General features: G+C 40.3%; 1 protein-coding gene across 3 annotated transcripts; it reads right to left on the bottom strand.

Annotated features, from left to right (window-relative positions):
* Window positions 1-33,242: 33,242 nt before the first annotated feature.
* KIF3A (kinesin family member 3A) lies at window positions 33,243-60,717 on the bottom strand. Of its 3 annotated transcripts, XM_039351016.1 has the most exons (19): window positions 59,261-60,717; window positions 57,564-57,846; window positions 55,679-55,823; window positions 53,909-53,993; window positions 52,957-53,062; window positions 52,369-52,508; window positions 51,412-51,609; window positions 48,896-49,070; window positions 47,962-48,063; window positions 46,211-46,282; window positions 44,550-44,558; window positions 43,409-43,565; window positions 42,431-42,611; window positions 40,327-40,437; window positions 39,281-39,406; window positions 37,620-37,673; window positions 37,162-37,230; window positions 36,891-37,015; window positions 33,243-35,961 (listed from the first exon to the last, which is right to left on the bottom strand). In XM_039351016.1, exons 1-19 carry the CDS (start codon window positions 59,264-59,266, stop codon window positions 35,913-35,915), a joined length of 2,193 nt encoding a protein of 730 aa, XP_039206950.1. In that variant the 5' UTR covers window positions 59,267-60,717; the 3' UTR covers window positions 33,243-35,912. The 3 variants fall into 3 exon arrangements, with proteins under 3 accessions (XP_039206950.1, XP_039206959.1, XP_039206967.1); XM_039351025.1 differs by lacking the exon at window positions 46,211-46,282 and having other exon boundaries at window positions 59,261-60,700; XM_039351033.1 differs by lacking the exons at window positions 44,550-44,558; window positions 46,211-46,282 and having other exon boundaries at window positions 59,261-60,675.
* Between the last annotated feature and the right edge of the window lie 231 nt (window positions 60,718-60,948).

Genomic DNA, 60,948 nt, shown 5'->3' on the forward strand with positions numbered 1-60,948 from the left:
GGAAGATGAGAAGCATTAGCCTAGTTTTACTCACGGACTGGTTAAAACAGAAAAATCCTAAATTCCACCCAGGAAGAATTTATTATCATTTTTTAAAAAAACGTTCCAAAAGTTTGTACAGGTAGTCCTTGATTTACAATAGTTCATTTAGTGACTGTTTGAAGTTACAATGTAACTGAAAAAAGTGACTTATGACCTTTTTTCACACTTACGAACTTTGCAGCGTCCCCATGATCCTGTGACCAAAATTTGGATGCTTGGCAACTAATTCATATTTATGATGGTTGCAATGTCCTGGAGTCATGTGATCACTTTTTGTGACCTTCCGACAAGCAAAGTCAATGGGGAAGCCAGATTCAATTAACAACCGTGTTACTAACTTAAGCACTGCAGTGATTCACTTAACAGCTATGGGAAGAAAGGTTGTAAAATGGGGCAAAATTCACTTAACAAATTTCTCACTTAAGAACATAAATTTTGGGCTCCATTGTGGTCGTAAGTCGAGGGCTACCTGTACTCTGAAAGCAGCCGGCGGCTTCCAGGTTTAAAAATTCCTTTAAACTAGAACAATGTGAATTGTTGTAAATTTTACCTGTTTATACCCTCGGTCAGAATATTCTAGGAAAAGATTGACTAATTCAACTCTTTTCTACATTTTTTTTTAAAAGGACAAATGCACTTCGAAAAACAGCTTTATCACCTTGGACGCTTTCTGCTCAAATATGCGGCTTTACCTTGACAGATTTTATAGGGAATGTGCAACCATAAAGAGGAAAAGGGTGGGACTGAACTTTGGTTAATGAACAACTCTACAAGGAGAAGAGCTGCTTTGTACTGACAACTGAAAGATGTCTTTTTAGCGAAAATACAGCACTTGTTATTTTTCTAACGATCAAATGCCATTCAGTTTTCTCTTCTTAAAATATTCTGATCAAATATTTTTACAGTCATTAATTTATTCAGTCACATTCTTGTATATAAATGCAGATACATGCTGGCAGCTTCCACATGTACAGGTTGTTGGATTTATTTATGTTCTATTTAATATATTTAATGTTACACATTCTGTGGTAAATGTTTTTCTGATCCTGAGCAGAAAGCCAATACAAACGTAAATAAAATAATGCATAAAGTTCCTCCTGAAAAAGGAAATGTTCTTAGTAAGGGTAAACCTAGGTTATATTGGGCTAGGGTTTAATATTTATGTATTTCCTTGCACATATTTATAGTATTTATAAATATTATAAGTTATTGATATACAAATCATGTAAGTGGATAAGAATCTTGTGTTAGAAATAATTTATAATACTTATAAATTGATTTTTTTGTAGTTCTTGGCTATTTTGCTGATTCGGGTTATTTATTGTACTTATTTTTAATGTATTTATAAATTGCTGTGAATGTGTTTTAAAAAGATGATAATGCCATATGCTTTTGTTCTACCACTAGGCATATTATGTATTCCTCCAGATGAGGGATGTTTTCATGAAACCCCAAATCATAAGATTTACATGGGTAGTAATTAATATTTAAGTTCTTTGTGTTCCTAAAATTACAGAATGTGAAGACTAGCAGAGAAATAGAGATCATCTAGCCTGACCATTGTTGTCCATTGTGGGCATCCACTACTATAGCACATTAAGATGGAAAGGCCATCACCTCCAAGGCTGATAACTCACCAGCTTTTCTCTTGGGAAATTCTATCTGAAGATCAATTAAAGTCCACTGTTTCTTACAGCAATAGCAATAGCACTTAGACTTATATGCCTCTTCACAGTGCTTTACAGCCCTCCCTACGTGGTTTACAGAATCAGCATATTGTCCCCCCAACAATCTGGGTCCTCATTTTACCGACCTCAGAAGGATGGAAGGCTGCGTCAACCCTGAGCCAGTGAGCCAGTGAGCCTCGAATTGGTGAACTGCTAGCAGTCGGCAGTCAGCAGAATTAGCCTGCAATACTGCATTTTAACCACTGTGGCACCACGGCTCTTCTCCTGTCATCTGGATGAAGTCTGAACATTTCTGTTCCCCAGATGATTACTGTCAGACTACACAAAGATAGCTATCATGTCTCCTCACCACTCTTTTTCAGGTTCAATCTATCCATTTAACCCATTTCTGATGGGTTTTTCCTTATGGGCCCCTTGACATTTGCGCAGAACTAGCTGTTCTGCTCCGGACATGTTTCAGCTTATTAATGTTCTTCCTCAAATGTGAAGGGTCACTGGACATGGATTCAGTATTCTAAAAAATGCATTCTAATTGAAATAGGAACAATATTTCCTCTTGAACATAACTCTATAGTTCTGTTGAGGCAATCTATGACTGTATTTGCTGTTCCTTGAAGCTCTGGAATGCGGTTGATTTATATATAGTTTATGATCCACCCAGACACCCATATTCATTTTTCTTTCTCTTTTTTTTTTCATTAAGTCATTGGCATTTTAAAATCTCATTGCTCCATTTTAGTTTATTAATGTTGTCAACTTTCCAGATTTAATTCTAAATCTATATTAAAGCGTATTTGTATTTACCCTGACTTTGTAATGTATTTAAACTGAAATGAATGTCTTTGGTTTGTAAATAAATAATGCACATGTAAAATTATTTTACTTATTCCAAAAGCAAAATAAACATTGAGCAAAATACCTTTTGAAGCTTATCTTGAAGTTTTCTTCCCATTCTTTGGATTTTATAGTACTACTTGAATCTAGTCTTTCTAAAGTTGCAATGATGGGATTGGTACAACATTTCCGTGAGTAAAAGAGAAATGGTATAAAGTAAAATTTCCCCACCAGCCAGTTAGAACTAAGAAGATTTTTGGATGAGAAGGGAAACATTTTCAAAACAAAAAACAAAACAAGAAAACCAGTTGCCTTTTGGAAAAAGCATATTAGAGCTGGTTTGATGGAGAGATGAAGGCACCAGGCCATATACAGTAAAAAGACACACATATGGAAAATAGTAACTCAACTGTTTGGTTTGTTGAAATATAATGCTAAAAATAGAGACAGATCAGGAATAGTAATCCAAATCAAGTCACTAAAATCTAGGGTGAATTCTAAAATGAGGACAATAAATAATGTGATTTAAAAAAAAATAAGCTAGAATTGTTCATAATAAGGCCACATTAAGCAAATGAAAGCAAGGCCATACAGAGTGAAGCTGTTCCTCTAAACTGTGGAGGGTCCAAAAAGAAGGGCCTTCCAGCACTGCATGGCATGTAGATGGGCTCTAGAACTGCCTGGCATCATGAGGCTGGCTTACTGGAAGAGAAGAATTGGTGAGTATTTGGCTCCATGTCAACTGATTCCAATTATTTCTCCGGTCTGATAGGTAACATAAAAGTATGCTAGGGTAATTGAAGAATTATATTTCCTCAGTAACTCGGCCTAAAACTGCAAAATTCCCCCCTCCCCCTGCTGCTTCCACTCTTAGTGTCCCTCACCATTGGATATTGTTCTTACATGGCTCTAGCACAGGGGTCTTCAAACTTGACCCTTTCATGACATGGACTTCAACTCCCAGAATTCTGGGAGTTGAAGTCCACAAGTCATAAAAGGGCCAACTTTGAAGACCCTTGCTCTAGTGATTTCCCATAGATTTTCCAGACTGAACAAGAGACAATAACTTCATTTGTCAGTGACTGGAAACCCTTTATGGACTTTTTGTTGAAAATGGGAAAAAAGTGATCTTGTGACATAGGTTTAATTATTAGAAGGGGTAAAACATGGAAAGGGATAAGCTATGATATATCCTTAGAGAGAGAAGATAAAATATTGAGGGTTGGGGTTAGCCAAAACTTCAGAAAATGTCTAGGATGGTTGGGTCCAGCAATGTCCAGAACATGAACCACATCCTCCTTCAAAGCTGAAATTATCACCCCATTCTTCCCATGCACTATTAATTTTTTTGTTTGATTTTGATCTTGTACTTAGAGGAGGATTTGGAATTAATCCTATAACATTTTTAGAGGAGAAGTCACTATGACTAAGGCCACCTCCATTTGTATTAGCACTTACAATGTTAATATTAATTTTAATATTATATTTCCTCAAACTATACTTACATTTTATTCTGGAGTTAACTAAAATAATTATGAAGCTAGTGTTATTATACAAATTTAAACATGTTTTTATCTGAAAACTTGTCATTTTCAGCCACTTGGAAAATATCTTGCTAACTAATACCGTGGGAAGGAAACAAATCTTTTAATAATCTATGGTCAATAAATCACTGGACTATGGTAGGCCCCCAATGTTTTTACCAAAATCAGGTAGTAACTGAGCTGGAGGTATATTAAATGAAAGAGAATAATAGGCAGGAGGAATAACTGATCATTAAGACAAGCAGATCTTCAGCAGCAGATCAATATGATATACAAACTAGGAATAGACAAAGGTTCGTTCAAAGAAATGGGTCCAGGGTTACTAGAAGACAATGCAGAGGAAATTCTTATTCAGGAGAACATTCTTAGATTCATAGTGATCCTGTGAAGAAGAAATCTGCTCTACCTATGGCACTTCTATGCTACAGGTGTGTGTTTTTCAATTCATCGTAAAGCAGTTTTGAAGCAAACTTAAAATAGTTTTCCTTCTTGTCAACTTAAGAAATGACAGGAAACATTTAATGCTCCACTCTATTTAGCCACTAGAGCAGGGGTAGGCAACCTTGGCTCTTTTATGACTCGTGGACTTCAACTCCCAGAATTCCTGAGCCAGCATGGCTGGCTCAGGAATTCTGGGAGCTGAAGTCCACAAGTCATAAAAGAGCCAAGGTTGCCTACCCCTGCACTAGAGGGAGCACAAAGAACATAATGTAAACAGGGTTCTACTTTCAGAATTATTCTTTCTGGAGCAATGTATTATTTTTAATGTTTGCTGGTTAACAATTTCTTGTCTTTACTTTTGTATTCTGCCTGAATTACATTTCAGTTACATGGGTAGCCATGTAAACTTAAGGAACAAATAACTGGGTAAATACATATGTAAATCCTCAGTTCACCAAAATTGAAATAAAATAAGCAGCCATGGTCACCTCCCTCCATGTTCTCAGTAGATGTTATGTGCCTTTGTCTGATTATTTGCAAAACCAAAGCCAAATTCTGAATGATTGCTACAAGAACATTCCTGACTGTAAAGATACCATGTCTCTGTGGCATGTGCAAATTTTAATACTGATAGGAATCCAGGTTAATATTTTTGCAATTCTGGATGCACGTTGTTACTGAGCCTGAAATAGCTTAGTTGGAGAGAGACCACATCCAAGAATATGGGAGGCTGACGCTCTATGCATCTGCAAGAAAGGGTGATAGAAAAGATAAATGAATATTAGAGGCCTGGGAACCAAGGTTAAGGAAAAAGTTCCACCAATGAGAAAACAGAAGAAAAGACTTTTTCTTTTTCAATTTTAGCTGAGCTAGAAATAAATCTTATCAACTGCTAACCACAGATGAAGATATGAGGTCCTGCAAGTGTGGAATTACTTGAAAGCCGTGCAAAGAGACAGAGTGGAAGCTTCTCAAGGATCCGGCCTTCCTCCTGTTTTACTGAGAATAAATTGGGGGATGATTGAGTTAGGTCAGGAGTGAACAACTTCAGTCAGACTGAGGACCACACCAGGCTTTGCATGGCATGCCAAGGGCTGCACTTTGGTGGAATGCAGAGGCCTTTCTCCCATTTGTTTAGTTCAGCTTGGTTGTCTATGAAAGAGTGCCATCTGGTGGGACCCAAGAAGAGGGCCTTTCCTGCCATGGTTCTTGCTGTTTGGAACATTTCCCCCCCCCCCCCCGCAGATTGGATTAGCCCCAACCCTGTTGGCCTTTGATGAAGATTTGAACATTAGGTCCTGTCACTGGGCATGGAGGTCAGGGCAGAGCACACAGGATAGTTGGGTCAATGATTGCAGTGATTTTTTTTTACCTTGCTTCTGGTTTATTTATTTATAAATAAAATTTATTGATCACCCATCTTACCTCAGGGTACCTCTGGGTGGCTTACAATCATCAAAATAAAAACTATATAAGGATAAAAGCATAACTAATGTCATGGTTTCGACAGACAGAGACAAATAAAGCAGAACTCCAAAGCTTGGAAATTCCTCAGAGAACATGTTGATTGATACAAAGCATTGGCACGTCAAAAGTGAAACCAAGACTGAATAGATACGTAACAATCCCCACTACAAAGTTAAGAAATCCCACTCCTAAAGCTATGCAAGCTACTATGTTCCCCAATACATCTTCTTGCGGGCTTTTCACAAAATGCCTAGCCTGCAGTCCTGGGAGCAGCTGATGACCTTGGTTCCCATGGGAGAAAATCTGTTTAGTCTAGCGAAGCATCTGGTAAGCCTCCCTTCCTCCATGCTATGTGTCAACCAAAAATGAATAGGGAAAATGGCTGCAGCCATGCTCATTTTCAAAGTTGACAACTAGGATACAACACACAGCCAAATACAGCAGCCCAATTAAAAGATAGGGAGGGTAACAGCAGGAGGGGGGGAGATTGGATCTGTTGTTAACTGATCAATGACTTCCACCATAATGTTCCTCCCATTGAAGCTGCAAGCAAACTGGCAGAACCAGGTCTTTAGGCTTTTATGGAAAGTCAGGAGAGTTGGAGCCAACCTCACTCTGGAAGGCAAGATGTTCCAAAGGGAAAGTGCAATGGCAGAGAAAGCTCTTCTGAAACCAACCAGCCAGCATACTTGAGCCAATGGGCTGCTACATGCCTCCTCTGCTAGATGGGTGGGGCAGGCTAATCTCAATGGGATGAGACAGTCCTCAAGTAGCCCAGGCCCATGCCATGAAGGGCTTTAAAGGTGATTACCAACACCTTGAACTGCACCTGGATGCAGACTGACAGCCAATGCAACTCATGGAGCAGTGGTGTTACAGGGGCCATTCTTGGGGCTTCAAGAATTGCCTGCACTTCCATACTCTGCACCAGCTGTAGCTTCTGGATGCTTGTTATGACTCAGGTCACCTAAGCAGAAGCAGGCTTCGATAAGAGTCCTTTATTGCTCTGTTCAATTCCACAACAAATGGCCCTACAATGGTCCGTAAAGCTCCACCCTAAACATCCCTGAAGGCAGCCACCCATAATCCCATAAACAAAAGCTAGTAAGCAACAAAACCAATTTGCAAAGGCAGAGAGGAAGTTGAAAGACACGGTGAAAGTTCACAGGGCAAGGTAAGTCTACAAGGCAAAGGCAAGTCCACAAGGCAAAGGCACAAGGCAAGGCATAGGCAGAAACATGAGTCAAGGCTGAGTTTTTCCAAGGCCAGGGGAGTGCATGCCAAAGCAAAGAATTATTCCTGATGAAGACAATCTCCTCCAGCTGCTGCTTAAGTCAACCCACACGAGGTGTTCCTTGTGAGGAAGGGCGGGGCAACCTTCTTCTGAACAACCTTGGATACCTCCTTTAAGCATGCCTCCACTCTATTCTCCATGCCCTCGGATCAAGTGGGGGAGGTAGCTGTTCCTCATCAGAGGGGATCTGCTACCTCTCATCATCACTGCCTGTCTGCAGCTGATCCTCCCTGGTGTCTGAGAGGGCAGGCAGCTCCCTGTCCAATTGACCACCTCCCCCAATGCCTGAGGGGCTTGGGACAGCATCACCTTCAGCCCTGATCTCTCCAAACATTCCAGGGGAAAGTCCTGGTGCCAACTCCTCCTCTTCGTCCAAACTGGGATCCGATGGAGCTTTCAACTAGGGCCTGAATGACTGAGCACAGGTATCATGATCCAGGAAAGGAGCCAACTGGTGCACAACCCAAAGTTGTTCAAAGGCTCTCTTAGCTGCAACTGCCACCTGCTCTTCAAGCAGGAGTTGCAAGTCCAGGGGAACCCCCAAGTTGCGGACTGGATCTGTCTGTGGCAGTGCCACCCCATTTGGGATTAAATGTGACAAAGTCCCAAATCTCAGGCCCCCTCTAGGCACACAAAGCCATTTGATCTTGCTCAAAGTCTGTTATTCCTCATCCAGGCCCCCTTAGCCTCCAGGCATGCGAGAGGACAGCAGCAGCATCACTTGGGTCACCAGGGGTAGAAATATAGAGTTGGGTATCTTCTGCATACTGCAGATACCTCAACCCATCATGATGGATGATCTTATCCAGCAACTTCATGTAGGTGTTAAAAAGGAGTGGCAAGACTACTGAGCCCCAAGACACACCACAAGATAGTGGTCAGAGTCTGGACTTCTCACTCTCTATTAATATTGATCGGGATTGGCCTTAGAGCAAGGAGCCAAACCAGCACAAAACTGTGCCGCCCAGCCCCAGCTTGTGTAGTTGACCCAAAAGGATACCATGGTTGATGGTATTGAAGGCCTCTGAGAGATTATGGAGATAGATTGCACTATCCCCATCCTGTTCTTGCCAAGATCATCAACAAGTATGACCAATGCTGCTTCCATTCCATAATCGGGCCTGAGCTGTGGTGGTACAGTGGTTACAATACAGTATTGCAGGCTAACCCTGCCCCAGCCGGGCATTCAATCCTGACCAGCTCAAGGTTGACTCATCCTTCCATCCTTCTAAGGTCAGTAAATGAGGACCGAGATTCTTGAGGCCAATATGCTGACATTTGTAAACTGCTCAGAGAGTGCTCAGAGAGTGTAATGCACAATGGAGTGGTGTATGAGTGCTATTGCTATTGCTGAGTCCTGACTGAAAGGAGCCCAGATAACCCGTTTGACCTTGGACCCTGTGAAGCTGCTAGGCCTCCACCTTTTTCACAACGTTCCCTAAAAAAGGGGAGGTTGGAAACTGGATGAACATTGCCCAGGGAGGTGGGATCAGCGACGTCTTTTTAAGGAGAGGGTGAACTAGGCCCTCCTTAAAAGCACCTGGAAATGTCCCCTTCCCTAGCGACATATTAATCACTGCCTGGACCCACCTGCTACTCACCTTCCTGGAGCTTTTCATCATCCAGGAAGAACAAGGATCTAACTGCCAGGTGGTGGCACTGACAGCATCAAGAACCCTGTCCACTCCCTCAGGTCCAACAGGGTCAAACCGTTCTCAGATAATCGGCCAAGACTTCTTCCCCAGGCATCTCACATGGATCAGCTCACATGTGATCCAACTTGAAATGAATCCGGGTGACTTTGTCAGGGGCTGAACAAATTCCTCTGCGTGGCCCTGAAGACAATCACCCAAGCCCCCTCCCCCCTCCCCAAGAGGGACCGGGTGATTCAGAACAGGGCTGGTGGGTGACACTTTGGGGACATAATGAGAAATAATGCCGCTTTGCCACTCTTACTGCCATGAGGAAGAACTTAATAGCAGCTCTAAGTCATGTCTGGTTAGAGTCATTCTTCCTCTTATGTTATAGAGCTGGTATTGTCTTTTTAATGGTTGCTAACCACCCAGAGTCATAATGCTGAGATGGGTAGCCACATACATTGAAATAAATAAAGAAATGTTGATATTGCTATTATTTTTGAACTTTTTAATAATGATTGATAATAATAAGTTTTATTTTAAGTTTCATTAGAAGAGGACTAATGGCATTAAAACTCTTGTTTCAGTTTACAGCTTTCTCTTCTGATAACAAAAACATAGTTTCCTTCCTTCCTTCCTTCCTTCCTTCCTTCCTTCCTTCCTTCCTTCCTTCCTTCCTTTCTTTCTTTCTTTCTTTCTTTCTTTCTTTCTCTCTCTCTCTCTCTCCCTTCTTTCTTTCTTTCTTTCTTTCTTTCTTTCTCTCTCTCTCTCCTTTCTTTCTTTCTTTCTCTCTCTCTCTCTCTCTCCTTCCTTCCTTCCTTCCTTCCTTCCTTCCTTCCTTCCTTCCTTCCTTCCTTCCTTCCTTCCTTTCTTTCTTTCTCTTACTTTCACAGAAGTGGAAAAGGAGAAATGGTAAGGCCAAAGGGCTTTGTTTCTTGTTTTGTGCTTTCTAAAAGACTTGGAAAGTATTTTATTTTATAAGTTTCTATTCTACTTTTCCTCTTGGAATTCAAGATTCTGTACTTAAGACCTTCACCCAATCTTTTCACATAAAAGTAACCCTGTGATGTAGCTTGAGTTTTAGAGAGTTATGGCCAAAATTCACCTTGTGGGTGTCCATGTTTGAGTCTTAGTCTACACTTTTACAACGTTGTGACTTTTAATCTCAACTCAAAGCACCAGAAAGCAACTCAAGCAAGTACAAACAAATATATAACATTTGCCTCCCATCTTTTCTAGAGGATTCTGAGAACCACAAAAGGATTACTAGAATCTCTCAGCTTCATTTTTATACCTATGAGTTAGAAAGGTGCACTTTTAACTTTAAAGGAAAAATATATAGGAACATTTTCCTGAAAACTAAAAGCTTCTTCTGCAGATTTCACTCTGCAATCCCAGGTCTGATCTGACCCATTTTATATTTGATCTTTCTTTTGCTGGCTTCTTTCCCATGCCATATTTTCCTTCCTTCCATCAGTTTCCTCATGCTGCTGATGAAGAGGAACTGACTTCATAATATTTTGAACTCCATCTGAACTCATCAGAATGCACAAGATTCTTAGAAGGCTTATATGCAAAGTGATGCTATTGCTTATACCTGCAACAGAAAGTGAGAAAAAATAATCTTAAATATCAACAACCAGGAACTTTGCTGTAAAGAAAGTTAGATTATGCAAATGAGCCCACAGAGCAGGTTTATAAAATATTTGTGTTAGCTAAACACTTAGGGGATTTCTTTGCTGACAGGGTAGAATTTTCATTGAACAGATTAAAATTAAAGGATTGGGAGTCTGGTTAAAGACCTGGGAAATTGCTGGCAGATCATTTGAAATAGCAAAATCAGCAGAACTCAATTTCTGAAAGCGTTATTGAGGATGCCCTGTTTTTAAATCTGTTGCTAGTAGTAATTGATGATATGTTATCCATTCAGTCGAGTCCAACTCTTGGTGATTCCTTGAGCCAGGTCTGTCCACATCTTCCAGTCTTGCACTCTTTCTTTGAGTTTTTCTATGCTCTGGCTAGTGTCAGCTTTGAAGAAGCTTGAAGAACAGCCACCATGTTCTTTGGCAGCCTACTTTGACATGGCCAAAGTAAGTGAGACAGTATAATTTACTACAACCCAGTTTATAGTTTGGATGAAAAGAGGAACCATTATGAGATTAATCAATTGCTGAATCAGGTGGATGTTATGATTAGGTAATATTAATGTATTGGAGGCTCCTCTGCCACTTCAAGAATTTTTAGATTCTATTTGATTATTGCAGAATGGAAAAGCTCCTGACCCAGATGGCTATTCATCAGAAGGATATAAGGTATTTGTAGATTTCTTGGCTCCTATACTTTTGGAAATGTACCACAAATCTTTTAAGGGTGGTAAATTATCCCCCATTTGATTTATGTTCCTAGAGCTATTAGTATATTACCATTGGATAAACTTTAGGTTAATAAATTATTTAGAAGATTTATTTGGGAAAATGGATCACTGAAGTTTTCCTTAGCTAAATTACTGTTTAAGGAAGATGTTTTTAGTTTATCTGATCTATATACCTATCCTTGAACCAATATTTTATTAGCCCCCTGATGGTAGAATGAAAACATAATGGAATACTATCTCTTATGGACTAAGATGGAAAGTTATTATCCATTTCCTTTACAATCATGACAGATGCTTGGAACAACATCAAACAGAAAAATGTCTTAATTCCAGAAATACAAGTGGTGAGAAATTTTGGAGCCATGTTGTTGTTGTTGTTAATTGCGAAGTACTTGCAGCAGCTCCGAGACGCTCAGAACAGGTCAGAGGCCCTCCAAAGTTCTTACAAGATTATGTAAGATTCTTGTCAGTAAGCTGATGGGCCTAAGAGTTCCCTAGTAATCAGAACACATTCAAAAAGATAACCTTGTAGTAGAAAAAAAATTGTAGTGTTCATTTTTTTTGAACTAAGAGGGGAGGGGTGTTATGTCCTCAACCTGTGATTGACAGAGCAGGTGCAGGAAGCTGTGGAGAGACGCGGGCAGACCATGTGGCCATGGGCAGACCACCGGTCTCCAGCCTATTGCACATGTACAAAACGGGAAAGTACGTTGCATTTATTGGCTGACGCTGTCCCTGCAAAAGGGCATAAAAGGGATTCACGCCATTTTGTTTTGGTTCTGTTGAGGCTCTAATAAAGAATTAACTGTTGTTATACGTGCCTCATCTCAATGCCTTACTAACGCACAGAACAGGCAGCTTTCTTAGTCACCCACATGGAAGAAGCAACTTCATCATATATCATATAATCTATCTACAAATCAGACAGATTGCAGTCTATGTGGGAGGAGTGTGCATCATGAAAAATAGGACAGTCATTTGTAAAGAGAGGATAGCTCAGCCACTTCACAAGTAATAAAAGTACCACAATTTTATCCAAATTTTCTTCCCTTTGAAAAAAAAAGAAAACAAGTTCTTTCTTGCCATCTTTAAAGAGAATAGAAACTATCAACTAACCAACCCACTCTAGGTGAAGATATTTTTGACATAGCATTTTTTTTAAAGAAAAAAAGCAGTTCTTCAGATCAGAAAGAATATGCCTGGGAAATAGTTTAATACTGGAGTTTGGGTTTTTTTTAGAACTCAGAAGGCTCAACTTCACATCCCTCCAGTCACAATATGAAGATGACCTGCATACTGTTTCTAAAGGACATGCCCTGAGGGCATTGCCTTAATTTCATCCCCAGGCCATCTCTGAGGCAGTTTAGAACCATATTTAACTGGTCCAGTTTTAAAATAGCACTTTCCTTCCTTTCCCGATAATGTAGCAACAGACTCATTCTATGCCTTTCCTCAACCTGGTTGAGGATTCAGTCAGTGGCTAGGCTCTGCTTAGTTCCCACTAGTCATGGTAATCTCCTCAGACATGATCTCACCTCTCTGGTTGCTGGACATCATGCCCTCTGTACAGTGGTGGGATTCAGCCAGTTCACACCACTTCGGCAGAACCGTTAGCTAATTTTTTGTTGCCCAGGCCCAGAATGGACTTCCGGAAGTGGCATCCACACAGAGAACTGGTTGCTCACATATTTGAATCCCACCACTGCCTCTGTGGCTGCTGTGATCAGGGCGGCAAAAGAGACCAGGCACTTGCCTTTTCAAGCATTGGCCTGCAAAACGATTGGGAGGCATTTCAGAAAGCATCAGTCAAGCTTTACATAGGCTTTACAGATCTGTCTCTATATCTTTATATCTCTATAGAGCAGTGATGGTGAACCTTTTAGAGACTGAGTGCCCAAATTGCAATCCAAAACCCACTTATGTATTGTCGGGTGCCGGGTGGGAGTGGCCCATTGGCTGGGTGTGGCTAATTGGGTGGGCGTGGCCAATTGGGTGGGTGTGGCTGCGGTGGTAACAGCAGACTGGCTGGGACTAAAAAGTTCAATTAATCAATTCCAATTTTGCAAGATCTTTTTTTTTCCTGCAAGAAGTTGAAATTGATTGATTGAACCTTTTTTTTTTTTTGCACACTGCAGCAGAGGTCTAAACCAAAAAGGTTTATAAAACCCAGCTAAGGCCTAGGACTGGGGCAACAGCGTATGTGCCCACAGAGAGGGCTCTGTGTGCCACCTATGGCATGCGTGCCATAAGTTCACCACCACAGCTATAGAGGTAGCCCTCAATTAACAATGGTAATCAAGACAAGAATTTCTGCTACTAAGCACTGTGCTTTTAAAGTATGATGTCATGTGATCATGCTACTTAGTCATGGAAATTCTTGCATTTTAGGATGCTGTCATTAAATGAATCTCTGTAGGTCAGTAAGCAAGCATGTCGCATAGTTGCCATTTGCAACCTCCTGCCGACTTCGCCGTTGACTTTGCTTTTAGGAATTTGGCAAAGAAGACTACAAATGGTGATCTCATGAGCGCAGGATGCTGTGGCTGATGTAGTATGTGGGCCAATCAACGCTATCATAAGTCTGAATGGTTGCTGCTCGTTAAATGAAGACTACCTATATTTCTTTCTGTATCTGAATTTAGCACTCTTTCGCAATAATGATAGATATGGGCACAATGGCTCAGTGATGAAAGATGCTTAGCTTGTCAGAAGATAGAAAGCTGAAAGGCTGGGTTTGAGACCCAAGTGCCACATGACCGGGTGAGCTTCTGTTACTTGCCCCACCTTCTGCCCACCTAGCAGTTCGAAAGCATGCAGACGCAAGTAGATAAATAGGTGGGAATGTTACAGTGTTCTGTGCACCTCGGCATTTAGTTATGCCGGTCACATGACCACAGAAGTGTCTTCGACTAAGAAATGGGTATGAGCACCCCCCTCTAGACTCAGACATGACTAGATGGTGGAAAGCTTTACCTTTAAATGTACTCTTTCACAATAATGATAGAAAGTTTTGAAAGAATGCTATACCCTGACTGCTCTTTAGAAGGCCAGATCCTGAAGTTGAAACTAAAGTACTTTGGCCACCTAATGAGAAGGAAGGACTCACTGGAGAAGAGCCTAATTCTGGGAAAGATTGAGGGCAATAGAAGAATGGGACAACAGAGAATAAGGTGGCAGGATGGAGTCACTGAAGCAGTAGGTGTGAGCTTAAATGGACTCCAAAAGATGGTAGAGGACAGGAAGGCCTGGAGGAATGTTGTCCATGGGGTCGTGATGGGTCTGACACAACTTCGCAACCAACAACAACACCTCTTTAGAAAGTGCTAGACCTATGCTGTAGTGCAGAATTCCCCAATCTTTCAGGATTGATGGCCTGGAATGGAAGAAGGGGGAAAAGAAGGGATGGTTTTGTGTGGAGGGTGAACTTGCACGAGTGGGGTCGCCAGTGCCTGCTGCTCATCCATAGTGCCACAAACACCTGAGATACTTGCAGTGACACTTGCGCAAGCAGGGCCACGAATGCCCACGATGCTCGTGGCGGCACTTGCATGAGTGGGGTCACGAACGCCCTCAATGCTCACAGCAACACTCATGCGAGTGGGGCTGTGCGCAAACATGCAGACGTGCATACTGGCCAGCCACTCACACCGCCCAGTGACCAATAGGCCATGGCCCACAGGTTGGGGACCTCTGCTGTAATGAAAACAGATTTAAACCAGAAAAAACAGCCAGATTCTGCCAGCTGTATGTTGCTGGTTTTGTTCCAAACAAATGTATTACAGTTTTTCTCTTGTTTCTACCAAAAAAATAAACCTTTCACACGTATACGACTTTTACTGTACTATTATGCGGGGGAGGGGGGATTTTCCTAACATGATATCATTGTCTTTGTTCCCTCATCGTAATTACCCTTCATGATCACTCACTGCCCACAAAGCTTCTCACTGGTAGCAAACCATAGAGTAGAGATGTTCTATTCAACATAGAGAATTTCAACTCTGCATTTGGTTACCCAAGAATAACCCTGTCAGTGCTGATAACTATCAAATTCTGCTGCCTCTGTCCTTCTTTCCTGTCAGTGGGACAATCTTTTTTTTTTAATGCAGATTCTCTCATTCATGTCTGTAAGAAGCCTGCAAGGCCAGATGTCTAGTCCTGTCTGCAGCCCAAGCCAAAATGGTCATGGAGAACAGCAACTGGTGATTGTCCCCTCCCCTTCCTGCCCATTAAGAAGAGCTACAGACGGATGTTATTGGCTAGTGATGGTTGCTGGGAGAGGACACATAGACAGGGGATTCCACTACTCCTGACTCTTAATTTATTGCACATTAAAACAGCACCACTTGCTGGACTTCTTCATGAAGTGTGTGTGGGGGAGAAGTCAGCTATCATGGCAGCCCAATTTATTCTGGCATACTTTTCTTATGACTCTGGGTCTGAAGATATGCATGTTAAGAGGGCCACACAGAAGTGGGACAATGAAGGGCAGGAGTTTTTCTTTCTGTGTTTCTCTTATTCACCAGCGAAGCCCTATTTTAGATGTTATTGTTTTGGCATGCTGCCCACTTCAAAGTGACAGGAAACAAGGCAGCTAATATGTTGCAATCTTTTAAAGTTGATTGTGGGAACCGGGAGCCACAAGACAAAAATCTGAGCAAAAATTGTGCTCCAAGTACTTCAGTTTGCCCCTTCCTGCTCTAAGGCTTTCAGAGGACACTAGTTTTTCAAAGGTAAGCAGGATTTGCTGGGTATCAAACCTTGAAGGAAGATATCTTGGGAATCACATTGACATTAGAAGCATTTCAACCCAGTGACAAAACCTAAATTCTTCCATTGTTCATTTAAGCATAGTTGCAAAATCTATAGGGCAGATTCTCAGAATACCACCCTAAGAGCTATGAAAACTTCTTCCATTCACATCACTGTAACCATTTCCTGACATAGGTCATAGCAAATTTTTGTGTAATTTTTTTTTGTCAGCATCATGTTAGTGATAAAATCTTTTATCTTGCTTTGCCTGAAGCAACATCTTTTCCCCCTAATCCTTCTTTGATACTATCAAAGCCTATATTCACATTATAAGAAAATTATGACATGCTACTTCCCCCACAATAATTTTTAACTGCTATATTTTATCCCTGACCATTTTGATTTTGCTAATCTCTGCAAGCATTTAAAATACGATTCCACAAATAGTTCATGCAAATAAATTCTGTCTTTTCTTTTTAAGAGCTGAAGGCTAATATAGATTATTTATCCTCAAATTGTATTGTTTGAAACATGTGCATAAAGTTATAAATTAGTCTATGATTTCTCAACAAATAGTCCCTCTAAATTATTTGTAATTTAACTATTTAAAATGGCCACAATACAAGTAATTCTCTTTTAATAACGGTAATTGGGACCAGAAACTCCATCACTATTGATGCAGTTGTAAATCACAATGTCACATGATTATGCTGATTTACGACAGTAATTCCAGCAGTTCCAGTTGCTGTCCTTAGGCCAGGGGTGTCAAACTCAATTTCATTGAGGGCTGCATCAGCATTGCGGTTGTCCTCAGGGGTGCCGGGTAGGTGTGGCCAGGGTGGGCATGGCCTACTGGGTGGGCATGGCTGGAGTGGGTATGGTCTACTGGGTGGGCATGGCCAGTTCTACATCGTTCACGTCAAAGGTGCCTGTGGAGGCCTGGGCAGAAGTAGGACAGATCTGAGGGTCTTTGACAGAAGGGGGTGGGACCGGGGCAAGCGCCAAGGCATGGTCCACTGGAAGACCCTGCCGAAACCCTTCCCCCAGAGCCCATCAAACCGGATATGTGAAGTAGATCAGGGCCATTTGCTGGCTACTTCCAGACGATGGTGCATTTCTTCATTCCTCACAAAAGATGACACCTCCCCAGCGCGCGCCCAGGGGGCTGGGCCAATGCGGCAGAGGCCGGTCCCTTGCTGTTTCCAGACAGCCTTGTGGAGCTAAAACAGAATGTGTTTCGGCATAGATGGCCACCACAAAAATTGTACATTGGCTCCCGTGCAGCCAGAGCTGGGGCCAAGGCAGGGAGGGCCATTCCCTCACTGTTTCCAGGATGGCTTTATGGGCCACATGAAACCAAGTCGCGGGCCGCATTTGGCCCCCGGGCCTTGTGTTTGACATGTCTGCCTAAGGCGAATCCCATATGACTATTAAGTGCGACGTCACATCGTCTCAATTTGTGATCTGCCGGTGTTCCCACTGATTTTGCTTGCCAGAAGCTGGTAGTGAAGATTGCAAAAGATGACCACAAAATACTGCAATGTCATAATTGCAAGCTGCTTACCAACCACCTGAATCATGATTTATTTTCATTTTATTGATTTAAAACATTAATATAGCCACCCATCTTTCAGACAACTCCGGGTCTCTCTCAATGAAATCATTTTTAAAAACTCAAAAACACATTCAATTAAAACATAAAACAGTGAAAACAAAATCCTAGCACCAAGAAAACGTATCATTGTTTAATCTCCCAATGCTTGGGAAAAAGCTGTGACTTGAAGGCTTTACGGAAGGCTAAAAGGGTGGGGGCCAGTGAACTTCAAGGGAGCAAGATGTTCCATAGGGCAGGAGTTGCCACGGAAAAAGGGCTGCCATCCTTCCTAGCTCCCATTAGATGACAATATTTAGGGAGGGAACCAGGAGTGTGTCTGGTGGGACAGGTAGATATCCTTAGGGAAAGGTAGTCGCACAGGTAGCCTGACCTACAGGATCAACATGTGACTATAGTAATGCTGTGACAGCTGCAGTTATCAGGACAAATTGTAAATTACCAGATTCAGCACATTGCTGAACTGGTGGCTGCTGAACAAGGACTTACCTGTGTAATAAAAACATGAAGCATTGCTACATTATAAGAACCAGGTTGGTGTAGTGGTTAAAGCACTGGATTACAAACCGGGAGACTGTAAATTCTAATCCTGAAGTACAAAACCAGCAGGGTGACCTTGGGACTACCACTCTTTCTCAGCTTATCCTCCCTCACACAGTTGTATGAATAAAAGGCAGGGTCTATTTTATAGTCTAGCTTGTGTTCCTAGAGGTAAGTGAGGATATTTATACACATGGATTGCTAGGATGCAGGTGAATTTGTGAATGTTTAATAGTAAGATGGGAGATATCGAAACCCAGTTGGTTTGGAGGGGCAGAAAAATCAGCCTAGACAATCTGACGCAGGATTGCAAAGCGAAGTCACCTGAATTCCTACTAAACTGTCCTGATTGGTTAATGTTTTCTCGGTTGGTTGGTGAGGTGCTAAAAGGGGAAGGCAGCAAAGCTAGGGAAGAAAAAACGATGATGTTGCCTAGAATGACCGGCACGCTGACCAATCAGGATCATATCATTTGGCAGAGACTTAGAATATATACACTAGAGGCAAGATGAGAAGAAGAAATGGGGTGTGAAGACTTTATGCCAGCATTGTGTTTGAAGTTCCAAAGATGGCTGGATAGTGCTTTAACTTAATCGTGGAGAGAAATCTTTTGCTGGAAAGACAGGGCTCAAAGCTTCTATTTGAGGCCTCCAAAAAGAAAAAATAAAAGAAGACCCAGATCTTGTTTGGCACAACTGGTATCAAAGGAAGCTTGAAGATGGCAGCAGAGAAAGTGAAGGTTAATTAAGAGTGATTCATTGGTGCAGGGCAATGGAGACAAGGTTAGAGTTAACCCAATGCACTGGGACGAAAGCTTAGCCAAGTGAGGAAGCAGAGAACCTGCCTTCAGATAGAATGAAGAAAGAAATGAAAGAGGTTAAAAACGCTGGAAGAATGAACAAGGAGAAAAAAAGAAAGAGGTTGAGAAGACTGTGTATATTTATGTATTTTTTAAAAAATGACATTTGTAAGATCTTTATGCTTAATTGCCTAGGTGCCTAAATGCTTCTACTGTATCTGTCAGGCATGATGGAAACTTCAACTTCCAATGAAGTTTATTGGATGCTGTGATTGCTGCTGAATCAATGCCTAACATCTACAGTTGTACTTTCCTATCTTATAAAGAGATCCAAAGAATTCTCAACATTCTTCATTTGGAAATTATTTTAAATTTACATTTTTATGAAATTTCAGATTATGCATTTTTATCTTATCATTAGGAGTTGTGGTTTCCATTTTCACAGTACGAAACTAGTTTGCATACGTCACATTGTGTTTTTTTCTATATAAATAATTAGCTTTCGAATGCACTACATACAGAAGGGATCCTATCTATCTTTAAAAAATCACAGTCATGATTTTAAAAGCGATCTTTGCTGTCTGCTTAGTGATTCACAGTACTTTGATGACTCCATTGGAACCAATGAACGTAATTAGAAGAGAGGCAGAATATTTGATGAGGACTTTGAATGAAACATGTAGCATGTTGAAGGTACATATTTATTTTGCCAAGGTTGATGTTACAAAGTACAGTTAATACATTCCTTGCTTAACAAATGCAGAAATTGGTTCTGTAACTGTGTATTTAAGATGTGTTTTTGTCTTGTTTGAAAAGTTCTTGTGTCTGAAAAATCTATAATATTGCATATAATAATATACATGTATTCACAAAAGTGGATGTTTTTAATTGTGAACACATTAAAAAAGCTTTTAAAAATCATTGCAATTATTGTCAATAGACAAAAAAAATTGAATTGTTTACAAACTTGATTCTCTTCTAGGACGCTGCTATTTTTAATTCAGAGGTTAATTTTAAAGACTGTAGAATGAAAACAGTTTTCCATCTCTGTTTTCTTGACCCTATAGCTACAGATTTAATTCTAGCAAAGTAGTAGATGATAGTATTACTGGCAGTCCAAGAGGCAACTTTTCAAGAATGTTGCTTAACATATTACATGAAAAAGAAACTGATTTCTTGTTCTATACCTTAAGTAATCTTGGTAAAAGGAAAGAAGATGATTTTAAAATGATATCAGTTTTCGTTCTTAACAATATTTAATTTTTCCCAATACCTATTAGCCACAGAGAATTGAAACATGTTTTTTTTAAATAGAACCATTTGACGGAACATCTAAAGAAATTATAGGTATTATAATTAATTAATTGTGATTAATTTTTTTAAAAAATGGGTTTTGTTCCTGAGTGCCTTTTGATTTCCCCTTTAAAAAGGAGTCTTTTCATTTGTGGTATTGAGAAGAAATAGATGTCCAGAACTGATTTTGCTTTTCCTCTATTCTAATTAATAGAAAGCAAAATTCTCTTATTAATTTTGAATAGCCTGTCTAATGTCTTCTCCAGTGCCATAGTTCCAGCCAAATGTCATCTGCCTCAATCTTATCTTTCTGCAAATGGAGCAGAAGAGTCCCCAAAATCTCGTGGTCCTTGAGAGGTCTCCCCAGAGGCTTTCAGTTATGCATGGCTTTGTGGATAGCTAATTTGTGCAGAAATAAAGAAAATGATCGTGAATAGTATTTAAAAAAGATGTAATTTGGTAAGAATAGCTCCATTAAAGTATTTTTTAAAAAATTGTGAACACACTACAACCTGTTACATAAGGAATTATCATTTGGATTCAATTTTTTGTTTTCTTTCTCCTTTGAACAATAATCCCTGAATGAATAACTGATTTCTAATTTCATCAAATGGTTAAAATAGTTGAATCAAAAAGCATGAAACAGTCATTACTGAAATCAATGAGATTAATGTGAAGAGAAAGTTGAATACTAATTTAAAAATAATTGAAGAATCAAGTAATAAAAGGGAAGAGTTGATCTATGATTTTTTTAAAAAAAATACAAAAGACTTTTTCTTATCCTCTCATCTACCATATGAATAATTTTTACAGAAATAATTTTTTACAGATTTGAAGCTATGGCTATTTACCATGAATACCTGGAGACTCTTGCACATGTGAACCCGAACAAGGATTATCACAATTACTGCCCAGAACAAAAAGACCACATTGTTCTGAATATGAGCCAAATCAAAATTTTAGCAACAGGCTCTTAAAATAATATGTAAATAATATGTAAATTTGATTAATCAGTGTTTATTTATGATTAACTTTTAATATGTAATACTTGTAAAATTGTGTATTACTGAATGCATTTTAACCAGCATTAAAAATATTAAATATAGTAAAATGAAAGGCTTTTAAAATGTAATTCAGAAATTAGCTTATTTTATAAAAAACAATTAGAGATAGTATTATAACCTAAATTTATGGCTTATTAAGGAGAAGTATTAATATTCACAATTAGGGCAGCAATAAGGATTGAATCTAAAGTCTTTTATGGCATTATGGGTAGAATAATATATTAACCAACATTATGTATATTATGTTCAATAAAAGAATCCTACAGATATAGAAGAATAAAAAGCAGATATCCAAATCTTTGCTGTAATTATTCCAAGTAAAATAAATTATTTTAAAACTGTGTGATCAGATAGAGATGTTCATTGGGCTTCTTTCTTCTTCTTTCTTAATGATGTAACAATTTCTTTCTCCATAGAATACAACCTGCAAAAATAAAAAAGTTAAGGCAATCAAGTTGGATTTCACTGTAGACCTGGACAAAAAAGAACTGGTGAGTGTATTACCTACCAGCAAAATAGAGGGACAGCATGCATATCATATCTACAATGCTCTATACCAGTGGTGGCGAACTATGGCATGGGTGCCAGAGGCGGCACTCAGGACCCTTTCTGTGGGCACACGTGCCGTCACCCCAGTCCTAGGCCTTCAGCTGGGTTTTATAAAACCTTTTCACTTTAGGCCTCCGCCGCCGTGTGCAAAAAAAAAAAAAAGATTCAATCAATCAATTTCAACTTCTTGCGGGGAAAAAAAAGATCTTGCAAAGTTGGAATTGATTGAGCTTTTTAGTCCCACCCAGTCTGCTGTTACCACCGCAGCCACGCCCACCCAATTGGCCACACCCACCCAATTGGCCACAACCACCCGGCATCCGATGATGCATAAGTGGGTTTTGGGTTGCAATTTGAGGACTCGGTCTCTAAAAGGTTTGCCATCACTGCTCTATACAATTGATCTGAGAAACAAAATTGTTTTGATTTTGCCTTGAAGCTGGAGGTTTGAAATTGGAGGTTTGAAAAAGCATTCAGTATTTACAACAATTGTTGGACCCTGTTTAGAGCTTTGTTGTTATTGTTATTGTTCAGTTGCTAAGTCATGTCCCACACTTCATGACCCCATGGACTATAGCATGCCAGGCCCTCCTGTCCTCCACTGTCTCCCAAAGTTTGCACGAAGTCATGTTCATTGCATTGATGACACTACTTAACCATCTCATCCTCTGCCATCCCCTTCTCCTTTTGCTTTCAATCTTTGCCCAACACCAGGGTCTTTTCCAAGGAGTCCCCTCTTCTCATCTGGTGGCCAAAGTATTTGAGCTTCAGCTTCAGTATCTGTCCTATCAAAGAAGAGTCAGAGTTGAATTCCTTTAGCATTGACTGATTTGATCTCCTTATAGTCTGAGAGACTCTCAAGAGTCTTTTTCAAAAGGCATTTAGAGTATAGAACATTTTAAAAATGTTGGCATCAATGCTTCAATATTCAGTTTCTTGAAATCTAGTATTTCAGCTCCCCAAATCAGAAGTGTTTAGATATTGCTGCAAATTATTGTTCAACTAACAAAGTGTAAGTCTACGGAGTAGAGAAGAAAGAGGGCCCATGTTTTCTAAGGAGTTCTGTGAGGATCCATCGTGATTTGTTCCTACCCAGAGGATTTATTTGTGCTGTTGCTTTATCATCATGTAGAACATGGGTGTCAAACTCGTGACGTCACACGACGTGTCGCAACGTATCACAACTTTTTTCTCATTGCCGGCAGTGAGGTGGGAGCAGTTTTGATGTGATGAATCTGGCCCGCGGGCCAGCAGTTTGCCACCCCTGATCTAGAAAAACTGTGAGGTGGCACTGACTAAGAAAGAAAACTAAGGCTATTCATGCTTTAGTACAACTACGCCAGAATTAGAAGAAGTTGTGAAACTAAAAATTGTATGAATTTTACATTCAATATTCTTCTTAATTTCCATTTTTACCAGTGTTCCAATGTCAGCAATGTGTTCTGCCAAGTAGACAAATCTCTGAAGATGCTTGATCATGATATATGCAGAAATAACACGTTATCACGTATTCAAGAATCACAATTCCTGAAACAAACTGTGAGTATTCCATTTAAAAGCTTGTACTTCCCATCTGTGAAAGTTTAGAGAACTAGTATTCTTAGATGAACAGAGAATTATACTCTCTAACTGCTACTGGATATTAGTCACACTTTATCTGCTTCTATTTTAAGAGAAATGTTTACTGATGATTTTACCATCTTAGCAGATTGATCTTGTCTGGACTTGGAAACTAAAGATCATTGGATCTGTGTAGTTCTTGGGTGAGAAAGTTTCAAGGAACTCCATAATTGTAGAATGGATTGAGAAACTGAAAAAAAAACCAAGTCAAAAGACAGATCAGAAACTCCTTAAAGCAGTTGCGTCTTTTCTCAGAATTATACGGTTACCTTGGCCAGTTGCAGTAAGATCCTTGAAAAAAAATGCAGTTAGTTAAAGAAGGTGCTAGCAGGTAGCACATGTATATTCATGCTTACTTTGAATCCAAAATGCTGTACAGCAGGGGTCCCCAACCCCTGGTCCGTGGACTGGTACCGGGCCACGGCATGCCAGCAACTGGTCTGCACAAACAAGCAAAGCCCCATCTACCGGATGCAGGCAGCACACAAAACCACGCCCCCTCTGGTTTGTAGAAAAACCTCTCTCCACGTAACCGGTCCCTGGTGCCCAAAAGGTTGGGGACCTCTGCTTTACAGCCTTAGCACAACCTGGAGGAAGGCAATGTCAAGCCATTTCTATATTAATTTTTAAAAAACCAGTGAGGGTGAGGCTGTGAAATCATCAGGAGCCAAGTATACATGAAAAAAAAAATTAGAGGCATACAGTATAACTTCTTGTGTTTTTTTCTTTTCTATAGGGCGAATGTAGTCTGCCAGGTGATCGCACTACTATGAAGGAGTTCTGCCGCAAGCTTATGGATTATGTTCAAAGATTATATAACAGATGTTAGAACAATAAATATTTGGAAAGACACCCATCAAAGAAAATACAGCAACTAATCTACTTCTAAAACACCGAGACTTCTCATATTTGTTATTCATAAATAATGTGATTGAGAGGAAACATAGAAACTAATTTGTTTAGAAATATATTTCAGTATAGTTTTTTTCTATTTTAAAAACTCTATACCCAAATGCATATGAATATATGCCCATGTATCTTCTCTATATACACTTTTGGATATTTGGAAAAATACAAAAAATACACACCCCAAAACCCATTATTTGCCCATTCAACTGTCATGATATGAATGCAATTTATTCAGCACTAATAATTTTAGTGCTGTGCAAATCTAAGATAGTCCTCAAAGTTTTCCTTTGAATCACTTGTCTGCTGAGACTAAATGCAGACGGTCCATTATGAACAGGAAATGTATATAGTGATGGTGCTTGTGTATTTGCATATACTGTACACTATCCAGATTACACTGTATACTTTTTTTTAAAAAAAAGTCATCTGTGTAACATGATTTACAAAACCATTTATAAGGGTGGAGAGATGTTGAAGATATATACTCTTTTATTACCCGCTAAAGTCTTTGTTACTGTGTAGCTGAAGTTTATTTCTGTAAGGTTTAAATGAAAATCAGTTTTGAAATTTCTGTTTTCTTGACATCAGGAGCCATAAAATCCATATGGTTCATATTTAATATTTATAGGTTCAATGTATTCCACTTATATATAGATTTATATAAATATTTAAAATGCATACAGCTGATATTTCTAATAATTGGCTTTTTATTAACTTTGATTTTGCTTCTTCATCTTGAAATGGATTGTAAACCTCCATAGGGAAAGAATGTGCCGTTTTTTAAAAATAAAATAAATTTTAAAAATAAATCATTGAAAGTCTTTACAATGATGTTTTGCCTTATCACAGCTGCACATCACAGTGAGATTTCTGTCCCAATATATGTCTAAGGTTCTGAAAATGTGACCAAAAGAGCAAAAGAGAATTCCAGGGGTTTCCTCCAATTTTATTCAAAACATACAATAGTGAAAACAATTTCACCTCTTCATGTTTTGCAAATATAACCTAATACTTTCTAATTACTCTGCATGTTAATGCAAAGTTTCTTTTCCCCCTTCCAGTTAAAATACATTTTAAAATATGTTATGTCCCGAGCCTTGCAAACGGGCTCGGGGCGTTTGCAGGCAGTCCCGGGCAGGTGCAAGCTGCCCGGGACCAGACAGGCTGTCGCCAGCGCCTGTGCACATGCGCGGGTGCTGGCGCGGGCAAAGTAACACATTGACCCGGGAATTGCCTATATAAGAGGCTGGGAGCTTTTGGGCGTTGCTGAAGCCTTCACCTGTAAGCTGAACACAGAATAAAAGAAAACCTGAGAACTACAACTGCTTCTCGTGTCTGCTTTTCGCCAAGGACTCAACACTGGCGACGAGGATGGGATGCCTTACATCGCCTGGAAAGGAAGAGGTGTAAGCTTACCCAAGTGAGTCCTGAGCGGCGGAACGGCGTTGACTCGGCAGCTACCCGCCAATCCAGTGCGCATTCGGGGGTAGGCTGGCTGATAGACCCATCTCCTGAAAATGGCAAAGGTTGGAAGGCTTTCGGAATTCGACGTCTCACATCCAGAGCGGTGGGAATCCTACGTAGCCAGGGTGGAAAACTACCTCAAGGTGAACCAAGTGAGGGAAGATAGCTTGAAGGCTGCCACCCTGCTTTGTGTCTGCGGTCAAGATGCCTTCGAAATCGCAGAGAACCTTGCAGCACCTGTCCCATTAGAGTCTGTCAGCTACGCAGATCTAAAGAAGCTATTGAAGGAGCACTTCCAGCCCAAGATGTCCATCATCGCATGGCGCCACACCTTTGAGCAGAGGGATCAATGATCCGGAGAATCGGCCAAAGAATACATCGCCGCATTGAGGAAGGCCACCAAGCACTGCGAGTTCAAGGACCTCGAAGAACAACTGAGGGACCGATTCGTGTGCGGTTTAAGGCATCGAGATCTACAACAGAGGCTTTTCGCCAAAGAAGACTTGTCCTTCCAAGATGCCTTAAGAGAGGTCACTGCAGAAGAAGCAGCAGGCGGCGCTATCAAAAACATGCGGCCGATCAGGAACAGTCCAGATGTTGCATCCGTGCACCAAGAGGACGTCCAAGGGAACTCCGAGGAGGCTCCGGACGAGGAAGTCGACCGTCTCCACCCCACGAAGGAAGGGAATCAGAAAGGAAGCTCTGCAGCTCCCCTCAAGTGCATCGGCTGTGGAGGTCGCCACAGGAGAACCGACTGCAAGTTCCGCTCCGCTATCTGCCGGGCGTGTGGGAAACAAGGACATATTGCAGCTGTGTGTCTGGGCCGACGAAAGGTACAACCTCAGGAAGAACCGCGCCTGAAAGGTACCAGGGTCCCCAGCCAGAATAGGGTAGGTTTTTGCGCTTCGCGAAGAAGCATCTTCAGGACAGGCACACACAAGCCCATCAAGAAAAAGCTGTCACTCAAGGTGAAGCTACAAGGGGTTCCATTAACTATGGAACTAGACACGGGGTCTGCCCTTTCAATCATATCCTTACATACATTTAGGAAGATTTGTTCCGGCAGTGGAACTCAGGCTAAATTAAGGCCTTCTGACATTGTGTTAACAGACTTTCAAAATTCGAGAGTGTGTGTTAAGGGGGAGGCCACCCTTAACGTACAGTATAAGAATTTTGAAGGTCCACTAGACCTATTAGTAGTAGGGGGTGAACGAACGAGTCTCATAGGACTCGATTGGTTTGAAGCCTTGGGGATACACGTCACGGGGCTCAACAGCTTACAAACACTCGACCTACAGGAAGTCTGCAAAGAATTTGCAGATGTCTTCAGCCCCCAGCTGGGCACATTCAAGGGACCCCCTGTGTCCTTAAAACTAGACCCCACTGTCACTCCCATTAGAATTAAAGCAAGAAGGGTCCCTTTTGCTTTAAAGAGTAAAATTGACACTGAGTTAGACAAACTGATCCAACAGGGAATCCTAGAACCTGTTGATTCCAGCCCTTGGGAGACCCCCATTGTCACGCCTCTAAAGGCAAATGGGGACATTCGCATTTGTGCTGACTACAAATGCACTCTTAATAAGGCATTGCAGCAACATGCCTATCCTGTTCCTGTGGTCAGTCATATTCTGGCCTCCCTCAAGGGGGGGGGCGCGTTTTTGCAAAGCTTGACCTAGCTCAAGCGTATCAACAGCTGCCTGTTGATGATGATGCTGCTATAGCTCAGACTATTGTGACCCACAGGGGAGCCTTTAAGGTAAAAAGGCTACAGTTTGGAGTGAATGTCGCTCCTGGGATTTTCCAAAGCGTAATGGAAAACACACTACGGGGCATACCGGGGGTTTGCCCCTACTTTGATGATGTCTTAATTGCAGGAGACTCCACACACATTCTAGCTGAAAGGCTAAGGGCTGTTCTGTTAAGGTTCAGGAAAACAGGCCTCAAGCTCAAAAAAGACAAATGCAAAATTGGGGTGCCTTCTACTGAATTTCTGGGATTCAAAATTGATGCTGCTGGGATTCACCCTGCTGAATCCAAACTAACTGCCATTTTAGAAGCACCTAGGCCAAAGTCTAAGGCCGAACTTCAGGCCTTTCTGGGCCTCCTGAATTTCTACAATTCCTTTCTTCCACATAAAGCTAGTGTAGCTGAGCCTCTTCACAGGCTATTAGACAAACAAGCAGTGTGGCAGTGGTCACAAACACATGAGGCTAGTTTCAATGAGGTCAAGGCCTTACTCACTTCTAACAGTGTACTTGCACACTTCAATGAGTCCCTTCCTGTGTGCATCGCTTGTGATGCTTCCCCTTACGGGGTAGGAGCCGTCCTGAGCCACCTCAGGTCTGATGGAACTCAGGTTCCTGTTGCATATTACTCCAGAACACTGTCTTCTGCTGAGCGCAACTACGCTCAGATAGACAGGGAGGCTCTGGCTGTTGTTGCTGGAATTAAAAAATTCCATGATTTCTTGTATGGCAGGCATTTCACGGTCTTCACTGACCATAAGCCTCTGCTGGGACTGTTTACCACACGTAAACAAACTCCCCAAATCATTTCCCCTAGAATGCTTAGGTGGTCTATTTTTCTGTCTGCATATGATTTTTCCTTACTCCACAAGCCTGGGAAAGAAATGGGCCATGCTGATGGCCTCAGTAGATTGCCCCTGCCAGTAGTAGAAGCTGACCCTGCGCCAGCTGTCAACATTCTATCCATCCAAGCCTTGCCCGAGTCCCCTCTGAATGCCAGGGATGTCACCGCTGAAACAGGCACAGATCACACACTTTCACGTATCCTTTCTTGGGTTTTGTCTCGATGGCCTGAGCACTGCCCTAGTCCTGAGTTTCAGAGTTTCTGGTCCAAAAGGAACGAGTTGTCCACTTCTCAGGGTTGTCTGCTTTGGGGAAACAGAGTTGTCATTCCCACCTCAATGAGGACTAGGATCTTAGAGTCCCTCCACGAGGGTCATCCTGGCATTGTTCGCATGAAGGCCCTTGCGCGCAGCCACTTGTGGTGGCCTGGTTTAGATAAGGACATTGAGGCTAAGGTGCATGCATGCCACCTGTGCCAGCGCTCTCGCCCAGAGATGCCCCAAGCTCCTGTGCATAGATGGGAGGATACACAGTCCCCATGGTCTAGGGTGCACATTGACTACGCTGGGCCCTTTCAGGGCCAGTTCTTCTTGGTCCTCGTTGACAGTCATTCAAAATGGCTTGAGGTTGTACCTGTCTCATCCACCACCACTGCAAAGACTATTCAGGTACTGAGGGGGATTTTTGCTGCACACGGGCTCCCAGATGTCATCGTGTCTGACAACGGCCCTCAATTTACTTCCTCCGAATTCCAAGCTTTCTTACAGGCTAACATGATTCGTCATGCCACGTCTGCACCCTTCCACCCGTCCACCAACGGTATGGCTGAACGCATGGTCCGCATCACAAAGGACACCTTGAAAAGACTCACCTATGGGGACTGGCATCACAGGTTGGCTGACTCTCTCCTTTCTTACCGCACCACACCGTCCACTTCTACAGGGAGAAGCCCAACTGAACTTCGCTGGGGGCGCAAACTTACTACGAAGCTTGACCGGTTGCATCCGGACAGACTGCCTTCATCTACCTCACATCCTAGGGCACCTAGACAACTACTTGTGGGTGCCCCAGTTTGGACTCGCAATTACGGGCCTGGTCATACATGGGTCCCCGCTTCTATTTCCAGGGTCACAGGTCCTCTATCCTACGAGGTAGCCCTGGACAACGGTCGTGTCCTGCGTCGGCACATCGACCAACTCCGCCCTAGGCGGGATCTTTCAGATGAGACTCCTGGGTCTTTTCCAGGGGGGGAGGGGGACCCTTTAGAGCAAAGGGAGGGGCACGAGCTGCTGCCCACCTCCAATGATGGAGCCACAAACGGCCCATTCCAAGATTCCGCGAGTGCCCCAAACAGGAATTCTAAGAGCCTATCCAACTACCAGGCATTCACGCCTACTCCAGCCAGGGAGTCACCCCGGGGGTACAATCACTATTCACCTGCACAGCACAGTACTCCAGTCAGGGAGGATACCCGGGAGCATCCCAATAAATCATACCCCGCAAGAGAGCTGGCACATAATCCCCAGAGTTGGCCTGACCTTACCCCAAGTCCTACAGGGGGTCAAACATACAGGGAGGTGGTCGAGGAACCAAGTCCCGACCGCAACACCTCTAGCCCAAATCAGGGAGTAACTGAGTTTTGGGAAGGTACAGAACCCACACGAGCCCGGACACAGAACGGGGTTTAGGGAATGGACAGCCTCCTGACAGGTCTTGGACGGACCTAGGAGGTTCTACAGAGACGCCCAGCAGTGGCTATCACTTCAAGGGGCCCGAGGGCCTACAGCTAGGCAGGTCAACCAGGTCACAAAGTGACAGAAGTCCTGGCCTGACGAGCCCGGTGGGCGAGCAAGCAGGCCAGGCATTGGGGCACAGTCCTTGGAAGGCACCAAGGCAAGATAAGGAGAACAGGTTCACATCTCCCTTCAGTCAGGGTACACCTGTCAGAAACCCAGAGCTGAGAAGGTCACAGAGAGCAAGGAAATCTCCTAAGTACTTAGAGGATTACATAACATTGCTGGCTAAACAAAAGCCAGTAAACAGTAGGAGCACTGGGGAGTAGAACACTGCATCAAGAAATAATTGTATGTTGGTAGTAGTCTTAGCCCGGGGGAAAGGGGTGTTATGTCCCGAGCCTTGCAAACAGGCTCGGGGCGTTTGCAGGCAGTCCCGGGCAGGTGCAAGCTGCCCGGGACCAGACAGGCTGTCGCCAGCGCCCGTGCGCATGCGCGGGTGCTGGCGCGGGAAAAGTAATACATTGACCCGGGAATTGCCTATATAAGAAGCTGGGAGCTTTTGGGCGTTGCTGAAGCCTTCACCTGTAAGCTGAACACAGAATAAAAGAAAACCTGAGAATTACAACTGCTTCTCGTGTCTGCTTTTCGCCAAGGACTCAACAAAATACAAGTGATTTTTTTTTCTGAACTTCAGCATTCAGTTCTAGTCAACTCTAAGCATGCAAATGTGCACAAATTATAATAAAACCTTAGCACATATGTGCACTGTCCTAATTCTCTCCCTACCTATTCTTTCCAATTCTAGAGTTCAGAAAAGTGGCATTTTCCCATTCTTTCATTCCCAGTCAGACCAAGTGTCAAATACTTTCAATCTAGCTGGTAATCTTTGACAAGTAAAACTTCTGATTTTCTTCTGTCATGATCCTTATTCCACTGAGATCTTCAGTAATGATATGATCCCATATTGATATTATCTTCAGTATGTTTTTCCCACATTGTTGCCTGAAGGACTTTGGGGACTTCAGGCCATTCATGAACCAATGAGCACATTTCTCAATATATATTTTTTAAAAATCACTAGTAACCTTTCTCTGGATTCTTTGCTCTTTGTTACAACTGCTTAAGCAAGACTTTTGGGGTGTGCTTTAGTGTGTGTTTACATTTTTAAATATACCCATTACCGTAACTCATAAATTTTGCAGACACAGCAGTCTCATTTTTGTTCTTTTACAGATGTTGGATGCAATTACTTGATATGAAATAAACAAAGCAGCATTTTAAAAACATGAAGAAAAATGAAAAATACACAGACACACACAGACAAATCTTGCTATCTAGTTCAAATAATAATAATAATAATAATAATAATAATAATAATAATAATAATAATAATAATAGCAGCAGCAGCCAATGCACTTGTAAGGTGATGAACATTTACAAAATAAAACAATAAAACTTAAAAAGCTTATAACTATGAACATTTAAAATAGATATGTTACGCTTGTAGACTTGATGTTTTGAGATGGCAAATATAGTACTCTTCCTGTTTCTATCCAACAACCCTGTTTGGTGGATAAGGTTGAGAAAGTAACTGGCATGAAGTCAACTGGGAGCTTCTATGACTAGACTAGCAACTAGGTGCCCCAGGCCCGGTCTAACACCTTAACCACGACATCCCACTAGTTTTTTCCTGAAAAGAAAAGGTGGCATGGATGAAAGCGATGACATGGATCGGGATCTGGACATCAAATATCTGGAAAATATTTTCAGAAATTAAACTGTTTGCAGAATTTTTTGGGGTTCTTTACAGAAAATGCAATTACCAATTAATGACAGAGGATTTGGTTTTCTGAATCTGGAGCTATATCATCAAGCTTACATAGTTCAATATTATATACTGGAAGCTAAGTGATATTAATTTTCCAATATGGACAACTTTCAAATCCATCCATCCATCTCCTTTGGTTGGATGAACATTATAAGTATCTAAATACAATGGAACTCTACTATCTCCAGAAACAATTATATCAGTTAGAAAGCTATGGGATGAAATACCTAATAAAAATCCTTTTCCAATCCTTTTTCCCATGCTGAATTGACTTTATGGGGAAATCTGCTTTACTAAAGCACTTAAAACTTAACGTAAGTCATCTGGACTGCAAACCAAACTTTTTGCAGTCCATATTTGGTAGCTGTAAAAACTATGTACAACATTTTTTCTATATTCTCTACATAGTCATCTGTCTCTTCAATATTACTGCCTCTCTGTCTCTAATTCTCTTCCTGTGGGCAGTGTTTATCAGAGGACTGCTGTATGCACCTCATTTTGGTGCTAATGCTTTCAAGCCTGAGTTAAAGAAGCAAATCTTAACAGAGCGGTTTTTCATAAAGGACCTGTTAAGAGATAGTCCTTGACTTACGCCCACAACTGAGCCAAAAATTTATGTTGTTAAGATATTTGTCAAGTGAGTTTTACCTTTCTAGCCACAGTTGTTACATTAATCCCTGCAGTTGTTAAGTTAGTAACACAGCTGTCAAGTGAATCTGGCTTCCGCGTTGATTTTGCTTGTCAGAAGGTCGCAAAAGGGGATCAGATGATCTGGAGATACAACAACTGTCATAAATATGAACCGGTTGCCAAGTGTCCGAATTCTGATCACATGACTGCTGCCAGGGTTGTGTGAAAAATGGCCACTTTTTTCAGGGCTGTAACTTTGAACGGTCACTAAACAAACTATTGTAAGTCGAGGACAACCTGTATTGTATGCTCCTCCAAAAGAGGATCAACACATCTGGCAAAATGATCTTTACTGACCCGAATGGAACAAAACCTACTGTCAAAGAGAGAGACCCCCTCTCTTCAACATGCCTTCTGGATGCTCCAGAGAATTGGAGTCACTTTCAGAAATTTCGGATGCAGGGAAAACAATAAGGAGAAATTGACACATAAAGTAGTTTGCTCATATGGATAGGAAGAGATGCAGGAGATGGAGACAAGTATAGGGGGATCCAAGATGTTTATTTCTTGGCACCAATATGTTTAATTGTCAATATATTTTACTAGTATATACATTAACAAGAACACATCTTAAATACAACAAAACTACAACCTTGAAGTGTTAAAGAAGTTAGCAAAACAATAAATAAGGACAAATTGTACATCTTTTTTTCCTAATATACGCAGTACTAGTTGCAAGAAACAGTAATCAATTGGTATTAATTTAAACTGGAAAGGAAACTAACTGCAACGAGACTGTGCCATTTTTCCTGCTCAGCTTGGAATGCAAGAACTAGATAAGAATTTAAAAACATAAAGGGAAACACTATACATACAAATGACTTTAAATGTTGCAACAGAAAAAAAAAACCAACAGGACAAATAAAAGCTTTAGCCCAACTTGACTAATTAAATATGAGTCTCTTGAATTCTGATTTTTGACAGGGCTGTGCAAAGCCTTTGCAAGTGGCGATCCACAACACAGATTGTCTCTTTTTGAATTGTTAAGGCAAGATGAGACATTTTCAAAATTTTGCGATGCCTTGAAAGCCACCTTCAGCTAACTCCCTCCTGCATCCCATGAAGCTGCTTCAGTATGCTATGAAGAAAAGGAAGTAAAGAAGCGTAAGAGGAGCTTCATCAGTAGCCTGACTCTAGAACAAAGGCTGTGTTAACAATCCAGACTCACCTCTTGCAAAGACTTTGCACAGACCTCATCTGTAAACAAGTGAGGGCAGATGCTGCACCTGGAAAGCTGCAAAGTATTTTACCTGTGATGCCATGCTCTTCTTTTGCCAAGAAAAGCCAGAGCCCCTTCCATGCTTACTGATAGTCCCCATAATCCAGGGTCACTGAATATCCTAGGAACAGGTGTTCAACATCATCCAGCAGGTCACTACTTCCCCGCATCCATGGAAGCACCATTACATTATTCTTTCCCCTTGCCACGGTAAACACCATTCCTAACTCTGTGCCAAATCTAGAATGTTGCTTTTGAAAAGAACTAGGATATTTTGGTTTTAAATCTAGTAAGCTACCAGCTATGTACTTATATTGCCTAAGTAAACTTTGTGTTGTGGTGTTCAAAAGTGAATAGCTTGTCTTTTAGAAGGCTGTTATTTTTCCCTCATGTTCATTCTTTTTCCTGTACCCACCCTTTGCTCCATATGCATCATCAATTGTGCCTTTGTTGACACTGAGATAAGTTCAACTGAGATTAAAAAAGCAGAGATCAACTATAGCAATCAGGTGCAATCTATAAGAATCAATAACAGCTACTGAAAATCCTGTTACCAAATCTAAATTCTTTTTGTTCAGAGCATTTACTATCATAGCTTTTAAAATGCAAATCACAGTATGTCAGATTAAAATTAACTTTTCAAATATATACAAGTAATAGGTGTCTCGGGACTCTCAATGTGACATAAAAATGTAAATAAAATACATTTGTGGATAGTAGCAGCGTATCTTCATAAATAAAATATTGGATTGAAACTAGTTGGGATCAACCAAATATGCTGAATGATGAAAAAGTATGATGCTTCAGTTCTTAAAACCCTTGTTGAATTGTAATGACATTAGCATCAACATCATTAAAATCGCTCCTGAGAAAAAGCCTGCAAATGTGAACCAAATTTCCAAGATTTCCATCACAATTTAAGGCTTTTGTGTTTAATTTGGGCATTCTGTGGGCGCCACTTAATAGCGTCACGGGAATAGGGCTCCTATGAACTTTATGTTATTGAGGTCTGATCTAGGAAGAGCAGATAAAAACACATTAAATTCCCAACACTACTGCATGCCAGTGCCTCAGTGCTCAGTAAATACAGCATCCCTTGGTTTAACTGTTGTCATTCTGAATCTGCAGTGTTCCTCCACAGAAATGTTTGTGCAACACCAAAGTTATTTCCTAAACTCTATTACTCTCTTCAAATGTTAGTGTTATAAATGAAAAAGCATGTTCCTTTAGAGTCACATTGCCTTTAAAATTATCTCTGTGAGCTTCTTCTTCTAAATCAAACATCCATATTTGAAATAGACTGTGTTACTTGCCACAATGGAAATCTCAAGGATTCCTTTATTTCCGCCATCCACCCAAGAGAAAACCAACACCACTATTTTATAACAGTCCATCTTTTCATATATGCTAAAGAAAAGTGGAAATTCTCCTACAGATATGGTAGAAGATGCCCAAAAGGCATGAAGAATTTCCAGATTTTATAACAACGGTTAACTACTATTTGTATGTAAAAAAACAGAAATCTGTAGCAGTGCAAACGGGGAGTAATGTCTATAGCAAATGGCAACAGACAAAGAAAAGGTATATGTCAGGCTATAGAAATCTGTTTGTTTACTTATAATATGGCTAATATGTTTAAAATTTAGACACATATACCATCTTTTCCACTGAATACATACCAATCTAAAACACAAAGATATCCCCAACAGCTGCTTTTGCACAATGCCTAGTGGAATTCATAACAATGACAAGTTTCCCCACACTGTTGAATTTGAATTAATACATTAGCATAACAGAAGATGTAAGAGTAACCCAACAGTAAGCAAAACTGTTTTCTTATGGTCTTGGGAAACAACCGCAGGCTGATAATATTGGGCCAGGTGTTAAGCCTCACAAGCATTTTCTTTACTAAAATCTAAAACTGTTTTGGCCTATTGAAGCAGCGAATCAATCACAGCTCCTGATTTTGCAGAGCGTTTCCTGTTTGGAAAGAAGATGGTGCACATCAGTCAAATCAAGAAATAGACATTGCATTCATATATACAAAAGAAACTGCCAAGGACAAAAAGCAACATGATCACGACAAAGCATTAAAAATGAATCTACATTCACAGAAGAGTCATCGATACCGATTTTACATATTATACAAAAGGAAAGTCATGACCAATGGCATGAGTGGACTGGGGGGGGGGAGTGAAGTAGCGGAATGGGAGATATAAATCACTTTAATTCAGTGGTTCTCAACCTGTGGGTCGGGACCCCATTTGGGGTCAAACGACCATTTCATGGGGGTCGCCAAACAAGGCTGTCCGCCATTTTTCCCCCCATTTTCTTTGGCCACGCCCCTGGCATCCGGTGATGTATAAGTGGTTGAGGGTCACCACAACATGGGGAACTGTATTATGGGGTCGCGGCATTAGAAAGGTTGAGAACCACTGCTTTAATTGGAGGCCCTAATAGGCAACAAATGAGTTGTTTCAAGAGATGCAGGAGGGAGTCTCTGACCTAACTCTAGGCAAGACATCCACCACATACTCCTGATTGAAACTTCATAGGATCCTCTAGAAGCTTTGTTTTTTACTAATGACTTGTGCAAAGAGTAATAGGTTTGATTGTGAGGCAATGTTTTGCCCCCCCCCCCCCCCCCAGTAATTACAGAAGTGTAGATCAATGTGCAAAATATTCCATTAAACTGATAAGTGATTCAGGGTTATTATGTAAGGATTTGTTGGCTCTACTATGCAAACAAAATAGGACCACCCATATACATGTGTCCAGGCAGATACAGAGTTCTTAATATACCAATTGGAGGGGGGGGAAGTTTCTTTTGTTTGCATACAGCCTTAAATATCTCAGCTCCTTTTAAATTTGAAGCTGGGCACAAAACAGTATTTCACAGCGGTTCTAACCTTCTGCCAGTTTTGGGCCTTGATCTTCCTTTTGATGTTCTTGGTCTTTCTAGTTTCATCAAAGACTGTCTCAAGCTCTCTTCAGTGTAAGCTAGATATACATGGGAAAGGTCCACCTCAAAGGGCTGAGGGGAGGAAAAAGTGAACACGATGAGTAAACGTTCATGGATCATGCCAAAGTATTCTTATCAAAATCAAAACATTTATAAAATATAGCTGCAAAGCTGAAAACTGGACTTCAACAACACACATCTGCAAAGGCTGCACTTACATCTTTTTCTTTCTTATCTGCCACTGGAGTCTGTTTTCTCATGTTATTTCCGGTATATGCCACACATTTCTTAAAGACAAAAAAAAAAAAAAGTATTAGACATTTCAAAAGTAATTGTGTTCTACTGTTGGCTTTTATCACAGTGAGGCGTGATCTCACCAATGTAAGGTGAGGGCATTTTTGTTTTTGCTTCAACCCATATATGTTAGTAAAGATGAAATGTAGCTCCAACAAATTTCCAAATAAACATGTAGATGACAATTGTATAAGAAAAAGACATTCCTTTAAAAAAACAACCACAGATAATGTTTTAAATATATAATGAAAGTCTATTAACATCACCATTGGCAGTTGTACCAGCAACAGACTAAGGGGAGGCTTGGTAAATTAATACAAGGACCATAAGAGTCAGATTCTGCAGAATGCATTATTTTGTTATCAAAAGTAAGCTCACATACCAGCTGCCATTCTCCAATGTCTTCATTCCAGTGAACATAGTTCTCAATCATTTCCTGGAGAGGAATCATGAAAAACAAAAAAAAGAGAGGTCATTTTACCATTAAATAAAGTAGATTCAGAAGCAAACAGTACAGTATTGTCCCAGGAATGTTCTTCTAACTGGCCTGAGCTCTGATTTATATTCTCCCGTTCCTGATAAATTATACCCAACTTCTCACTGCTAATATATCGTGCCTCTGCCTTTTTCAGTCTGAACACCCATCAAATGTGCAGAGTTCAGTTCTCAGAATTCTCCAGCCAGTATGGTCCTCTGGAGGGATTCCAGGTTGAGAAGCTGTCTAATGTAAGATAAATAAAGGAATTAAGAACAATAAAGGGCTCATTTAGCCATGTATTTAGAACAGTGGTTCTCAACCTTTCTAATGCCGTGACCCCATAATACAGTTCCCCATGTTGTGGTGACCCCCAAGTGGGTGTGGCCACCAATAAGAGGGAGTAAGTCAGCTAGGGAAAAGGGAACAAAATGGTGGACAGCATGGTTTGGCGACCCCCATGAAATGGTCGTTCGACCCCAAATGGGGTCCCGACCCACAGGTTGAGAACCACTGATTTAGAATGTTATTATGGAAGCTTACAAATGTGATAGCCTTAGACCTCAGTACCCATCTTCTGACCTCGGAGAGCCAATTTGGTACAGTGGTTAAAAAACTGGGAGATTATATGCCCCATCTTAGGGATGAAGTCATTAGGGTGATTTTGGGCCAGTCATTCTCTCAGCCAAGAAGAAGGCAAAGGCAAACACCTCCAGAAAATGTGGCCAGGAAAACTGCAGGGATTTGTCCAGGCCACACCAGGAGTCAAGAGTGATTTGAAGTCACATACACGTTTCAGCCTCCAACTACTGATATTCAGTGCCGTTTAAATTTGGATACTCAGTATTGCCATCATAACGATCAGCCTAGGACTCAGTTTCATGCAATCAAAGTGTCAATTTACACTGGAGAAAATATGTGAGAAGTATCACACCGTCTGTTCCTTTATAAAATATCTGGTCTTCAAACATGATAAGGGCAGCAAAGGAGTTGTTCCAGCAAACAGCTTCTTTAAAATAAGCATTTGTTCTGGCTCACCATTGAGAAGCAGATCCTAACTTACTAACTAATCATAGATTAGAGCTACTGTGTTAGAGCTACTGTCAGGCACAGGAAATCAGGAATAAGACAGAATTCTAAAGTATTACAAGTTTATTTCATGCTACCTATTCACAAGAATCTTTTTTCCTCAAAAATTTTAGTTTATTCAAACTAAAATACAAATTGCCAAAATATTTTTAAAAATCTGATCTACTAATGGTTAAGACAAATTGGCACCAGATAAGAGTCAACAGACTTCAAAGAAGGCTGGACTTAGCTCCCTTATGGGGGTGTATTGACTCCAAATTGATGATGTGTTTGATCCCACCCTCAAGCTCAATTAGATCACTGCCAGATCTCTTTTCTTCCATGTGTGAGGTCATATTGACTTCATGCTAGCATAAACGGCTAGAGGAAGAGGTGAATTTTTTTTCTTTTGCCTGCCTCTATTCCAAAAATAAATTAAATTAACCATTGGACTTAAACTGCCACTGCTTAATCTCTCAAAACCATCAGAAATGTTTCACCTGGTAATCCTGAGGTATAAAGTTGTCAATTATAAGCATTTGAAGACGAAGCTCTCGGCTGAGCTGTCGAATGTTCTCCAGTAAACCTTCAATTTCTCTTTGATGCTCTTGTTGCAGATCTGCCATCTATAAATATAAACCAAACCACACCATCGTGAGGATCTAGAATATTTTTTAAAATACTTAACAATGATATTTAAAAATTATATTCTTATATCACATTTTTAAACTATCAACCTTATCCTGTTTTCATCTTTTTTGCTGTTCTTAAATTTGCTGTTTCTATAAAAAAAAGCTACTTAAAGATAATCCATCAGGTTTCTTGAACAATGGTCAATAAAACCAAACAAACCACTTGGTTGAGAAAATATGTAAATGACTTAATTATCTTTGTAGGGAAAATTAAGTTGTTATGACCTGTCTAGAAGTATCAGCAATAAAGGGAAAGAGTGAATGAGATTTTAAAAAACATTGTTTCCTCCAAGATTTTTTCCCCAAATATTCATTTTCAGCCTTAGGCTATCAAAGGCACATCTAAGTAAACAGAGTCAGATGGGAATTCAAAGAACAATGTTCAAATCTATGTATCTTACAAGAAAATGTTTAGCAAATAAGTCATAAAGACATATTCAGGAGTTCTCTCCTTTTCCCCATGTGTAAGGCCATATTGACTTCATGCTAGCATAAATGGCTGGAAGAAGAGGTAATTTTTTTCCCCTTTGGTTGCCTCTAATCCAAAAATAAATTAAATGAACGATTGGACTTAAAATGCTCTTTTTACGTCCATGCTACCAAAAGTGTAAATAATTCAAGCATACTTTGTTCCTGTATACGAATATATGCAGCAGGTATGCTTGCTTCAGTAAGTAATCTTAGTCTCCTGAAAAACCTCAGGGAACATCTACATACCAACTATGTAGATGTATGGTTTCTTCTTACTAAGCCACTGAGCCATGTTCAATTTCCTTTTACAAGAATCATTTCTGTATACCTACAAGCAGCACCTGTATCCTGAAACCAGACCTTTCACTTTTTATAATACTGACCTCTGACTTGGCTGCCATTAGCATGGTCCACACTTTTTTCAGCTTCTTAGTCTTCCCTTGAGCTTCCTCTTGCAGACTGGTATATTTTTCTTCAATGTCCAAACGCTCTTGCTATTTTTCAAATTAAAAAAAAAAATGCCACAGATTGGCCACCAGTATCCAACTGAGGGGCAAGTGCAAGAACATTATTTTACATAAGCACTTGGAGGAGGATTCATAAAATAAGAGTATAGTCATATTTTGTCACCCATTTGTGCCATTTGACATCTATTTCAGACGCTCACCAAAGGCTTTTTAAATCTGATGTGAATGCTTTAATTAGCAAAGTCTAACAAATTAGGACATAAGGTATTTTCCATCTTCTACTTATGCTGAAGCAGAAAAAGACTATCTGGATTTTTATATGGTTGTGGTTTCTTATCAATTATATCATAAATATTTGGAACTTCCATATGATGCTTTCCAATGAATATCAAGATGTATCTCCACAGAGTTTTAAACATCCAGTTATTTGAAGGAAGAAGCTTATGATAAAGATGGACATATCTGTGAGAGGGAAAAGTCTAGTTTTCCTTCCTTTTAGTCGCCATTTTATTTTTTTCATCAGTTTTGTTTTCCTGAAGCTGAAACTGAACTTGAAACCTTGATTAGTTCAAGTGCATTAACTCCTAGGACTATGGGACTACAACCTAAATGCAGACAAAATGAACTTTTGCCATAATCAATATATGGCTATTTCCCCTACTTTCCTTTGAATATACTTATATACTAAGGACAAGCTTTCTTCCTTTTGCTTTCACTTTCTGGTATTCAGGATGCTGCTTATAAGCGCTATGTGCTTAGAGCTCAAAGCAGTTAGAGACGCCACACACTCACTTTATGGTCTGTTTCTGTTGCTCCCTTCTGGGAGGAGGTCTCAAAGTATTTCTAGCAGGACTACCCAATTCTGTAATAGCTTTGTTCCCTATGCCATCCGTCCAGTAAACTCGCAAGATTAGTTTTTCTCACCACGCACAGGTATACATAATCCAAACTAGACTGTTGTTTCTCTGTGTCATATAATATATGTGGGTATATGCATAATTTTGTATTTATTTATTTTTGTCATATTTATGTAGTGTATATCAGAGGTGGTGACCCTGACAGCTGTATGCAATGAAATTTCGTTTTAATTATACTGATTAGTGTACATTCAAAGTGACAATAAAGTTATTATTCTACTCTACTCTACTCTACTCTACTCTACTCTACTCTACATTTTTGACACAGTCTCCTGTTCAATTTAGTCTCCTTCACTCCTTTCTTGAGTTCTGAATTCAGAAGCATCGTTTGTCATGTCTGGGCTACAAAACTCTGGATGACCATTAGAGTTAAGTATTTTTGTTTCTCTTTGCTGTCTTCTAGTGCTTGCCCAAATATATGCAGCTCAGACACGGTGTCCTTGATCACCACACACTTATATTTTGACTAGATGCTTCCTTCTCTGCTTCCTTTAGTACAGGGGGTCCCAACCGAGGGTGCTCGTACACCCTGGGGGTGCGAGATGATATTCCCGGGGGGGGGGCCAAAAACTTAGGTTTTCAAAATTATAGTGTATATGCATAACTCGTTGCCATTATTTTGAACTTTTGTAAGGGGTGCAAGAATATATCAGAAACGTTCTAGGGCTGCGGAGTATAGAAAAGGTTGGGAGCTGCTGCTTTAGTAGTTAAACCATACGTTTATTTTTATTATATTTTCTTCAGTTATATCTCATTGTCTAGAAAAGTTTCAATATTGGTTTCATTTCAAGGTTGCCATAAAGGAATTCTGCTTCTTTTTCAATTTATGATGGTAAGTATGCTAGTTGATTACCCTGCTCTATTTTAAAAAAATAGGGTTGTGGAAAGTAAAAGGGTTTCACTGGACTATATTTCCCTCTTTCCGGAACTAAAGGACATATCTCTAAACTTTTGGATACTATCATGTTCTATGTAGATATAGCTATTACTCCTTAATTATTCCTTAGCCTTGCCTGAACATATGGACACATAGATGAAGAACAGCATCATGGGGGCTGTTTAGAATAAAAGAAATCAATAACTCAACAAGAGAATAAATGGACCTCTTTCTCCTCCAGCTCTTTTCGGAGTTGCTCTGCTCTTTTCCTTCGTTCCTCCAACTCCATGTTAGATTCTTCCAGAAGTTTCTCTTGCTCCTCAGCTTTAGCCAACAAATCCACACCTCCCACAATCACTTTTTTTTCCAAAGCTGACAACTTCTCTAATAGTGACTGATGTTCTTGCCTAGAGAAACAGAAGAAAAAAAACCTTTGCATTCCTACAGCCAGGATTCTACAGCTAAAAATCCCAAGTAGAATGGAGCAACTCATACTGCATGTGCCAGAAGTCCTAAACAATTCACTAAGTAAATTAAGACTATGGTAGAGGTATTTAGGATGATTTTAGGATTGGCATAATGTTTTCTCAACATCAGCCAGGCTGAACATGTTCTACTTTTCAGCAATTAACCTGAAGTATCAGGAACCCTAGTACAGCTGTATTTACAACAAAGGAAACCTGTTTTTTTTTTTCCTCTCTCTCTCTCTCTCTCTCTCTCAGGATGTTCTGATTTAATGCTCTTGTGTCCCTGGAATTGTTGTAACAAATATTGTTACTTCTCTAATGTTTCTATAAGGATTTCACTAAACCTCAATAAATAGGGATGAAAAAAATAATAATGCCAACTTTCCTTATGAGTTGTTATAACAGCTTCAATTAGATCAGGGGTTCTGAACCTTGGCAACTTTAAGACATCTGGACTTCAACTCCCAGAATTCCTCAGCCAGCTTTGCTTTGCTGGCTGAGGAATTCTGGGAGTTGAAGTCCACACGTCTTAAAGTTGCCAAGGTTGAGAACCCCTGAATTAGATACTACATGTGAAGTGATTTGAATATTTTTATTCAACCACTTTTATCCTCCTTCCAAGATAGGTTGTGCTGATCAGAGCTGTATGCAAACAAATCAGCAGGATCAGCCTGGAGAACAAACACTCTGTTAGATGAATATTCTACGAATGTATTCTCAAATTTCAGAATGCTTACTGTGCTTTAAGCAAATCTTTCTCCCTTTTTTCAAGTTCTGCCCGGGCTTTGTTCCTTTCTTCCTCTTCCATATCAAGCTTCGTCTCAAGTGCTTTCCTTTCTTCATCAATTTTGGCCTGCATCTCTAACATCTTGTCAGGAGAAACTTTCTTTTTTCCTTTCACAGGATTTAAAAGCAAGGTTAATTAAGCAGATGCATTTTCTCATATTGTCGTACAATAAACTTTTGCATTGGATTTGTTCTTGTAACAAGCTTGTAATCGACATTGCAACGTAGAGGTTTCTAAAAAGTGTATCTATCACCCAAGAATCAAAGAAATAACCATTCTGTGGTCATGACATTGTCTTGCATCAAATATGTTTTTATTCGTTCCTATTGGGGATAAATGCTTGATTTATAATGATCAACTGGGTAAGATGTCCCAATATTATCACACCAAAAATATTTTCATTAATTTAGAATGACATAGATTTTGATTTTAAAAAACATACGCACCCTACTGCAGGGGTAGGCAACCTTGGCTCTTTTATGACTTGTGGACTTCAACTCCCAGAATTCCTCAGCCAGCTTGGCTGAGGAATTCTGGGAGTTGAAGTCCACAAGTCATAAAAGAGCCAAGGTTGCCTACCCTTGCACTAGTGATATTAACTTTTAAAACTAAAAATGAGATGCACAGTGTTGGAATAATATAATGCTGGAAGAAAAAAAAGAGCAAAATTATTAAGCTAAAGCAGAATTTGTCATTTGTTCATAGGGTAGAAACAGAAGCAGGAGGAAAAGAAGAATCTTTTTTTTGTTTGCCCCATTTTACTCTTTGCCCCTTCCTCCCCACAATGTGAAATATTCAGAAGGACAATTTTGGTAAGGTAAAAACAAACAATAGTTGAGCTATTACTACAGAAGGACAATCTCTGACTTGTCTCCCATATCTTTATTTGGACAATATTACTCAAATTCTGTGGACCTGGTGAAAGCTCCTCCCTTGATTTCAGTTTTAGCTGCACTGGATCCATTAACAAAACAGAATGAATACAACTGCATGCCCACTGTATCCAACAAGATTTTAGAGCACAAAAGCTAGGTAAGTTTTAAAAAGTTCTTTAAATTCTATTAGATGCAGGGCAAATCAAACACACCAACCTGCTTGATCTTGCATTTAAGAGGAAGAGGCAAACAAATCGCAGAGAGGCAGCACAGGCACAAAGAGGAAAGGGGTGGAGAGGGAAAAAAAGAAACACATTATTGCTTGATTTCTTTTTTTAAAAAAATACAAGAAATTAATTAAGGCATTCCAAAATTTGCATCTCTCTACAGAAAAGGCAAACACCAAAATGCAAGATTAAAGGTCAACTCTATTTGTTCCATTTTAAAACTGAACTGGAGTAAGAATCTGAAGAATATAATTACTCCTCAGTTTTCTTATTACAATATAACACGGCTTGTCTGAACAGTATTATGCTAATTTTGCTGTTCAAGCTCTAACTTTATCTCAGTGAATGTGCCCAGAGAAACATCCAGGAAAATAATATGCTATCTAGACTAAGGCCGGGGAATTTGAAGTAGCCAATTGTCAGACATGCCCAGTCAAGCTTGCTTTGTGTTTGATCACAATTTCCAATCAACTCTCTGCATCATTCATAGATTATAATATGGTTGTAATGTTGATCTGAATAAAGATAGATTTCTTTCTAAAAATGCAGATGTTTCCTTAGAGATAAAGTAGCACATTTTAATGGGGATTAACAAAAAGGAGGAAAAGAGAGAAATAAGAAGAGGAAATGCTGTGAAACATGCAGCATGCAAAAGGGGGAAAAGCCATTATATGGGAAAGAAAGTTCTGATTTCAAAAAGCAGGTGCCATCACCACCCCACTCATCATACCAAGCTGGAGAGTATTCAGTGGACTGTGATATGTTTCCCCAATGAAAACATTCCATTGTGATTGAAAGCCAGCAGCAGGAGGGAAGAGGGGTGGGAAAAAACTGTTTGTTTCAAACTATTAATGAAAATATAAAATAAAGATCTACTGAACTTGTTTCATCACATCTGCTGCCAGGAACTAGTCGATCACTATCAGCAAAAGTCTGCTGAAGCAGAGATTTCCCATTTACTCTGATAAGCAGGAAACAGCTGACATGCAAATGTGCATGATTAAGTTATGAGTATTTTTTCCTCCAGAATTAGGTGTCTGGGGGTGTGGTCAAAATAGTTAAGATGGTGCCTGCAATAATGCGATGGAAGCTGCCATTTTGAATTTTTTAAAAAAAACCACACCCTATTGACATCTCTGCTCCAGAACTAATGGGAAGCTTCTACATAAGCAGAGTGTTAGGTGTCTAAAGTCATTTACTAGTGACACTGAATGTCAGTTATATCAAAGATTATCCAACCCAGTTCCCTTTCCAAAGCATATACCTACAGAAAAAAAAATCTGCCAAAAAGCTATCTGTGCTTATAGTATGATTGTACCAAATCAGACAGTGTCAACAATGCCTTTTTAAAAATCGTTTCGGTTACCCGACATCCTGCCTTATATGAGCAATTCCAATATTTCTTTTTTTTCCTTTTCTTAAACTATTTAGCTAAGGTATTGTTTTTTTTAAAACAAAACAAAAAAAAATCAAGTTTGAAACAGCAAAAGAAAAGGCATGCTTTACTTTGCGCGGAGCAAATCCACATTTCACTCTGAACAAAACCGATGTTATCGGGGACAGAGGAGCAAAATGCAGCATCAAAACAATGAGTGCGCGGATTATGGAGAGGCCAAAGCTTCACTGGATGACTTAAGAGCTCCCACTCACTAGTGAAGGTTTTATCCAGAGGTTTTTCTATGACAGAGCATGGAGACTCTGAACTACTGCTGCTGCTACTGCCTGGAAAATACAGAAGTGGGCCCCACGGAAATCCCAGGAAAGAAGAAGAAGAAACAAGAAATACATGCTGAACGTTAGATCTAAAGGGCAAAAGACCAACCCAAAACTCCTCAGAGAGAGACTGACTCCTTGACGCATCGGCTCAGGTTCCTTTAAGAGCCGTGCTCTGCCACTGCACGGCTCAGAATTAATGCACCCCGATTGGCTGAGAAATGCTCCCCAGGTCATTTCTGAGGGTGAGCGGAGAAATCAACAAACACAATCCCTTGGGTCTCCCTAAAGAAGTGCAATTCTCACTTCTTCAGGCAACGTTTTAATAATATTAGTAAACATTATTATTAAAGTCCCGGGGTTTAACCAACAATGCATCAGTTAAAAACTCAGAGGAGGAAGAAATCCATTAAGGGTGAAAGGAGCATCAGTCCTTTTGCTTCAACCAAATTAGGACTCGTTTCAGATAAGCACAAAATGTTTGCTTAGAGCAAAGGTAGATTTAAAAAAAAAAAAAAAAGGCGTTCGAACTTGTTGTTCTGATCCAGGATTTCAAGGAATTCGACTGAGCTAGGAAGCAAGTAGATGTGGCCAGGCAGAAATCCCCCAAATAAAAAGCAAACAGAACTAACTTCACAGCAGTCTACAGACCTTAAATACTGGTTGAGAAAACCATCATTAAAACATGGCAGAGGGAGCTCTGAAGTACACAAAATGTGTGCCTGGGGATTGATGGGCTTGTGAATTGCTCGTCCCTGATTTAAACTACCTTTCCCAGCCTGGTGCTCTTCAGATATGTTGAGCTTGCCACTCCTATAATCCCCTGGCAAAATACATTTAATTTAGGAAAATTAAAGCTCAGCACATCTGGAGGGCTCCAGGTTGGGGAAGATTTGTTTAAATCAGTAATGCATTGGCGGGTTTCGGGTCATGTGCTATCCAATTAATTATACATCGATGAGAACTCCTAAAAGAAGACATTTTGCAACCAAATAGCAGTAGATTTTCCCTATCCAGAACACTGAAACTCAAATATACTTCCTTTGTCTCCATAGCACATTACTCAGCTTGAAAAGTAGATTCTGAAATTCTATCTTAAGTTACTACCCTGACTTGATATATCCAATAGACTAAGTTGTCTTATGTGCAATTAAACTGCAGTATTAGTCACAGCTATATTTTTATTACTAAATTTTAAAAAATTAAGTCAAACTGAATGAAAATCAACAGGAAACTTAAAAGTCTTGCAGGTTTTTTTTTTCTTTTTAGAAAGCCACTGCAGCAAAGAAGGATAGCCTTTATTTTTAGAGGTAAAGCTTAATGGTGCCATCATTATTTTCCCCACACTCACCAAACAGGAGACAAAAATATTGTCTTTAGGAATGAATGTGTCATGAATGCATTCAGCCAAATTTCTATGTACAAACATCCCAAATTCCAAAGCACATTAATATAAATGAAGTAGAAGCCAAAGTTCAGAAGAAAACCCAGAACTTAATTTTTGTGCTGTCTATGAAATATCAAGACTAGCCTGAAGATATTTGAGAGTCATTATGCCCCACAATTATTTTATTCTCAAACCCCTCTCCCTTCCTTAATGGTCATGAGTTAACTAAATACAACTTTTACAGAAGGACAAATAACTGCAGTGGGCACTCACTGCATCGAGTGATCTGAAAGCTCCTTACCTCTTCGTTTCTTTCGTTTTTCTCCATCTTCACCAATTTCTCCGTCATCCTCTTCATCATCCTCTTCAGAGCCACTGGTTTCGGAACCAGAGATTTCTTCCCCTATAGTAGTTTGGCATTTTTAATATAAGAAACAAATGATAGAATAGAATAGAATAGAATAGAATAGAATAGAATAGAATAGAATAGAATAGAATAGAATAGAATAGGAGCTGGAAGGGACCTTGGAGGTCTTCTAGTCCAACCCCCTGCTCAGGCTTGAAACCTTATAGCATTTCAGACAAATGGTTGTCCAATCTCTTATTTTAATGATTTTAAATTAATTTTTATCTACAGAATCCTGGTGTTATTAATTTAAAATCCCAGTCTAATTTTACCCTTTAGTTTTACTAGTTTTGTTAGAAAATAAGACACAAAGAAACCAATCAAAATAATTAGCAGGTTATCAAGAAATGCTTAGCAACTGGTCTGGCTAGCAAAGGCTCTATTTCTTATCAAATGTAACTGATTGTGGCTACTGCCTTGTATTTGTTGCAAACAAAACTACATTTAGTGAAAAGAGTAATTGATAATTGCAACACATTCTTAACTACAGTCAGTAGGTGTAATATTTCATTGAAAGAAGTTAAAACTATGAATGGAAGTTGAATGTTGGATTTAAACTAAAGAAGACATTGAGCTGTTAAATTTGACAGGTAGGTTTAGGACACTCACTCTCTCCCAGCCTAAGCTATATTACAAGATGTTCAAAGACAAAAAGAGAGGGAAAACAAATCCATCTATCATCCTAACGTCTTAAAGCAAGCATATGATAATCTGATAGACATATTAAAATCTACATTAATCATTCTCTATTTTATTGGAGAACTTGGAATGCATTTAAAATGGGACATTACAAGCAATGTATATTAATAGGAGACAATGAACAAATTACCTTCTTCCAACTTTTTCTTAAGTTCTTCAATTTCTTTTTGAAATTGGCGAAGTAAGGCATCCTTTGGATCTTCGTTAATTCTAGCCTTATTCTTGATATTCTTAGCACGGTTAGCATATCGCAGAGTGCTGATGGTCTCATCATAATTGTAGTCTGCTGGGCCAATGTTTGCACACTAAAAAGAAAGAAAAAAAGGTAAAGAAGTGTAAAAGCCTGCAATTAAGTACACAGCAGTCCAATTCTCAATTTACAGAAAGTGCAACAATATGGTCAAATGTTAAGCTGAAGCTAGATTTCTAACATAGTTGGATTTTAAGCGCAAGAACATTTTGTATGCTTTTCAGAACTAAGCATAAGGGGAAACCTATACATCCCAACCTAGAAATGGTTGGCTCAAAGCCAAAAATCGCATACCTCTCCAGCCATGCTTGGACAATGGCATTCTCCACAGTAGGCAGGTGATCAGCACTATCAAAGCCAAAACCACTGATCATCTTCCACTGCACCAGTTCTTTACATTCCTGGCATGGAACGCTTGGGGGAAAACCAATTGTTCATAATTTGTCCTTACTGAACTGCAACAAATTGGGCAATGGAATAGAGAACCAATTGATACAGTTCCGAATGGCAAGCATCATTTCTAGGAGTGGGATGTTATGTCAAGAGGGAGAATTCAACAAGCTTGAGGAAAATCCAATATTTGCAGAACTATGGAAAAGCTTTAAGGGGGAAAAAAAACCTTGAAAGGAAGAGGGCCCCAAACAGAGTCACTGAGGACTTTACATGCTTCATGGAAGCATTCTCCAAGAAGCAAACACTGCCTGCTTGTGATAACTTAATATTTAAAAAGGAACTAGAATGGAGTGCCTCAGATATAAATGTGGCTGGCCACCTGTACAGAAATACTTTGAAAAGCAACACTTTTTCTCTGGCTACTGCTTATGATTACCAGTACTTTGTGGCACCCATCATATTTTCCTCACAGCACCTGGCTGATCTTGCTTAGAAGTTGAAGCTAAACAACTAAACTGATTTTCAGCTATTATGTCAGGAGACTTCAAAAGCTGAAAAATGAAGATTCGTGGTTGCATAGGGGAATTAACGTTCTTTGCAAATAGCATATATGTGGTGAGAAGAATCATTGAGAACTAGGAACTGAAGCTATTAAGGTAGTTTGTTTGCAGAACTTACAGTATAACACAATTGTATATTGTACTGTATACACTGTACAATAAAATCAGAATTATAAATTATCAATATAATCCATAATCCTTTTTTCCCAATTTTGATACTAAAACAATAGCTACATTTTTAACTGGCATTTGATATGGCACTGCTTATCCTTAGTCCCCAAGGCCTTCCAGCAGAACCATATGTAGACTTGCTTCCAGAAGACTGTGAAGATGGGGTGGGGGGGGGAGGGAAGCATCCTTGGTTCAAGGGAGCAGTTGTTCCAAAGGAGGGAAGATACTACCGAGAATGTTTGCTATCAGGTCCCCTTCCTTCTGCACTTCTTGGGAGGCGGCGTTCATTAGCAGGCACTCCCTAGTTAATGGCTGGGACAGACAGAAACTATCATGGATTCTAAGATATTCAGACCCTGACCCACATGAGATAGTGATTAGCACTTGAATTCCCTACTGATAGCCAATGTAGCTCCCGCATCACAGGAGTACCACAGGAGTACCACAGCAATAATGCAACTAACCACCGCTCTGTTCTGGACCAACTGAGATTATTGGGGAACTGCATTGGGCAAATTACAGTAATTTAAACTAGAGCTGATAAAGGCATAAGTAACTCTTTTCAGTGCCTCCTCTTCAAGATAAAGCATACCAGCCACAGATTGCAAAATCCCTTCTGGCCACAGTCTTTATCTGAACTTTGAGCAAGAGCTCTGAATCCAAGACCCTTGATTGGGAGCATGTTCTTTCTGAGCGTAGAACAATGCCATCAAGAGCCAAAGAGCTGTAGCACTGCAATCAGTTCATCTCTGAATCGACAGTATCTCCATCTTTGTTTGGACTGAGCTAGAACCTGCTTTCCCCATCCACAACCTGATAGCCTCTGGACCAGTGGTTCTCAACCTGTGGGTCGGGATCCCATATGGGGTCGAACGACCATTTCACAGGGGTCGCCAAACAACGCAGTCCACCATTTTTTCCCCCCTTTTCCTTAGCTGTGCTACTCCCTTTTATTCTATTGGCTTTTGAAAGCCAATAGAATAGACTCTCTTGAATAGAGTCTAATTCTATTGGCTTTCAAAAGCCAATAGGAATTGTCCAAGCTGTCTCTGCCCTGCTGAGCCCGCCAAAAGTCCCATTCTGCAAATGGTGCTGCACCAGTTGAGTAATCCTCGACTTCCAACCGGTTGAGTAGTCCTCGACTTCCAACCGGTTGAGTAGTCCTCGACTTACAATCGGTTGGGGGTCGCGGCATTAAAAAGGTTGAGAACCACTGCTCTGGACTGTCATTTACTTGCTCAGAATGAATCACTAATGTTTCCTTATTATTACCATCATAGTTTTGGAGTTGCCACCAAGAGAATCCTGGAGTAGTCGAGTCAGTTTAGAATTACGGTAAGGCACATGAGTGCTCTTTCCATCAACCAGCGCCGAGATGACATTCCCAAGGGTGGAGAGAGAAAGATTAATTTTTGTTGCTTCTTTCAGTCGTTGCCCAGTAGCTCCGGTTTTTGTTTGCCTTTCTGAACCCTTTAGAAAGAGAGAAAGAGGCAGAGAGTTATTTAGGGAGCAAAGGGCTCTTCCAGAAATACTTTGTTCAAAGAAGAGCACTGAATAAAGCAGCTGAAAAAGACTGTCCCCTTGATCTGAAACCACATGCAAGAGGGTAGTGTCAGCTGTCCGACTAGTGAACTCCCAAAAAGGAATCTTCAGGGTGATTGAGTGCCATAGAAGATAAGCTTTATTGAATATGCATCTTGAAACTGAAGAAGCAAAACCAGCTCTGGTTTTCCTGTGTGAAAAATTGCCTAGTTAAGCAATAGCTTCCCTTGCCTCCACCGACTCACAGTGTTCATACTGTCCAATCATAGAATTTTGTTTTGTTATGGGAACAGTCCACTTCTCCATCAAGCACCTGCGTTAGTGACCTTGGCATTCTTGCAGGTCCTCACGGTCCACGAATGGCTTCTTGGAATCCCGTTTCCTTCCTGTGCTTTCTACCCCTCCCCCCTTTTCTATGGCAAGTTGATTAGTGATGGAAGCTAGCAGGCATCATAGCGATTCAATCCTGATAGGTAGGAACAAAAAGCCCAAACATGTGGAGAAGGGGTCCTTAAAGAGGTAAGGCAGCATAGGTGTGAAAATGAAGGTTCATTTAAGGACATGAAGACATTCCTCCACTTCAACTAGCAATTTCTAGCAGCTTCTCTAGACACACAGAGGAAATCCCTACAGTGGCTGTAATACCCATGACAGACATGCTACAAACGTATGAAAAGAAAAACTTACTGCAAGATCCACTAGATGTAGCTTGCCCATACGGACATGTATATTCCCATCCACACCCTTCTCACTGCACTCAATTGTGATTGTGAAAATAGCATGGGAACGGGAGCTGTGCTCATTCATATTAGTGGCACCAACAGAACCTATTGACACAGAGAAGGGAAACGAAAAGTTTAAAATAACAAGTCTTTTTGATTTTTTTGACACTGTTCCAGCAGCCCTGTTCTAACATGGGGGAGGGGGAGGAGGGAAAGTAACAGAATGAATGAACAGGAACCAAACCCCATCTCCTCAAGCTGTCTTCAGTTTACCAGTAGGCTTTATTATATTTATATTAATTATAAAAATGAGAAACTTAGGCAAGCATCAAAAACCAAATTAAATTCAAATTTGATCACTTTTTTTATATCAAAGGCTGCATATGTAGAACCACATGTATACTGAACCAGCTACGCTGGAAAAGACAAAGGAATCACCATAAATATTATAGATGGTTTTTCTTAACGCTTTTATAATGAATGGTCACATTTAATGACACGGAGGACATTCCACAAAGAATATGAAACACTTAACTAGGGCTATGCAACTTACGGTTTTTATGGCCAAGAGTCATAATTCTATCCATGTCATCTGCATTGTTTACAACATAGGCTGAAAGATCTTTAATATAGACTCCTACATCGGGTCGTTCTTTAACCTGTAAGACATTTTAGTTAATAATTCCTATGAGCGATGTGTATTTTAAAATAACTGACATTCTTTATATTCAGTGGAATAGACCATACAAGTATTTATGTTCTTAGAATATTAAAGAGAGCCGATCTGGTGCAGTGAATAAGATCTTGGCCTAGAAACCAAGAGACTACAAGTTCTAGGCATCTTTTAGGCATGAAAGCTGGCTGAGTGACTTTGAGCCAGTTACTTTCCCTCAACCCAGTCTCCCTCACAGGATTGTTGTGGAGAAAAAAGGCAGGATATTCGCTATGTTTGTGTGTGTATTTGTAATAACTAGCATGTACAAACACATAACACTCCAGACTTAATTATTGTTGATAAGAAAGACAAAAAAAAAAATATGGATAGTGGACTTTTCAGTACCTGGAGGCAGCAGAAGAGAAGAGAAAGAACTGGAAAAATTCACAAAATATAAAGACCTACAAATAGAAGTAGAACGGCTATGGCAAAAGAAAACAAAGATAATACCAAAAGGGTGCAATGCCCTGGATGCAATGCCAGAACACCCGGAGCACCATCAATATTGACAAAATAACCACCAGTCAATTGCAAAAGGCAGCTTTTCTTGGAACAGCTTTCATCCTGTGATAATACCTTTAATACCATCAAACAACAACATCTGCCTATCCCAGGGATTTGGGAAGGATTTGATAGATGGATAAAAATGGCAAATCCAGTCTAAACATCTGGCTGACTGTGTGAAAAACCATAGTAAATCAGAGGTGAGCACTCAAATGTCATTTGTGTAAATGTTAAAGAGATGATCATGCAGCTAGTTTTCACAATGATAAGAGTTTTAAGTTTTTACCTCAAGCCTCTGTGTCTGGTCCTTTCCCAAGAGGTCACGTACTTCCTCATTGTAGATTTCTAAGTAAGAGACTCGAACCAAAAACCTGAAGTTTAAAATTACAGTTACAGCAAAAACATTGTCAGAATTAATTTTAATGTATGAAAGATTAAGTGAGGGAGAAAGAGAAAGGGGAAGATACACTAGAATGATTTAAAAAAAATAAGGGAACTTTTGAAAAGAGGCTTATAGCCTCTATTATTTGAAAAAAAAAATTCCATTTAAGGCATTTCAAATTAAGAAAAGAAATATATTTGAGACAGAAATGCAACACAAATGTCATACCCAGTATGATTTCCCCATAAAGCTATGAAATAAAGACAAGGGAATGCAATCCGATCTTTTGTGAGCAGATTTCTGCAGTAAGGCATCCCATTTCTTCTGGAAAACTACAGGAGAATAGTGAATCCACCTTGTTAAATGGTGATCTACTGCAAATTTCTGGAATCTCTACAGGAAATGCCCAAGAATTGGTTATTCTTAATTGTTTAATGACAGTTCAACCAAAATGATTTCCCTTTATTCTAAATTATACTAAAAAGAAAAAAGCTTTGGATAGTCAAAAGTGTATCTGTAATAACCAGGTTACTTTAAGTTAGAGTGTTCAGAAGAATTTTAGTACACAATATTTATTTCAGATAAGGCTTGAGTTGGTGGAGCTCCAGTTTTTTAAATGAAATAAATACCTAATTAAATTTATAAATTTATTAAACCTATATGCCATCCATCTTACTGTCAAGTGACTCTGGGTGGCAAGCAAGTTTCTAAGAAGCTGAGTGCTGAGTGCTGTTAGAGGCAGTATGTACCGAAGTATTTTTTTTTTTCATGAAACATCTAATCAGTTTAGAAAAGTCATTGCTACCGACAAATCAACAGGAGCATTAGATATTTTAAGGCAAATTTCAAAAGCTGTCTATCTTTGAATATGAAAAGAAAACTAAAAGTTGTTTAAATACATTAACCATGTATAAGCAGACTTAATCACACTAATTAATAAAACATATGTCAATCAGTATATTAATGCCAATATCTTGTTACTAACAAGCCATGCCAATCACTGCAACGATATACTGTAGTGATAATGCCTAACTTGGGGCTATATATTTCTGTGAATGGGCACATATGAAAAATGCAGGATGCATTTGCCCTCCACAGATATAAGGCCCAAAAGGCAGAAAAGAGTTCGGTTCAAGGACAAGATGGATGACCCTGAAGAACAAGACTCATTCCTAAAACAACTGACAGTTCCCACGTGAACTGGATGAGACAATGGCATTCTGGAGCAAAAATGCCAAGTGGTATAAAAGAAGTGCCACAATAGTACTGGTCAAACTTGTTGGAAACGATGTACCTGCCTCATTTCTTCTGGAATTCAAACCCAGCTTGGTCACCTAGATTTTGGGTCAGGTAAGCATGCCTGGATGTATAAATGTGTGAGTGAATAGAGCTTTTGGTTCACAAAGAGAGCAGGGAGCATGCATTTGTTTCTAAGTTCCTGAAACTCTGGATAGAAAAGATCAAGTAGCAATGGCAGTGCTTTCCAGCTCTCAGTGTGACCACATCCGCTTACTTCGTGTCCTGCTTGTGCTTTGCCACCAGCACCTAATTTTCCACAGCCAGAAAATGAGTCCTGGACAAGATGGAATTTCAGTTTGGTCCAGGAAAGCCCTTTCGAAGTATAGCTGACAGTGGCAGGATAGGAATGTGAAGAAAGAAAATGAATTATTTTACCTTGTATCTCCTTCAGCCTTTGCAATGTGTCCAAATACATGAGCAAAGGAATTGGGAATGATTCCTCTGAGTTCTGGTACAGCCCGGACACCTTCCATAGTAAAAGTCTTTCCTGTTCCAGTCTGTCCATAAGCAAAAATGGTACCTGTAATATAAATCCTTTCTTTAGCACTCCTAGTTACCCTGAGGGGACAGGCCATGGCTGTGCATATACATGCCAACAAGTAAGGATCCCTAATGAAACTTCCAAGCATGAAGCAAAAACACAATTCTTTCCCTGGTCCACGTCACTTTCTCATGTGTTCATTCATGACGCTCTTTCACCTCATTTCTGAATCAAATTGTGATTTCTTTTTGTTTAAAAATATACCTTCCCCAACCTACAACAGTTCGCTTAGTGACCCTTCGAAGTTATAACACTGAAAAAAGCGACATGCGATCATATTTCACACTTACAACCATTCCAGCATCCCAATGGTTACATGGAAGTTCACATGCTTGGCAACTCTCAGGGTTATGACGGTCGCAATGTCCTGGGATCATATGATCACCTTTTGTGACCTTCTAACGGGCAAAGTCAATGGGGAAACCAGATTCACTTAACAACCGTCTTGCTAACTTAACAACTTCAGTGAGTCGCTTAACAACGATGGCATGAAAGGTCATAAAATGGGACAAAACTCAGTTAACAAATGTCTTGCTTAGCAACAGAAATTTTGGGCTCACTTGTGATCATAAGTCAAGGACTACCTATATACTTTCTTCCCAAGCCTAAAATACAATTTTCTATATACAGTGTATTTATTCAATGATAGAAAACGTTTTCACAAAATGAACATATTAAGTGCATATTAATCCAGAATGTGCAAATCAGGTTTAACAAAACAAAAACAAAAAACAAAACGGGCATTTTTGAACACCCCAACTCTCAACAATTGAAGAACTGACTTATCACATATGTCTCACCAGAAAAACACTTTGAAGTTTCACACACAAAAAGTATACAGGTAGCCCTCACTTACAACAGTAATTGGGACCAGAAACTACATCACTAAGTGATGTGTTTATACAGTGTGATGTAGTGTGATTCCATCAACTTATGACGGCAGTTCCAGCAATCCCAGTTGCCATTCTTAGATGAATCCCAAGCGGCATCCTGGCTAACATCTGTGTCTGTCTTCCCCACTGACTTTGCTTGTGAAAAGCCAGGAAAGAAGATCTCAAATGGTGATTACATGACCAAAGGCTGCTGCAATGGCCACAACTATGAGGATCTGTTGCAAGTCCCTCTCATTCAATGTCGTTGCAACTTTGAATGGTTAATGAACAAGATGGACTATTTGTAATGTCCTTGTAACTGTTAGGGGCAAACAAGTATCTATAGACTTGTATATGGTTTAGCTTTAACAGACCCGACTCTGATGCTACTTCCAAACATAATGAGCATTGGATTGGCTGATCCTGGTTTAATATCTCTAACCGGACTGTTATCTTGCATTACATATATGTGAAGAAAAGCAGACCATCATATGATTATTTTTATGGGCAAAAAGGTTTCCACAGAAACTAAGTACAACCTTTCTCTATCTTAGTGTACTTTGAAGGAATCTATTGAAGATTGCTTCTCTGTGGCTCAAAGTAGAGATGTTAAAAGAAACAAATCCATTCTGTTAGTAGGGGATTTTATAATGAAATAGAATAAAAGTTGCGCATGTGTGTGTCTATACATATCTATTCACACACACACACACACACACACACACACCACACAAATGCAAAGTAGTTCTAATGTCTAGTGAAGGCAATTGTGTTGCAAAAGAAAGTGTTTACAACTGGCTCTCCATCCTCCCCTTTCTTCATCCTGTTAGAATGAAGAAGCACTTACCATTGTAACCTTCCAGAACAGAATCGATAATTGGCCTTGCAGTCAAGTTATAGACATCAAGTTGCTTGCTCTCTGGCCCAAATACAGTATCAAAAGTAAACGTCTTGGGAGGTTCATTGGAAGAATCTGTTTTATGCACAGTAATAGTGCCTCTCATTTCATCAACATTGACAGCCATTTTATAACACATCGCCTTCTCCCGCTCATTGAGTGGCCGGCAACGAACCACAACTTTGACATTATCGGAATTATCAGGTTTGTCTGGCTTTTCAGATCTGTTGATCTACGTGGAGAAAGAAATGTCTCATTATTATTCGGCAAAGAGCAAGAAACAAAGCCAAGATGCAAAAATATGATTACAGTCAGAACTCCCATAGGAAAAAATAAAACACTTTCTGAAGCAATTTGGCAATTAACTATTTTTGGAAAATATGAGATCCTCCATTTTTGAATTATAGTTAAGTGCTCACCGAAAAAATAATAAGAAACACCAAAATGTTTTATAAATATTCTCAATCTGATCTGGCATGATTTTCTTGTGGTTAGTAGGCTCAATAAAGGCACTTTAGAAGTTTTAGAAGAAATATATTTATTCCTTTTAACATATAGTTTTAATACACAAATTTAAATCTGTAGAATTTACTGCCCTTGGACTTTTATCATCTTCTGACAAAGGGGTTACAAAGTCCCGGGGGGGGGGGCCTTTTGATCATCTTTTGTGACTTTCTGACAAGCAAAATCAATGGGAAAGCCAGATTCGCTTAACAACCATGTTACTAACAACTGCAGAGATTCACTTAACAACTCTGGCAAGAAAGGTCGTAAAATGGGCCAAAACTCATTGAACAACTGTCTCGCTGAGCCATGGAAATTTCGGGCTGAATTGTGATGGTAGGTCGAGAGGACTACCTGTATTGGCAGTCAGCACTAGGTTCATGTGAGAGGGCAACAAGGGGCGGGGTCATCCATCACATGTGGATGGGGGAAGAGGTTTACTTTAACTCAGTAGTAGAGAACCTATGGCATGGGTGCCAGAGGCGGCACGCGCCGTCACCCCAGTCCTAGGCCTTTTTGCTTTAGGCCTCCACCACATGTGCAAAAAAAAAAAAAGGTTCAATCAATCAATTTCAACTTCTTGAGGGGAAAAAAGATCTTGCAAAGTTGGAATTGATTGATTGGAACTTTTAAGTCCCACCCAGTTTGCCGTTACCACCGCAGCCACGCCTACCCAATGGGCCACACCCACCCAATAGACCACGCCCACCTAGCATCCAATGATACATAAGTGGGTTTTGGGTTGCAGGTCTCTAAAAGGTTCGCCATCACTGCCTTAACTCGAGGCCCGGCATCGCACAGGCGCTGGCTGCGATTGCTACCTGACCGCCTATGCTTTTTATTTCGGATTCACAATCCTTGCGGCTGGTGGGATTTTACTGGGCAAGAGGTCTCCAGGTCCAGCTCAGGAGGATCCGCCTTGCGAGACACGTGAAAGCGCCTCATCACGCTCTAAGGGCCCCCGGAACAGCTCCCTGCAGATGCCGGCAGCCAGCAGCCACCCTGCCACCACCTGATGCCCAACCTCGCTTGGCTCTCCTGGCAGCGCCGCCCCTAGCAACGGGCCGCGGCGCGGCGGAGCACAGGAGCCGGGGGGGGGCGGAAAGGAGCAGAGGGAAGGCTGGGGGAGGCGAGTTGCTCACCGGCATGCTGCTTCCGCCACCGCCGCCCGCGATGAACTCGACAAGGCTGGAAGGCGTCGCTCCGAGGGAGGCAGAAAAGCCGGAGGGGGCGTTCACAGCTACAATGTAACCGTCGGCTCTGCTACAATTGTTAACAATAAGGGAGGCCAATGCGCTTGCGCCGCCCGAATGACACGGCGAGCGGCCCCTCCACTCCTCACCGTCCTGCAGAGGCACCTCAGCCAATAGGCAAAAAGCTGGAGCCGGTGCTCCTCGGCATGGTAGCCAATGAAAGGATGAGGATTGCAGCGCCGGGGCAGCGGGAGAAGGACAACAGGGGCCCGCGGTGGAGGAAGCGGACGGGGGAGAAAGAGGGCTCGGATGCGAAGGACGAGGCGAGAGCTCGCTTGCTCTTCGCTGCCATCTGGGGATCGTCCGGGTTTTGCAGCGTCCATCTGACCGCGCTCGTTTTTGTGAGGCTGGACCATTGGTTGTTTCTCCTGTAAGATGGAAACAGAGCTCTGCTTCTCTGGAAGCCGTTGCTGTAGTGCAGACGAACTCGAGGATGTGCCCGTTGGATAGGTTTGGCTATACCGGATGAATGTCTCGAATTAACTAATTGGGAAAAGTGGACGTTATTTGGATTATACCGTCTGTCAGCCTGCCCTCGATGTGTGTGTGTCTTGTGTGTGAGAGAGAGCGGGTGCGAGTGGGAATCTCCACTCCTTTGCTTCTTTCCTCTTTTATGAACCGTCGGCCTGAATGGGAAAACGTGGTTAAACAGCTGTCACGGAGTCGATGTGGGACGCTCTGTAAAAAAAACAAAAAAAAACTATTGAGTATTCTTCAGATCAAGACTGTCGACTTTTTTTTTTAAAAAAAGTTGTCATTTAAATGTTCGTAAATAGAGGCCATTCAAAATTAAAGAATGACCAGATAAGATTGGTGGCGTTTTTTTAATTAGAGTTGTATAATGCTATCATCCTGTCATACACACCTAGTGTGTTTCTCTGTATTGGGAGAGTTGTCTAGATATTATCGCCTTCAATTTTATTCCATTCTTGTATTTTGTTTTCTGCAAAAGCAATTAAGGTGCTCTGTTTTTATTAGAGATGCTTGGTGCTGTCTGTATGGAATCAATCTGAGGTGGTCTCCCAGTGGGTTCTCTTATGTGTACACTTTGAGAGCAAGCAACTAAATTTCATTTTTAATGTGTGCCATTGTGCCCACAGTAAAAAAATGACAATAAAGGTCTGTCTGTCTATCTTATATCATCTTATCGTAATCCTTTCTATCCTATTAAGCACTGCTTCCCTAATTATCCATTTGGGACTGCACAAATGCAGAAGGCCACCAGATGGCAGTAATAATGAATTTTGTTTTATTTCTTTGCTGCTATGATCCATCACCATTCTCCTTCCCTATCTTAAAGAAGTGTGTTCTTTGTCATGTCATGTTCCTGTTGACAGGTGCTGAGATAGTAGCTACCTAGTAGCTTATAAACATGATTTTCCCAAACATTATATGTAGGACTTTGCTTTCCCTATTAAGACCAACCAATCAGAAGAAACAGATGAACTCTATGCCAATCAGTTAACAAATGTATGTAGGAAGCATACCACAATAGCAATGGGAGACTACAACTATCCAGATATCAACTGGGAGACAAACTCTGCAGTGAGCAGGAGGTCAAACAGATTCCTAACCAA

Source organism: Crotalus tigris, unplaced genomic scaffold (genome assembly GCF_016545835.1).
Source record: "Crotalus tigris isolate CLP2741 ecotype Arizona unplaced genomic scaffold, ASM1654583v1 scf7180000017568.12009008, whole genome shotgun sequence".
Classification (NCBI taxonomy): domain Eukaryota; kingdom Metazoa; phylum Chordata; class Lepidosauria; order Squamata; family Viperidae; genus Crotalus; species Crotalus tigris.

Coding starts and splice junctions, on each gene's coding strand:
- KIF3A (XM_039351016.1), bottom strand. Junction 40,438..42,430: donor AAGAGCTGGAGGAGAAAGAG/GTCCATTTATTC, acceptor TTTGAAAAATAG/CAAGAGCGTTTGGACATTGA. Junction 39,407..40,326: donor TAATGGCAGCCAAGTCAGAG/GTCAGTATTATA, acceptor TTATATTTATAG/ATGGCAGATCTGCAACAAGA.